The following is a 72089-nucleotide window of genomic DNA, read 5'->3' as shown; positions in this document are numbered from 1 at the left end:
AGTTGGTGTCTGAATTTGAAGGCGTGGTCAGGATACTAGAGAGTCTACCGGCGAACTCAACACTGATCATCAAAGTCTACCTAGGGGAACCATCGGGGAATGATGTCGAGATCGTGAAGGGGATCAAACTTGGGTGGGTGAAACGACACCAGTATCACGTTTGCACAGTTTACGTGCGGGTGGGTGTCGGCTCCAACACCAGTCTGCAGGGTGTCACCGTGATCGTGGAAAACACTATATCACTAACCAAGATCTTCCTACCCGACAACATACACTTCATGGGGGTGAAGTTAACCCCTGAACTATTATCAGAAAACCAGTTGGAAATTATATCGTAATAGTATTATAGCAATGACCAGTCATCGGCCCAACACTACGCTTAATGACCTAGGGGACACGGAGGGATTCGATCAGCCTGGTGAGGAAGGTGGCTCATACATCCTACACTTGAAAGACAACGTGTATAGGCGGGCAGCAATGGCCGATCATCTACCCAAGCCCACACTCGAGGGCCTAGGGGACACGGAGGGATTCGATCAGCCTGGTGAGGAAGATGGCTCATACATCCTACACTTGAAAGACAACGTGTATAGGCGGGTGCCGTTATTTTATTTTAAAGAGCCTGAATGGTTACTCAACTTAACCCTCGCCTCACCTTATATCTCATTAGACAAAGATGGTTATGTCTCTGAAATTAAGAACAACGGTACCTTGATCACGTCTTTCATTCCAACTGGAAAAGTGATACTTTCTGACTCCGACTATTTACCTAAGGACATCCTGTTAATTTCACCCAGGCAATCCCAGTTAATAGCCACCCACCATCATAACATAGTAGGGGTTAGGGCTATGGAACCAGGCTCCACACTCATCGTAAAAGTCGCTCACAAGGGTAAGTTTAATTCGAATGAACGTGTCCCATCCCCAAACTTGCAGATTTTACCCGGTGTAACAATACGTTGGAGTGACTTACTTGCAGAAAGTGGTTTTACACGTTGCAGATTCATTATACAATTTGGAAGCTCCCAACAGGGATTACTACCCCCAATAATATACGGCTTTGGTGTTGAGATATACCAAAAGTTACCTATTGACCCTTCCCTTATCTACACATACGAGAATCTCAGTTTTATAAACCTCAGGTACATTGACAAACGACTAACTGAAACTCAATTAAATTATCTTTTGTAATATATATTATAGGATGGGGCTATACCCAGTCGTAGAGGAAGTAGCGAAGACCCTGGAAACCGTAGACGGGTTCCGCTTGAGGCAGTTATGTGATGTAAAACGTCAACTAGAGCAAGACCGCGACACACGTAAAGCACTATGTAAAAAGTACCATAGAGCTTTCAATATCGTGGACGGGGCTGACGCTGCCCTTATGGCAACCAGCATGGGGCTGGGAGCGGCAGGTGTTGGGTTGTTAGCTACCATCGTGGCTGCACCTATAGTACTAGGTATTGAAATAACAGCTGGGGTGGCAGGGGTGTTAGGGTTGGTGCTTAAGTTGGCATCACGTAGACTGCATCGTAAGGCATTGAAACACGACGAGATCAGGGTTCTGGCTGAAGCAAAGCTGAACACAGTAAGTGAGCGTATTTCCACTGCACTCACTGACAGTAAGATCTCAGAGGAGGAGTTTAGTTCAATCCTCTCTGAACTCACAAAATATAACAAAATGAAACAATATATTCGATCCAAGTCTCGTAAGTCTACTATCAGCGAGGACGAGAAAAAAAAGTACATAGAACAAGGGGTGAAAAAAGCCCGGCAAGCCTTTATTACAAACACCAAAGAGATCATAGGCGATTCACATTAAACTGTTTCATCGAGGTAAACATGGTATAGCGGCACAATAGTGCCATAGCGGCACAATAGTGCCATAGCGGCACAATAGTGCCATAGCGGCACAATAGTGCCATAGCGGCACGTTAGACGCAGCCCAGTATTGGATGGTGCAACCTCAGGATACCAACACACTCCAGCCATGCCCCCGGTAGCGCGGCTAGGAGGTGCGTTCGCATCCCCCAACTTTTGTAGTAGGGGTAATGGTAGCAAGAGCTAAGGGTCCGACCAAAGCCTTACTTGTGAAATAAGGCTTTGCAGAGGCTTTGGTTGAAAGTGATCCAGAACCCCCATTGTATATACTACTGGTGGTCAGGTTCGCTGACTTGGTTGACACATGTCATCGTATCCCAAAAATGCGTAGATCGATGCTCATGCTGTTGATCACTGGATTGTCTCGACCAGACTCGATTATTTACAGACCGCCGCCATATAGCTGCAATATTGCGGAGTGCGGCCTAAAACTGAACTCGTTCACTTGTAGGACGATTGGGTCGAAACGGGATTCGAACCCACGGTCATAGGTTTATGAAGTGACCAAGAGCTCTGCACAAACATGACCACTCGATCCAATTACTTGCCTCTTACGACAAGCATTGGCTGCTGACAGTTCCAGTCGGGTCTGGTGTATTAATGATGCATTCAGATTATCACACTTTCTCAGGAAAGTACCAATTCTAGTACTTTTATTAGGTTGAGTTCCTTCCAGAACTCTCAGAGTGGGGCGCCTTACTGAAAACACACAAAGTCAGCGATCTAACCCACTCAGCCATCGCGGGTTCCACAAAACTGGGATCTGTGCCAATTTACACTTGTCAAAGGTGTACATAAAGCACGTGATATCGACAGTCACTTGTCTCTCTTCTTGAGAAAAAGTAGAATAGAACTGGACACACACGACACGCACGCACGCACGCACGCACACACACACACACACACATATATATATATATGTATACTACTGAAATAAAGTAACTGTGCATAATATGATGCAAAACTGTAAGAACATTAATTTTTTATGTTGACAGGATAATATCGGAATCTCTTTGATTTGATACAAGGCATCGTGACACGCCCATTAAGGGTGGTTGTGTCAAAAGTCAGTTCACAAATACAGTATCGTGCGTGTCCACCATTGGCGTTGATGCAGGCTTGACAACGGTGAAGCATTGAAGCGATTGAAGAAAGTTTGGGGAACGATATTTCATGTCTGAACCCACGCTTGTCCCAATTCAAGTAACGTCAATGGCTAATTCTGAGCTTGATGTAAACGTTGCTCTATTTCGCGTGGTCGTTTCCGGACAGGTCCGGACAAACAGCTGGCCAGGGGAGTAACGGAATGTTCCGCTGTCTCAGGAGATCTGTCACAATATTTAGACATGTGGACGGGCATTATCTTGCTGAAAAGTGAAGTTACGTCTCTGTCCTTGAATGAACGATTGCACAAGAGGCCCAATGATCTCATCCCTGTATCGCAGATATGTCAGAGTGCCAAGTTGTGTTCGACCATGAGATGTCCCCCAAATCCCCACTATCATAAGGCTCCGCCACCAAACCGTCGACGTTGAGCAACGCACGCGTCAGCGTACCGTTCACCTCTCTCCTTAAGTACACGTTTGCCCGTTTGCCCGGACCTCGACTCATCAGTGAACACAACACCATCCCTATCTTGTCTCATGTACCGTAGATGCTGTCTGCACCAGGCAAAACGTGCCTATCGGTCACGATGGAGCAGAATTGGACGTATTGCATTCCGTTGGGGCAGGATGTTGTGCTCCCTCGGTTCCGTACAGTCCTGGAACTGATTGGACGTAAGCCAGGAATGGTCCGAGCAGCCAAACTGGCAGTCTGGAATCGATTCTTTAGATGGGTCAGCTGAATGTGGTTGTCTTACTGACACGACGTGACGCGTGGACGACTGGGCCATGGCAAATATCTCGTACCCCCATAATGTTGAAAACGTCTCCACAGAGATGAGATCGTGTTTCGATGGGCACCAGGATATCTGGTCACTTCATTTTTGGCCATTCCTGTGTCCATACCCAGGGCGCAGAGACACTGAATTCCTGTATGCCGTGGCATGACGTACGCGCAGTTTGGTTGAAATTAACGTATTTTCCACCACATTCAGAGGCTACAGAATAATCAGCTTTTCTTAAATTTTCAAGATCAATTGTGTGAACTTCAGGTGTCAAAAAGCATGCAAAAAGTGAGTAAGTTCATTGTGCACAAAGAGCACGTGCCAAACGCGATACATGACATCAAACGCCATACAAAGTGCTTTTCTACATGTTTGTTTAGGGTTATTTTTATAACTTTTCAAATAACAATTATTTTATGCAATTTTATGTTATGCACAGTTACATTTTTCCGTTAGTATATATTCTGTAATTCAAGGGGGTTAATCAAACTGATATTTATAGCAGATACATCATCCCAGATGAGGAACGTTTGATATACGTGTAAACATTGGTTTTCAAGCCCATCTCTTATAAAACATAAAAAGTGCACACAAGGCCATCCTCAGTTTCCGTATGTTTTTGATCTCCATCCCCTACAACTAAAGAGCGGACGAGCGAAAATATCTATAAAACTAAAACAAAAAGAGAAATAAAATGTTTTTCACTAATCATGCAACTTCACTTATGAACATTTTATATTTAGATCAGTAAGAGAGTGAGTACGGTTCTTCGCCTATCTCAACAGTCCAGCAATATCACAGCAGGGGACACCAGAAATGGGCTTCACACATTGTACCCATGTGGGGAATCACGTTATCTTTAGATTGATTTATGTTGTAGATCCAGGTGCTTTGCTTCGATGTTTTTACAATAACTATAGATGAAGAAACAGATCAAGCTGCCCAGTTCTTTTATGAATGTGCTGGGGTGAGTGTATTTTGTATTGCAACATTAGGGAATAACTCTCCACTGATCCCGTTTAGAATTGGTCTCTAGTACCCACTATGGTAAGCGGATCGCGTGGTCATACTCACTAAATGGTTGAGGGATCTTAATTTGGGGTGTGGGAATGGGGGAATTAAGTCAAATTAAATGGATATGATGCTCGAAATTATGTATATATCCAAACGGCTTAGATAGACGTTGACGATACCAATCGTCAGATTGTCTGGTCCAGAGTTATACACAGATCAAGTGTCATACAGACTGTAATCAAAATCCCATAATCACTGGAAAAAACATTTTCTGACTCCGATATATTGCACTGGTTTTAAAACAATTATAATTTCAACATTATAATCATTGACAAAAACAACAACTCACCTGTTTTCTGACTCAAATATACTGGACTAGTTTTACAACAATTATAATTTCAATTTTTTTTCTTTGACAAAATCTCACCTGTTTGGCGGACTCAGTCTCCAAGAACAGAAAGTCGAAGTAAGAACGTATCTTCTCGCTCTCGTTTGACATAATAGTTCATCTCCAGTATTGATTGAAGAACGTGAAACCTGTTACAATGAGGTAGGCTCATTACATCGTCGATGAATCTTTCATCAGGAACAGCTCTTGACTCTGGAATATAATAAACTCACGTTTTTACTGATGTCGGATATGAGTTACAAGTTGAAACAGTCATTTAAAAAATAGCTTATTAAATAATGTAGATAAACTACGTAATAAGAACACGAATAATGGGACTAACTTATCCGAAAGAAGACTTTCACATGCACAAACTCAGATTATTAAGACGCAAAGTGTAATTTGAAATGAATAAAACTCTCCATGCTGAATTGGAGTGGCAAAATATAATGTACGAATAAATATGGAATATTTAACAGAATATGTTATTCTAAGCTCAACAAGGTTCCGGACTAACTTCATGTAACCAAATATTTTATACCAACATGGGCCTCCTTTCACAAATCACTAAGGTGATCGTAAGTCACTAAGGTAACCATAGTGCAATGTTAAAGAATGGGAGTTAAGGTTAAGCTTAGTAAAGGTTGCTTCGTGAAAGGAGCCCGTGGACTACTAAACACAATGTGGATTTTGAAAATTTGGAATGGGCAAGTGTGTTGTACTAATATGGAACATTAAACACAATGGGTGTAGTGGGGGTAGTGGGTAAGGCGTTCGCTGGTCATGCCGATCATCCTGGTTCGATTCCCCACATGGGTACAATGTCTGAAGCCAATTTCTGGTGTGCCCTGATCTTCAGCAACCCCTGCGTGTCGTAAGAGGCGACTAACGGGATCAGGTGGTCTTGCTGGAATATTGTATACCTAACTCACTCACTCACTCACTCACTCACTCACAATGTGCAGTTTGAAAATGTATAATGCGGTCCATAGCAGCTTGAAAATGAACAAGTGTTTTGTACTAAACTGGAATATTAAACACAATGTGCAATTTGACAATGCTTTAAGCCCTTTGTACCAATTTGGAATGACAAAACTTCTTTTACTTTCGTATAATATTAAACACAATGTGTAATTTGAAGTTCAACAAAACTCATTACCAACTTGGAATGACCAAATATCTTGTGATACTTAACATGGGATATTCAACACACGATGTGTAATTTGAAAGGAATAAACCGCGCCGTACCAACTTATTATGAGCAAGTGTCATTTACTGATGTCGAATATTAAATAGGATGTGTAATTGGTGATGAGTACTGCTCCCAGCCGACTTGGGATAACCAAATGGGTGCACTAACATGGAATATTAAACGCAGTGTGTGATTTGAAGTTTAACAACGCTCTCTGACAATGATAAAGAGAGACGTAACGTAATTGGTAGACTAAAAGCTGGTGAATTATTAGAGTGATGCCATGCCAAGGCTGCCACAACAGAATGTCCCCACTTCAGAACAACGTAAATATTTCTTCCTCACAATGTACTCCACAAAATAACTATCATACAATCCTTTCGTAGTTCCATACCTGGGCAGGGACGCTTTCACCGCTCTCCACGTACTCTCAATTTTATTAGTGCACGCACCATTCTCTGCATTCACAAATTCCTTACTATGATTCACTGTCACATGCTCGTATCCCATCTCATTCAGCCTAGCATACGCCTTCCAACAATCAGAATGAATTATCGTTCCCGGTCGCACCCACTTTCTCAGCACACTCAAAAGGGTATCTGCATCACGCTTCTCCACAACTTCCCAAAAACATCCGGTTACTTTCTTTCTCGATACCCCCAAACACCCACACACCATCCACTCGCCTTCCTCGGTGAAACTTACGCTTCCCAAACTTACTCTCATCAATCTCAACTTCAATCCCTGGCCCACCTATCATCTCATTCTCCTCTTCCATCACAAACAAACACACATCTCTACAATAAGGACCGGTTTTACAACAATTATAATTTCAATATCTTCTCTTTGACAAAAACGCACCTGTTTGGCAGACTCAGATATGTGTGCTGGACTAACTTTACAGCATTAAATGGCCATGCAACGCAAAATTATAACAGACCAGGGCCTCCTTTCAGTTAACCTTAGTGCAATGTTAAAGAATGGGAGTTAAGGTTAACCTTAGTAAAGGTTGCTTCGTGAAAGGAGCCCAGGATCGCCACATCCGGGTCACAACACAAGTGTCCTGGTCTAGATTTTCGAAAACCATTTTAGCTAAGATTATTCTTAACAAATTACGTTCAAAGATAAGATTGCTGAATTTGAAGTTGAGATACATTTTCGAAAAAGCTATCTTGGACCTGTCACAGATCGTACAAAGCTACGACACCCACTGAAACTCGGACAGAGTACTCATTAATGTTGAAGAGTGAATATTACTACACAATAAAATTACGACAGGTGTAGAGCTATCTTTGATTTACGACATGTTTACGGTATCTTATGGATCTTGTCGCTGGGTCCGTTTCACAAAGCGATCGTAAATTGTCATAAGCCTGTGATGTAACATATAACTTACATTTCTGGCTTTACGATGATACCGAGCCTGGTTAACTTCCTGTAGGTGCACAGAAACGAGCTTACACTGGATGTTACACAGGAAGTCGTCATATCTTTGGAAGGAAGTGAAGGAAATATTAAAGTATTGCAGTTTCAATCACCACCATCTTAGCGCAAACACATTCGTAAGTCAACGTTATTGCATGAGAGTTAAAAATACCATCGTCTTAATTGCGCTAACACGTTCGTATGTCAATGTTATTGTATGGGAGTTAAAAATACCATCGTCTTAGCGCTAACACGTTCGTAAGTCAATGTTATTGTATGGGAGTTAAAAATACCATCATCTTAGCGCTAACACATTCGTATGTCAATGTTATTGTATGGGAGTTAAAAATGCCATCGTCTTAGCGCTAACACATTCGTAAGTCAATGTTATTGTATGGGAGCTCGTCTTAGCGCTAACACATTCGTAAGTTATCTTAGCGCTAACACGTTCGTATGTCAATGTTATTGTATGGGAGTTAAAAATGCCATCATCTTAGCGCTATGACATTCGTAAGTCAATGTTATTGTATGGGAGATTTGATCATCATATGAGTACTATGACATCCATACGCCTGTATTTAACTATGAGATTTGACAACACTACCATCTCAATGTTAACGTATGTGAGTTACAATCACCATCAGTTTTGCGCTGAAACAGTTGTAAGTCAATGTTAATGGTATGGAAGGTACGGTCACATCAGCACTATGACAGTCAAAAGCCAATATTCAAACCCTGAGATCGCATCGTGGAAAGTGGGCATCCCTCCAGAACTCTGTTTTCAACTTAAACCATACTGAGCTCCCTTACTGAACAATAAAAATACACAGTATTGTAAAAATGAGCATACTGTCTAATGGATTGTGACTGACACCAGATAAAGGTACTGGACATAGGTACGCGATGAACGACAAAATCTTACAGTATATTATATTTTCCACCAATCGGACGGCCCGACTCAGTTTGTGCTGATCTGGCCCATTCTACCACCCGTCTAGCTGAGGTCAGGGTCGAATTCAACATGTTCAAATTACAGAACGTTTGAGCGTGAGTCTGAACTTTGCAAACGAAGATAATAGCTGATGGTAATGTGCGGGCTGTCGGGACCATGTTCGTGTTCGTGGATTCGTGTGGGACCTGCACCCACGGATCTCGTCCCGCTAAACACGCACTACTCTCTGCATGATATACACTTTAGTTATATACGAAAGTGACATTTGAACCGCAGAATGGTTTATATACATAATTCCGGTCAAAATGTAAAATAATCTATTTTTACGAGATCAGCCTGTTGATGAACACTTCAGCAAGAAGGAAGAAGCCAACATACCTTTCCCATGACGCAGCATTGATCTGGAAGAAAACTGGTACTGGTTACTGTGTTGTGTTCAGCCAGTGTTCCCTCCAGACATCCCCAGATACTTATATACAGTTCAGATCGACGTTTGATAGTTCTGATGTTCGTCGTCCAACCAATGGGCAAATGAGTACATCCTATTTATAATGTAATGCTTTTCTCTCTCAAATTAGGGCATGCACTTTACCAATATTTGATCCATTTGAATACACCCTCTGACCACATAAGGATGTTGAATGTGTTTTAGATCGCATATGGTAGGTACCGTGCTTTTGCTACAGCCGGCTTTGCATTTTTCTTATCCAGTCGAACTAAATGATCAATAGAACTTTTTCCGGAAACCACATGGAATGTTTGTAATAAATTAATCTATTATTTACCGTTTGCTGCATGGTTTTAGAGAGCAAGGTGAAAATATTGGTCTGTAATTGATGGGTCTTTATATGATCCTGGTCAGGCTATTTAAAAAGTCTACAATAGTGTTCTGGCACGTAGGTGGAAAATTCCTTGAAGCCTATATTCTAAAATGATGCTCGATATTATGGTCTGTACGAGGTCTCTAGAGGAGACATTGACGTGAATGTTGCCCTTACTGTAACAAGAAAGGGTCAAAGGTAACCAAAGTGCGACTCGGCGACATTTTTGCAATTTGTCGCGTTTACTCACGAACATATACGTGGGTATCACGAACTAAAGGAGACGACAGTCCAATGTACATTTTCAGGATATTTTGACCGATGCATGGATCTGTAACGGTCTACTCCCATTTGTGAGAACTCCCAGTTGTGAGACTCCCAGTTGTGAGACAGTGGAGTAGGTAATTAGCAAAGAAAACACACCTTACTCCCCTATCTGATAGAATGGATTAACCCCAGCTAATTAAGGATTGGTTATTTAACTGAATCTTGTGGAGGTAACTTAATGAAACTCTAAAAGATAAAGTAATTAACCTACTCAGATAAATGGCTTTAAAAAATAAACACTTTGTGTAGGTAACTTCGTGATCATATGAAAGAGAAATTAATTTACCTACTCAGATTTACGTGTTTGAAAAATCTAGCAATAACTGTTGTCACTATTATTAATCCAAATGTATTTATTAACCTTTGACTGCTCTTTCCGACCACCATTATAGCAGGCCTTCAACAAGTAGAATATATCACCAGTTCACGATTATCTTTTTCAGTATTTCAGTATCTATTGAAACAATAAATGCTCTTCAACGAACAATGTCTTCTGTGTTAATTAACTCATTAATGAACTATGCCTCCTGCGGGTACTCTTCAGCAACAGGGCTGTTCCAACTTTCATCGTAGGGATGGGGAAGCACCACCTGTGTGCACTGAACCATTAATTAATGTGTCTCACAACTGGGAGTTCTCACAAATGGGAGGACACCATCTGTAACTGTACATCTGTAAAGTACGGGGCAAGATAGACCCTGCACCACATGTAAGCAGAGCTGTTACCTACTATGCATACAGCAGGCAGGGTAGACCCTGTACCATATGTAAGCAGAGATGTCACCAACTATGCATACAGCAGGCAGGGTAGACCCTGCACCATATGTAAGCAGAGACACCACCTACTATGCAGACAGCGGGCAGGGTAGACCCTGCACCATATGTAAGCAGAGATGTCACCAACTATGCAGACAGCGGGCAGGGTAGACCCTGCACCATATGTAAGCAGAGATGTCACCAACTATGCAGACAGCGGGCAGGGTAGACCCTGCACCATATGTAAGCAGAGATGTTACCTACTATGCAGACAGCGGGCAGGGTAGACCCTGCACCATATGTAAGCAGAGATGTCACCTACTATGCAGACAGCGGGCGAGGTAGACCCTGCACCATATCGGGCAGGGTAGACCCTGCACCATATGTAAGCAGAGACATCACCTACTATGCAGACAGCGGGCGAGGTAGACCCTGCACCATATGTAAGCAGAGACACCACCTACTATGCAGACAGCGGGCAAGGTAACTAGGCCAAACAGGGGTCAGCAAGTCGGCTAAGGAAAGTCCCATGACTAAATATTTTCGTGTATAGTCTGTTTGCAGAGAAAACGTTCGGATGAATTTCACTTTAAACAAAAAAGTAAAACAAATAAAGTGAAATTAAGATTGCGAATCCTCATAATTTTACCTTGCCAATTGAACATTTAAATCTCAGAATTTTATTCAACTTAGGATAAAAGTTGTTTAACAAACGATCATAGATTCAAATCGATATTACTAGTTTGTATTACAATTGGGTATGCGCAGTAGTTGGAACAGTGAAACAAATGCACGTGCGGTACGTGAAGAGCGTTTACTTAGAACAACCCTTGTCGTTCTTTGCGTTTCATTTGATTTGCATACCCCCTTGAAATACAAACCGATATTAGCGATGTGAAATTTCACTTTATTTGTTTTACTTTTTGGTTTAAAATGAAATTCGGTACGTTTCACTGCAAACAGACTATATTCAGGTGAGGCCCGACCACGAGGATTGATCAGTCAATTGGAAATGCTGTCGATCTTAACTTATGTACCGTTATTACTGTCGACTTTAATGAAGATATTTTAAATGAAAGCAATCGTAAAATTCAATTATTGGAATCCTTACACGGACTAACCCAAAGTATTGACAAACCAACTCGAATCACCCCGCAATCCAGTACTTTAATTGATCTCATATTTATATCCTCTATGCAAAATGTGCAGGATCGCGGGATGTTACACCCTATTTGCAGTGACCATTGTACGATATATGGTGATATCAAATCTGTTAGACCCAGGTGTTATACATTTAAAAGTAAAATATATGATTATCAACATATGGACGTTAATGGTATGATTTCTGACATCAATAATCTTGACACTAATGACTTATTCTTAAACAACCACGTGGATGACATAGCAAATAAATTAACAACTATAATAAGGAATACTTGTGTCAAGAATATCCCAAATAAAATTGTTACTATTCGACCATCAAGTCCACTTTGGATGAATAACGAAATTAGATCGCTAATACGTAAGCGCAATAGACATCATCAGCTCCCTAAGAGGAAAAATTCTTTTACCCGTTGGGCTCTGTCCAGACAAAGTAGAAATAGAGTAATCTCGGCTATCCGAAAAGCGAAAGGTGCGTATGCAAATAAACTAGATGAAACGTTAAATCGATCCACTACGGACAAATGTTGGTGGAAATTAATCAATAATTACGTGAAGAGAAATAAAAACAACTTTAATTTTCCCCCGTTGATTTTGAATGATGTCGTAAGCGATGACTTACAAGATATAACTGATTCTCTAAATGATTATTTCACTCTGCAATCGCGAGTACAAAATCCGGATTCAAAACCCCCAAATATCAATATATAGACAATCAATAGTCTATCAGAAATTAATCTTATTAACAGTGAAATATATGATATCTTAATGAGTGTTAATACTGCGAAAGCAACCGGCCCGATGGCATTCGAAATAGAATTCTTAAATTAATCGCTGTCAGTATTTTACCCCTTTTAACGGGACTTTTAATCTATCACTTCAACAACGCGTTTTGCCGGCAGTTTGGAAAGAAGCAAGCGTTATACATATTCACAAAAAGGGAAGTGTAAATGATTGTACAAATTACCGACCAGTAATCTTAACTAGTTGTGTATCTAAAATATTTGAGCGATGTATATTCCAACATGTTTTCAACTGTCTCAGAGGCAATAACATCTTATCCAATTTACAGTCAGGTTTCATCCCGAGGGACTCTTGCGTGAATCAGTTGACATATTTGTATAATTTCATAGCCAAGGCAATGGACGAAGGTAAGGAAATAAGTGCAGTATTTTGCGATATCAGCAAAGCTTTTGATCGAGTATGGCACAAAGGTCTCGTGCATAAGTTAAAATCTTGAGGAATCGATGGTTCATTATTACAGTGGTTTACAAGTTATTTAGAATATCGATCCCAGCGTGTAGTCATAAATGATTATAGTTCAAATATTAAACCGGTAAAAGCTGGCGTCCGGCAGGGTTCTGTTCTAGGACCACTTCTGTTTATGGTCTACATAAATGATATTATTGAAGGCATTGACAGTAATATACGATTATTTGCCGATGATACTTCTATCTATGTAATAATAGTCGACCCTTACGTAGCGGCGTTTAGTCTGAATAATGATCTACTAAAAATAGCAAACTGGGCAAGCCATCTAAAACTTATTCAGTAGGAAATCAAATTTAAATCCTCATCCAGGATTGTTTTTCAACGACGTTTGAATTGAAGAAACTTCGAACCATAAACATTTAGGTATAACTCTTCAAAACGATTGTACATGGAATATACATATAAACGATATCGTTAAGCTAGTCAGCCCCATGATAAATTGCTTAAGAAGCCTTAAATATCGACTAACGAGAAACACCCTGAATCGTATGTATACGTCGTTTATACTTCCTATCTTTGACTACTGTAGCCATATTTATGACAATTGTACCAACATTCAAGCAACAATCTTGGAAAACGTGCACGTAGACGCGTTACGTACGATATGTGGAGCTGTTCGCGGCACCAGTCACGATAAAATCTACGCTGAAACATCCTCTGTTTCTCTTCGCGAAAGAAGAGGAATAGCTAAACTAATCACTAATCACAATGCCATAAATGTATACAACCATCATAATTTTAATGTTCCGACTACATGTCATACCATGTACTTTCATTTTAGATATCATCTTTTCTTGTCATGATACTGTTTCATATATCTATGTATATTGGAGCGGTCTTCATATAAGTTCTTTTGAGCTTGTTAACCAATCCAGTTCATGAAAATTCTGTCGTTGCTTTTTCATGAAATAAATATGTTTAAACCATGTTGTTCTTCACGATGTTTTCGTCCATCGATTGACTTGTTTCAACGCCACAATCACTTCTCATCAACAGAAGAGTTGATATATTTAAATTACAGAACATTTTGAATTAGAGGCTGTACTTTCCACACGAGGATCCAAGATAAGTGCTGATTATGATGGGTACCCGGTGGGATAAGTCATGTGACTATAACCTTCTAGCGCCTAAGAAACAGCTTGGGTCATCTGGGGTAATAATGTTTAGCGCTTTGAGCATGCGCAAGTGAGTGGTACAGGCGCTTTATAAGTGGCCATTATTGTTATTATCTTATTAATAAAGTATGTAAACAATATCATTTAGTAGGGGCATTGTGCATTTACGATATATGATCAGAAGTAGCAAACCAGTTCCAAAATGACCGTGAAACAATGCCATTGATCGCTGTACGGCAGATATGAGAAACAGTCTTACACTGCTTCCACGCTGACTACTGTCGAGCCTCGTAAGAGAATGCGTACCGCTAAAATTGATGATGTTGAGAAAGCACTTTTGAAATGCTTCAGAATGGTTAGGGAAAGCAGTGTCATTGTTAATGACACAAGTAGAAAAAAAGTTAGCCAAACAATAAGGCAGACATGATTTTTCCTGCTCAAATGGTTGGCTGGATATATTTACTGAAAGACATGAAATTGTCATTAAGAAAATTTGTGGAGAGGAAAAGTCAGTAGACACGGATGGAGAATGTTGGTTTGGTCATTTCTATGCTGACATATCCGTCAGATATGTCGAACACTCGGATAAGTCTAATTTTCCCTTGGTCCAGACGAGTTCGACACAACGGGGTTTGATAGAATTTATATAATGAGTATAACGAACTAAACCATTTCTGGTTTCCCTGGACATAATATTGACGGAATATTGTTCAAGGCGGCGTAAGTGAGTGAGTGAGTGAGTTTAAATGTGTAGTCACATCGGCAATATTTCAATCATATCGTCACGAGAACAATTAATGATTATATCTTATATCGATAAAATTAGAAATTAAAACCTGTTGACGAAGAACAGTAAAACTACTAGTATATATCACAGAAATCCAGTTAAAACTAGTGATGAAATATAAAACATGTTAGCTAGAAATAACAAGACAATTATAAAACAGGCTATAGATTGCAAACAACTGAAGGTAGATGACCATACTAGGAACCATGGGGACTTACAGTAGATTTGCTTCCTGCATGGACCCTAGCTGGATTTACACCATCCCTTCAGCCGTTAGCAGTTTAGACACATTTAGCCATACATTAAAAAACACATATTCTACGATTAAAAAGGTTGGATAGATTTAAATTGACTTTGAATGTTTTGGAACTTACGTACCAAGGCGGCGTAGAACCATACTCACTCTGTTATAAGCGCGAAGCAAAATATGCGGTCCCTTTGAGTCCCTCATAACAGTAGTTCACCGTTGTTCGTTTCAAGAAATCAGTTACATCACAGAAAGATGTACATAGCAACCTCTGTTTACCGTTATCATATAGTATAGCGTATTAGTCATTATGTGGCGTTATATACTGGTATGTATAATATTTGTAATGGGAAGTATTGAACTGATTGGAGGTGAACTGGGGCCCATATTCTCTTGTTGGCCTGTTAATGCTTGTTCAATCAATCAATCAAGTTTATTAAAAAACACACTCTTCGTGGTACATGGATATACATGTTTTTACAAATATGATGTGGCTGTACACATTTACAATGTCTTTTGAGAACGATGGTAATAATACTAGGCAAAGGTAGATAGTATGCATTTGATAATTTTAGATAATTTACGGATATGTGACATGCGGCGGTGAGACAGTTGCCCAAGTAGCAGTCCAAGCTTATAAAAGTTGGGATTTACATAATAGAAGCGTGGTATGTACAACTCTCTTTCTTTCTTAACATATTGACATTCAAAGAGGTAATGAAATTCATCACCAACATGTGGTGTATCACACAATTCACATAATCTGTTTTCAAAGGGGATATTTGACCATCGACCTATTTCCACAGGCAAATGATGACTACCGGTAATATAAGCTGTATAATGTTTATCTACAGTTTTCTTATAAATACGATTCTGTGCTCTCATGTTCCGTCTGTCGTCTTCATGTCTGGCACGTCGATATTTACGTTTAGCTTTTCTAAATTAGTTTTGTTTAACTGTGTTGGATTTAACACCAAACGTATCCTTAGCGGCACAATGAAACACGTCACCAATAGCAGTCACTGCTCTGTCAATAGTCTGAGGTCTGTCACCACGTCCTGCACGTGCTGCACGGATGCAATCTACAACGTCTGTCAATGTGTTTTTGTTAACATGTGACACAAATAGGTCAAGTTTGGCTGGTACGAATCGACAAAGGTCCCAACACTGTATATCTAAATGTGAAGAACCTGTTGAAAAATTGAGTTTTCCCTGTGTTCGTAATTGTAGAAATAAAGGCGAGTGAACGTCACTATATAAACAATGAAATTCGAGTACATGAAAGTCAGATATAAGAAATGCAGCGTCGACACTGGCAACTGCATAATCAACCACACTTGCATCACGGCAGGTTAATGATCCAGTACCTTTATCACTACCTGCTCTACCATTAAGTATAAATAATGATGTACCTTTACAAATGTCTAAGAGAAAACTACCATATTTTGTAGGACGTGCTAGGTCCATAGAGGATCTATGTCGAGACATGTCATTTTGAATTAAATTATTAGAAAGTGAATCAACATCTAGGTCAGATTCGTGTAGTCCAATGTGCCGACCAATAACAGTGTCGATTTCGCATAGGTCATCGACCGTTCCAACACGGGCATTAAAGTCCCCCATTAGAATAACAGTATTATTATCAGAATAATGTTGCAAAATTTCGTTATATGATAGAAAGAAATGTTCGTCGCTGGCATAGTTTGTGTTTTTCGGTGGAATGTACACAAATCCAATAAAGAAAGTTCCTTATCTGCATGAAATAGAGTCTTTTGAGCCTTGGCCCACATCACAATATCACAGTCAGTAGGTATAAATTGATAAATATTCATTAATTGTTTCTTTAATTATTATACCAAGTCCACCAGAGTTTTTTCCAGTATTCTTTCTGTTTTTCAGATGCACGTTATAGTTTTCAATTTGCTGTACACCTATAATATCACCAGTATTGATGAGTTCTGTAAATTCTTGGTATTTTAGTTTATTCCTCAGTCGACACACATTTATGGATATAATATTCAGCTGCTTACTGCACGGATATTCAGTATCCAAATCACTGTCATTGTTATTCTCACATGTAACTGTGTTATTGTCCTCATGTCCACGGCGAGTGTCCTATGGGCGGCTGCCTTGTTGATTAACATTCATGGGCATATCCCTCGTTGTAGTTGCCCCTGTAGAATGAGACACCTGGGTGGGTACCCGGTAGGGTGGAGGCGGATCTACTTTCACCAACTTTCCGTTAACATACAGCCTGTCCTTCACCATATGACTACGTTGTCCTTCATCGTTAGCCTCCTTCATAAGAGGGTACAGTGTATTCTGTCTGTAGGTTCGAACCTCTTCCGGCAACTGTTCGACCACTCTGTACTAGGATCCCTTGGGTTTCCTGTAGGATGCATGTGTATCATCGTCTGCTAGCTGGGCATTTTTAACCGGGCTATAATTGGCCGAGGTTTAGTTGAGGTGCCTCTTGAAAGTCCTAGTCTGTGGGAGTTTTCAATATTCATGTCAGACATTTCTTCGACAAGATATCTGCCACTTTATCACCGGTGTTTTCTGGACCGGTGTCAGTACTAAGTTGCCCCGGAACACCCATAATAAGCAAATTTCTTGCCATAGACGTCATCTGCAGATCTACCATATTCTCTCTCAGTCTCAGCTGTTCAAGCCTACATCGTGCTAACTCTGCTTGTTTTATGTCACTCTGACACTCTCTAAGTTTGTGTTCCATTTCAGCTCTCTCGATTCTCCATTCTTCAAATTTATTGTTCGTGAATGTCATACTTTTATCTAGATCAGACACTGTTAGTGTCACTTTTTCCATTTCTTCCATTTTGTTGTCCAACCTTACCAAATGTAATTTAATGTTAGATAAGTCACTAGTCACAGTGTCAAGCTTAGATGTCTGTGTTTTAGGACTGCAAGTTCTTGAAAAGGTTCGCTTGCCCACAGAGGTGGTTTGTTTACCTCCCGTTGAGGTGGGGAGGGTAAGTTCGGTACAGGTGAGTAAAGGTTGGTAATGAAGATAAGGCTGGTGGTGGTGGTGGAATTGGGTTTAACGTCATGCTTGAGAATATTTCGCTCATATGACGACGTGCATGCGTGTGTATGTGTATGTGCGGCTGCTTGTACTAGCCCAGACTTAAGCTGGTTTTATAGTGCTAGCCCACTGAGATACCATGCCGCAGTGAAACATGAATACCCCACTCAGACACATTACCGACTCCGAGCCGACCAGTCCTTGTTGTACCCATTACTGCCTAGCGCCAGGCAGGGACCAACAAGTACCATATTTTAACGTCTTTTGGTATGACGCGGTCGGGGATCGAACCCGCGACCTTCCGCACTCCTAGCCGACGCTCTAACCACTACACCACGGAGGCGGTCTAGATAAGGCTGGTACATACATCGCTCTGTATCGTCAGTCCAGATTTGAGGAGCCCATTATGCTGCGATGTCGGATTGGTCATGAAAGAATTAGGAGATAAACGTACTGTGTTGGAAATTAGATGAATGTTAGACCGAATTGATAGTCTCTAAATTTCATTTGAAGCCGAACGCGTAGCGTAAACACACTATGTTTATTACCATTCCCACATGGGTACAATGTGTGAAGCCCATTTCTGGTGTCCCCCGCCGTGATGTTGCTGGAATATTGCTAAAAGCGGCGTAAAACCAAACTCAGTCAGTCAGTCCATTCTACCATAACCGATTTAAAATTGAACTTCCTTGTTCCGTGGAAGACACTGCATGATCCGGCATGGGACGAGAGGCGAATTGAACTCGTCTGTGAAGTGAGTGGTAGGTGCCGTTCGTATTGTTTTAAACATTTAAACATAAAAAATATTCTGTCCTAAGAAAACAATCTCCTGTTTATCCAATGCAATAATGTAATACCAAAGAGCTTGGTTTGTTATAAGCCCACCTTCACACGATCGAAACCAGCCTATTGGTTTGTGTGTCATGTCAAGTCGATGATAACACAGCAATCTCGTTTCCTGCTAACTGGGTTCCGTCCTATTGCGCAACTTAGTACAATAACTAGTCCAGAATTTTGAGACCAATTCATTCAAGTGGATACATAAATATTAATCAGTATTATTTGATACATCTAAGCACTTGTATATTGCAACACTACTCTCCTTCTACTCCTTGCAAACACCTCGTGCAGCATGATCTGTGCTCTGACAAACGGACATCTGGAAATCGTGGAAATCTCAAAACGAGGCTCTGCCGCTAGAAAAGTTTGGCGGTCTGATACGGACTTGATATTATATCAATCACATTGTGCGTTACAAAACTACACATATCAGGTGTAACCAGTGAGCCAGATGACTTGTAAATCATTTTTTTACCCACGTGGTCAACGTATGGGTAGTTGCATATTAATCTCGTACGTCACACGAGTGTCGTATCGCGTTGACCTGTGTCGTAACGACTTGACCTGAAATTCTAACGATTTGATTGGATAACCGATGACCTCTCAATTAGGTCACATTCTGACGTAACTATTTTTTCATTCATAACAAACACGTGAATTCATTCATTCTACAACTTAAATGCATTGTGGGAATGTAAACATTGCGAACGTTGCCGTGTCGCTGTTTAATTGTGAGTCGAACTGAGACATTATATCTGTCGAAAAATATAAACGCAATGTTTCCACCAGTGATGTTAGCCGAATGAAGCAACTGGAAACCAAGAAACGAGGTGCAACGGAGTAGTTTACTGTAGGAGGCTGTACGAGGCGATGACAACTGACATGCATCGTGACGTCGGTTACCATGGCAGTGACGTCATTAGTGTGACGTCATGCAATTATTGTACTACAGTACAAAACTCTTCCGCAACCTCTTTATGAAACCGGTTTCGGTTTGAAACCAAAAACATAACAAAAATACGCTATTTTGTCAATTTAAATACATGTAAGACGTGGGTAATAAATAAAATCCACACTCGGTCTCATTACATACGAATTATACGAAACTAGTGACCTTCCTATGTTATCTGACCTCGCTTTCGCTCGGTCAGATACCATAGGAAGGACACTCATTTCGTATAATTCGTATGTAATGAGACCTCGTGTAGTATTCTCTATTTACGACCTCATCAAACAGGGGCAGTCTGTGACGTCTTAGTTAAGGTCATGCCGCCTACACCTCGCCATAAAATAAAAAAATACGATGTTTTTTAAGTTTAAAATTAAAATTAACTTATAAATATCATTTTCTTATGAAACAAGGAATTGAAATTCAGTGTAACCATAGTTAGTTTGTACAGTCTCTTTTCACTTTCACACGAGAAAAGACCCGGGGTTGATTCCCCACATGGGTACAATGTGTGAAGCCCTTTTATGGTGTCCCCGCCGTGATATTGCTGGAATATAGCTAAAAGCGGTGTAAAACTAAACTCACTCACTGTGTAGGAAGGGATTCTGGTGGTTGATGGCAAAGGAGCCATGAACCGTATTCTTTTTGCCCAACACACTATTTCAACTCTAACTTCAACTGGACGCGTAGTCGAATCGGTCCGGTTCTATGAAACAGCTAGTCAGGCCAAGCCCTGTGCAGGGTGGGTATATTTAAGAAATACACTTCGCTCTACCACCATGTATAGTGTAATAAAACACACTTTTGCCCTGAACTATTATAGTTAAAGCACGAGGACGCTTGCGTCCGAGTGCTTTAACGTTATAATGGTTCAGGGCGAAAGTGTGTTTTATTACACTTTAAACCTAAATTGGAGTTGGTTAGTTCCATGGGCACAAGCCATTAGTTCCTAGTGGGAAGCCAATAGTGCGAAGTAGGGCGCCAATAGTGCTAAGTAGGGCGCCAATAGTATTAAGTAGGGCACCAATAGTGCTAAGTAGGACGCCAATAGTACTAGGACTATTTTTCGGTCTACTGAATTGGTGAAACCTATTCCACTACTCACTGAAGCCTTTTCAAAATATACAAACAAAAAACACAAACCATTCGGGAATTTATTTTTCTCTACATTTTGAACGAAATCTTGGTTCCCTTTCTCTCAACTGTAAATGATATTGGCGTGGTTTGAGACTTGTCCGGAGCTGGCGAGGAAGTGCATGAGGATTCCTGGCGGGAAGAGCATGGTAATGTCGCAGCAGAAGTTGCAGGCTTTGCTCGACGTTTGTTTTGTACGACGTCGTCGACAACCTTCAGCAACTGGTCGCTTGTCCGTTTGTACCTGTAGGAAGGAACACAGTATTAATCTGTCCTATCAGTATGCACAATGCATGATAACATTCTTCTGAATTTATACATTAGGTTTTAATAATTAAACCTAAATTGGAGTTGGTTAGTTCCATGGGCACAAGCCATTAGTTCCTAGTGGGAAGCCAATAGTGCGAAGTAGGGCGCCAATAGTGCTAAGTAGGGCGCCAATAGTATTAAGTAGGGCACCAATAGTGCTAAGTAGGACGCCAATAGTACTAGGACTATTTTTCGGTCTACTGAATTGGTGAAACCTATTCCACTACTCACTGAAGCCTTTTCAAAATATACAAACAAAAAACACAAACCATTCGGGAATTTATTTTTCTCTACATTTTGAACGAAATCTTGGTTCCCTTTCTCTCAACTGTAAATGATATTGGCGTGGTTTGAGACTTGTCCGGAGCTGGCGAGGAAGTGCATGAGGATTCCTGGCGGGAAGAGCATGGTAATGTCGCAGCAGAAGTTGCAGGCTTTGCTCGACGTTTGTTTTGTACGACGTCGTCGACAACCTTCAGCAACTGGTCGCTTGTCCGTTTGTACCTGTAGGAAGGAACACAGTATTAATCTGTCCTATCAGTATGCACAATGCATGATAACATTCTTCTGAATTTATACATTAGGTTTTAATAATGAAACCCAATACATCTTATCATAACTTTCAAGTTTGGATATTAAATTTTAAAATATTGGTGTGTTTTTTCAGTACGTATGAATGAACGCGTGTATATATTAGATAAAATACAAATGAGAGTTACTTACTCTCTGATTGCCGAGGATCTATGTCCGGTTCTTTCGGCGATCAGCTGCTCGTCTATGCCGGACTCGTATAGGCGTGTGGCTGTCGTAGCTCGGAGAGAATGGTTTGTGAAGAATCCCTTAAAGCCAGCCATTTCGCACAGCCTCTTCACAACGCCAGACAAGGTGTGCCTCCCCACTGCTACGGAGCAGTACCAAGTGTCAGGCTTGGGGTATTTCAAAAGCACGGACGTAAAATGCGTCGCACTCACTTGGTCTGTTCAAGAAAGCAGTAAAACGTTTTGTTATAAAGACAGACTCTGTGTTTCGAAATTGTCATAAAATAGAAAGTGGGCTTGCAGCGCAAATTCAAAGTATGTTCTAATTCTAAAACGAAAAGTAAACGTTTATTAGATTTATTAAACGAATCAAACCCCACTGTCAACTGGCAACGAATAGACTTTTAGGGTTTGTTATGCGATTTATGTGATTAGAAGACCATATCATGATGAGAAGACCATATCATGATCAGTCAGGTAGAAATAATACGTACAACCTTTCTTTGAATGAAAACTTCATACATTACATACAGTACTACGTGAACAGTAAGCATGGATCAACGCCGCTTTGAGCACTATTCCAGCTATATTACGGCGTATCAGCTAAAAGTGGAAGGAAAGCTCCAAATGTCGAGATGTGTCGCACGTGTAGAACTTCCTGGCATGCACAAGGGACGCAACTCTGCATAGCGAACAGTGGCATCTGAGACTACCCTTTCTGTCGTAATCATGCAAGGATTAGAACTTTGTGGGTGCCTTTTCAGCAATAATAGTTGAGAGTTATGCCAACAAACTGATTGGTGAGGGTATTAAAATACATTGTGCGGTTTATATCACTGCAGTATAACAATAACTATTGTGAACGCCATTTTCATGGGGGTGTGGAGGTGTGGGGTGCGGAATTGTGAGATGTTGGGGCATGAGGTGTGGTGAGTTAATATTTAACGTCACAGCGGCAATATCTCAGGCAAATGGTGACGAGAACAATCTGTACAAATAAATTAATGATAAATTGTAAAACCCTGTCAACAAAGGACAGTAAAATTACAAGAATATCACAGTTATGAACGTGAAACTAGCATGAAGAAATAAAACATTTCAATTTAGGAACACGTTACAATATAAAACATGGGCTATAGAAGGTTGACCACCATAATTAGGGTCCATGGGGACTTATGTAGGTGTGAAGATGTTGGGTTGTGGAGGTGCGGGATGTTGAGGTGTGGGGTGTGGGGATATTACAGTTACACTATATCAGCACAAACCTTAATGACATGTACTTCTCATAAATCCTGACAGGACATCGTTGGGGATTTTCCTTATTTTCTGCAACTACCACACACTTAGGACTTACATTTTTGTGTTTCAGACCTCCGTTGTTTGTTTTTGTCACACCCTCAGAATATCGTAAATGCTTTTGACCATTCTTCATCACAATGCTGAAATTGCCTCTTTCCCCAGTTTTCAACGAATGATGTTCATCCCCACCCCGAAGACAAAAGCATATACCATTTATGTAAAACATTGTGTCCAGAAGTTTTTGTGGTGTTTCATCGCCCAGTATCCCCTTCTGCCATAGTAAATCCTCCTGTTCGCGAGTTATCACGTCAGCTTTTCGCTTATGAATACCGATTCCACTCTGGGCCAATGATCTCATTTTTGCGTCTAACATTTGTAGAGGGGCAAATTCAAAATCAGCATTGAAGTTTACATCCCTACCGTTTTCCCGGAGGAAATACTGAATTGACATGAGGATTTCATGAATGGTATTTCCATGGTATTCGCCTCCTTTCTGGTTTTTCACTTCTGTCACAAACAATACCAATTGTTTACATAAATCCTCATCACTTAACTTCAAAGAGTCTGCCCAAAACGTAAATCTGTGCCCTTTCTTTCCTTGTACCATGAGTCAAATATACGAACGGCCCACTGACATTTTTTGTCAGTATTTTTATTTTTAGACATATTTTGTAAATCCATACATTCCTCGTTGGTCAGGGGCTTTCCAAAACGAGAAGAACTAGTGCAGCTGGAAAATTCTTTTTCAATTTGTTGTGAAGCGCAAAAGCTCTTCATCAGAGGAATCATTGCCTACTTTTATTTCAGATTTGTCAGAGTCATATTCAATATCAAAATCGGGCTTTGCATAGTCTGAATCTATCAGTTCTTGAAACTCAGAGTATATGTCTGTTTCATCAAATGAAATCTCAGCATCTTGTGAGAATTTGGTCTGGGTAAGGAATATTTCTCCATCGGTGTCGCTCGACATACTCACTGAACGTGTAAATCTCAATGTGGTTGTTGCAACTATCATGCGATGTATCGCCGCGCTTATAAAGGTCTCCAATAGTCGCGATATCGCGAAAAATGCGTGCTTCTCGCTTTTTTCACACCAGCTGTAGCTGCTCTATTTTTTAAGACGCCAATATCCAACAACTTGGATAGCGGAGTCTTGAATTTAGGTTTAAGTAGAATAGACTCCTCAAACACGACAATAGTTGTGCACGAAGTCTAGTCCTCATGCTACAGCGCCTCGGACTAAACATCGTGCACAACTATTAATCGTGTTTTTCGAGTCTATTCTATCTGAAACAATACATCTTATCATAACTTTCAAGTTTGGATATTAAATTTTAAAATATTGGTGTGTTTTTTTTCAGTACGTATGAATGAACGCGTGTATATATTAGATAAAATACAAATGAGAGTTACTTACTCTCTGATTGCCGAGGATCTATGTCCGGTTCTTTCGGCGATCAGCTGCTCGCCTATGCGGGACTCGTATAGGCGTGTGGCTGTCGTAGCTTTCGGAGAGAATGGTTTGTGAAGAATCCCTTAAAGCCAGCCATTTCGCACAGCCTCTTCACAACGCCAGACAGAGTGTGCCTCCCCACTGCTACGGAGCAGTACCAAGTGTCAGGCTTGGGGTATTTCAAAGCACGGACGTAAAATGCGTCGCACTCACTTGGTCTGTTCAAGAAAGCAGTAAAACGTTTTGTTATAAAGACAGACTCTGTGTTTCGAAATTGTCATAAAATAGAAAGTGGGCTTGCAGCGCAAATTCAAAGTATGTTCTAATTCTAAAGCGAAAAGTAAACGTTTATTAGATTTATTAAGCGAATCAAACCCCACTGTCAACTGGCAACGAATAGACTTTTAGGGTTTGTTATGCGATTTGTGTGATTAGAAGACCATATCATGATGAGAAGACCATATCATGATCAGTCAGGTAGAAATAATACGTACAACCTTTCTTTGAATGAAAACTTCATACATTACATACAGTACTACGTGAACAGTAAGCATGGATCAACGCCGCTTTGAGCACTATTCCAGCTATATTACGGCGTATCAGCTAAAAGTGGAAGAAAAGCTCCAAATGTCGAATGTGTCGCACGTGTAGAACTTCCTGGCATGCACAAGGGACGCAACTCTGCATAGCGAACAGTGGCATCTGAGACTACCCTTTCTGTCGTAATCATGCAAGGATTAGAACTTTGTGGGTGCCTTTTCAGCAATAATAGTTGAGAGTTATGCCAACAAACTGATTGGTGAGGGTATTAAAATACATTGTGCGGTTTATATCACTGCAGTATAACAATAACTATTGTGAACGCCATTTTCATGGGGGTGTGGAGGTGTGGGGTGCGGAATTGTGAGATGTTGGGGCATGAGGTGTGAGTGAGTTAATATTTAACGTCACAGCGGCAATATCTCAGGCAAATGGTGACGAGAACAATCTGTACAAATAAATTAATGATAAATTGTAAAACCCTGTCAACAAAGGACAGTAAAATTACAAGAATATCACAGTTATGAACGTGAAACTAGCATGAAGAAATAAAACATTTCAATTTAGGAACACGTTACAATATAAAACATGGGCTATAGAAGGTTGACCACCATAATTAGGGTCCATGGGGACTTATGTAAGGTGTGAAGATGTTGGGTTGTGGAGGTGCGGGATGTTGAGGTGTGGGGTGTGGGGGATATTACAGTTACACTATATCAGCACAAACCTTAATGACATGTACTTCTCATAAATCCTGACAGGACATCGTTGGGGATTTTCCTTATTTTCTGCAACTTCCACACACTTAGGACTTACATTTTGTGTTTCAGACCTCCGTTGTTTGTTTTGTCACACCCTCAGAATATCGTAAATGCTTTTGACCATTCTTCATCACAATGCTGAAATTGCCTCTTTCCCCAGTTTTCAACGAATGATGTTCATCCCACCCGAAGACAAAAGCATATACCATTTATGTAAAACATTGTGTCCAGAAGTTTTTGTGGTGTTTCATCAGCCCAGTATATCCTTCTGCCATAGTAAATCCTCCTGTTCGCGAGTTATCCGTCGTCAGCTTTTAAGCTTATGAATACCGATTCCACTCTGGGCCAATGATCTCATTTTGCGTCTAACATTTTTCCGTGAGGGGCAAATTCAAAATCAGCATTGAAGTTTACATCCCTACCGTTTTCCCGGAGGAAATACTGAATTGACATGAGGATTTCATGAATGGTATTTCCATGGTATTACGCCTCCTTTCTGGTTTTCACTTCTGTCACAAACAATACCAATTGTTTACATAAATCCTCATCACTTAACTTCAAAGAGTCTGCCCAAAACGTAAATCTGTGCCCTTTCTTTCCTTGTACCATGAGTCAAATATACGAGACGGCCCACTGACATTTTTTGTCAGTATTTTTATTTTAGACATATTTTGTAAATCCATACATTCCTCGTTGGTCAGGGGCTTTCCAAAACGAGAAGAACTAGTGCAGCTGGAAAATTCTTTTCAATTTGTTGTGAAGCGCGCAAAGCTCTTCATCAGAGGAATCATTGCCTACTTTTATTTCAGATTTGTCAGAGTCATATTCAATATCAAAATCGGGCTTTGCATAGTCTGAATCTATCAGTTCTTGAAACTCAGAGTATATGTCTGTTTCATCAAATGAAATCTCAGCATCTTGTGAGAATTTGGTCTGGGTAAGGAATATTTCTCCATCGGTGTCGCTTTCGACATACTCACTGAACGTGTAAATCTCAATGTGGTTGTTGCAACTATCATGCACGTGTATACGCCGCCTTATAAAGGTCTCCAATAGTCGCGATATGCGAAATGCACGTGCTTCTCGCTTTTCACACGCTGTAGCTGCTCTATTTTTAAGGCGCCAATATCCAACAACTTGGATAGCGGAGTCTTGAATTTAGGATTTAAGTAGAATAGACTCCTCAAACGACAATAGTTGTGCACGAAGTCCTAGTCCTCGGCTACCGGCCTCGGACTAAACATCGTGCACAACTATTTCGAGTCTATTCTATACTGAAAACAATACATCTTATCATAACTTTCAAGTTTGGATATTAAATTTTAAAATATTGGTGTGTTTTTTTCGAGTACGTATGAATGAGCACGCGTGTATATATTAGATAAAATACAAATGAGAGTTACTTACTCTCTGATTGCCGAGGATCTATGTCGGTTCTTTTTCGGCGATCAGCTGCTTCGTCTATGCGGACTCCGTATAGGCGTGTGGCTGTCGTAGCTTCGGAGAGAATGGTTTGTGAAGAATCCCTTAAAGCCAGCCATTTCGCACAGCCTCTTCACAACGCCAGACAAGGTGTGCCTCCCCACTGCTACGGAGCAGTACCAAGTGTCAGGCTTGGGGTATTTCAAAGCACGGACGTAAAATGCGTCGCACTCACTTGGTCTGTTCAAAGAAAGCAGTAAAACGTTTTGTTATAAAGACAGACTCTGTGTTTCGAAATTGTCATAAAATAGAGAAGTGGGCTTGCAGCGCAAATTCAAAGTATGTTCTAATTCTAAAACGAAAAGTAAACGTTTATTAGATTTATTAAACGAATCAAACCCCACTGTCAACTGGCAACGAATAGACTTTTTAGGGTTTGTTATGCGATTTGTGTGATTAGAAGACCATATCATGATGAGAGACCATATCATGATCAGTCAGGTAGAAATAATACGTACAACCTTTCTTTGAATGAAAACTTCATACATTACATACAGTACTACGTGAACAGTAAGCATGGATCAGCGCCGCTTTGAGCACTATTCCAGCTATATTACGGCGTATCAGCTAAAAGTGGAAGGAAAGCTCCAAATGTCGAATGTGTCGCACGTGTAGAACTTCCTGGCATGCACAAGGGACGCAACTCTGCATAGCGAACAGTGGCATCTGAGACTACCCTTTCTGTCGTAATCATGCAAGGTTTAGAACTTTGTGGGTGCCTTTTCAGCAATAATAGTTGAGAGTTATGCCAACAAACTGATTGGTGAGGGTATTAAAATACATTGTGCGGTTTATATCACTGCAGTATAACAATAACTATTGTGAACGCCATTTTCATGGGGGTGTGGAGGTGTGGGGTGCGGAATTGTGAGATGTTGGGGCATGAGGTGTGAGTGAGTTAATATTTAACGTCACAGCGGCAATATCTCAGGCAAATGGTGACGAGAACAATCTGTACAAAATAAATTAATGATAAATTGTAAAACCCTGTCAACAAAGGACAGTAAAATTACAAGAATATCACAGTTATGAACGTGAAACTAGCATGAAGAAATAAAACATTTCAATTTAGGAACACGTTACAATATAAAACATGGGCTATAGAAGGTTGACCACCATAATTAGGGTCCATGGGGACTTATGTAAGGTGTGAAGATGTTGGGTTGTGGAGGTGCGGGATGTTGAGGTGTGGGGTGTGGGGGATATTACAGTTACACTATATCAGCACAAACCTTAATGACATGTACTTCTCATAAATCCTGACAGGACATCGTTGGGGATTTTCCTTATTTTCTGCAACTACCACACACTTAGGACTTACATTTTGTGTTTCAGACCTCCGTTGTTTGTTTTTGTCACACCCTCAGAATATCGTAAATGCTTTTGACCATTCTTCATCACAATGCTGAAATTGCCTCTTTCCCCAGTTTTCAACGAATGATGTTCATCCCCACCCCGAAGACAAAAGCATATACCATTTATGTAAAACATTGTGTCAGAAGTTTTGTGGTGTTTCATCGCCCAGTATCCCTTCTGCCATAGTAAATCCTCCTGTTCGCGAGTTATCACGTCAGCTTTTCGCTTATGAATACCGATTCCACTCTGGGCCAATGATCTCATTTTGCGTCTAACATTTTCCGTAGAGGGCAAATTCAAAATCAGCATTGAAGTTTACATCCCTACCGTTTTCCCGGAGGAAATACTGAATTGACATGAGGATTTCATGAATGAGTATTTCCATGGTATTCGCCTCTCCTTTCTGGTTTTCACTTCTGTCACAAACAATACCAATTGTTTACATAAATCCTCATCACTTAACTTCAAAAGAGTCTGCCCAAAAACGTAAATCTGTGCCCTTTCTTTCCTTGTACCATGAGTCAAATATACGAACGGCCCACTGACATTTTTGTCAGTATTTTTATTTTAGACATATTTTGTAAATCCATACATTCCTCGTTGGTCAGGGGCTTTCCAAAACGAAGAACTAGTGCAGCTGGAAAATTCTTTTTCAATTTGTTGTGAAGCGGCAAAAAGCTCTTCATCAGAGGAATCATTGCCTACTTTTATTTCAGATTTGTCAGAGTCATATTCAATATCAAAATCGGGCTTTGCATAGTCTGAATCTATCAGTTCTTGAAACTCAGAGTATATGTCTGTTTCATCAAATGAAATCTCAGCATCTTGTGAGAATTTGGTCTGGGTAAGGAATATTTCTCCATCGGTATTGTATTCGACATACTCACTGAGCGTGTAAATCTCAATGTGGTTGTTGCAACTATCATGCACGCGTGTATCGCCCGCCTTATAAAGGTCTCCAATGAGTCGCGATATCGCGAAATGCACGTGCTTCTCGGCTTTTCACACCGCTGTAGCTGCTCTATTTTAAGACGCCAATATCCAACAACTTGGATAACGGAGTCTTGAATTTAGGTTTAAAGTAGAATAGACTCCTCAAAACTTACGACAATAGTTTAGTGCCGCGAGAAGTCTAGTCCTCATTACCAGCGCCTCGGACTAAACATCGTGCACAACTATTGTCGTGTTTCCGGAGTCTATTCTATACTGAAACCCAATACATCTTATCATAACTTTCAAGTTTGGATATTAAATTTTAAAATATTGGTGTGTTTTTTTTTTCAGTACGTATGAATGAACGCGTGTATATATTAGATAAAATACAAATGAGAGTTACTTACTCTCTGATTGCCGAGGATCTATGTCCGGTTCTTTCGGCGATCAGCTGCTCGTCTATGCCGGACTCGTATAGGCGTGTGGCTGTCGTAGCTCGGAGAGAATGGTTTGTGAAGAATCCCTTAAAGCCAGCCATTTCGCACAGCCTCTTCACAACGCCAGACAAGGTGTGCCTCCCCACTGCTACGGAGCAGTACCAAGTGTCAGGCTTGGGTATTTCAAAGCACGGACGTAAAATGCGTCGCACTCACTTGGTCTGTTCAAGAAAGCAGTAAAACGTTTTGTTATAAAGACAGACTCTGTGTTTCGAAATTGTCATAAAATAGAGAAAGTGGGCTTGCAGCGCAAATTCAAAGTATGTTCTAATTCTAAAACGAAAAGTAAACGTTTATTAGATTTATTAAACGAATCAAACCCCACTGTCAACTGGCAACGAATAGACTTTTAGGGTTTGTTATGCGATTTGTGTGATTAGAAGACCATATCATGATGAGAAGACCATATCATGATCAGTCAGGTAGAAATAATACGTACAACCTTTCTTTGAATGAAAACTTCATACATTACATACAGTACTACGTGAACAGTAAGCATGGATCAACGCCGCTTTGAGCACTATTCCAGCTATATTACGGCGTATCAGCTAAAAGTGGAAGGAAAGCTCCAAATGTCGAATGTGTCGCACGTGTAGAACTTCCTGGCATGCACAAGGGACGCAACTCTGCATAGCGAACAGTGGCATCTGAGACTACCCTTTCTGTCGTAATCATGCAAGGATTAGAACTTTGTGGGTGCCTTTTCAGCAATAATAGTTGAGAGTTATGCCAACAAACTGATTGGTGAGGGTATTAAAATACATTGTGCGGTTTATATCACTGCAGTATAACAATAACTATTGTGAACGCCATTTTCATGGGGGTGTGGAGGTGTGGGGTGCGGAATTGTGAGATGTTGGGGCATGAGGTGTGAGTGAGTTAATATTTAACGTCACAGCGGCAATATCTCAGGCAAATGGTGACGAGAACAATCTGTACAAATAAATTAATGATAAATTGTAAAACCCTGTCAACAAAGGACAGTAAAATTACAAGAATATCACAGTTATGAACGTGAAACTAGCATGAAGAAATAAAACATTTCAATTTAGGAACACGTTACAATATAAAACATGGGCTATAGAAGGTTGACCACCATAATTAGGGTCCATGGGGACTTATGTAAGGTGTGAAGATGTTGGGTTGTGGAGGTGCGGGATGTTGAGGTGTGGGGGATATTACAGTTACACTATATCAGCACAAACCTTAATGACATGTACTTCTCATAAATCCTGACAGGACATCGTTGGGGATTTTCCTTATTTTCTGCAACTACCACACACTTAGGACTTACATTTTTGTGTTTCAGACCTCCGTTGTTTGTTTTTGTCACACCCTCAGAATATCGTAAATGCTTTTGACCATTCTTCATCACAATGCTGAAATTGCCTCTTTCCCCAGTTTTCAACGAATGATGTTCATCCCCACCCCGAAGACAAAAGCATATACCATTTATGTAAAACATTGTGTCCAGAAGTTTTTGTGGTGTTTCATCGCCCAGTATCCCCTTCTGCCATAGTAAATCCTCCTGTTCGCGAGTTATCACGTCAGCTTTTCGCTTATGAATACCGATTCCACTCTGGGCCAATGATCTCATTTTTGCGTCTAACATTTTCCGTAGAGGGGCAAATTCAAAATCAGCATTGAAGTTTACATCCCTACCGTTTTCCCGGAGGAAATACTGAATTGACATGAGGATTTCATGAATGGTATTTCCATGGTATTCGCCTCCTTTCTGGTTTTTCACTTCTGTCACAAACAATACCAATTGTTTACATAAATCCTCATCACTTAACTTCAAAAGAGTCTGCCCAAAACGTAAATCTGTGCCCTTTCTTTCCTTGTACCATGAGTCAAATATACGAACGGCCCACTGACATTTTTTTGTCAGTATTTTTATTTTTAGACATATTTTGTAAATCCATACATTCCTCGTTGGTCAGGGGCTTTCCAAAACGAGAAGAACTAGTGCAGCTGGAAAATTCTTTTTCAATTTGTTGTGAAGCGCGCAAAAGCTCTTCATCAGAGGAATCATTGCCTACTTTTATTTCAGATTTGTCAGAGTCATATTCAATATCAAAATCGGGCTTTGCATAGTCTGAATCTATCAGTTCTTGAAACTCAGAGTATATGTCTGTTTCATCAAATGAAATCTCAGCATCTTGTGAGAATTTGGTCTGGGTAAGGAATATTTCTCCATCGGTGTCGCTCGACATACTCACTGAACGTGTAAATCTCAATGTGGTTGTTGCAACTATCATGCACGTGTATACGCCGCCTTATAAAGGTCTCCAATAGTCGCGATATGCGAAATGCACGTGCTTCTCGCGCTTTTTCACACCGCTGTAGCTGCTCTATTTTTTAAGACGCCAATATCCAACAACTTGGATAACGGAGTCTTGAATTTAGGTTTAAGTAGAATAGACTCCTCAAACACGACAATAGTTGTGCACGAAGTCTAGTCCTCGGCGCTACCGCGCCTCGGACTAAACATCGTGCACAACTATTGTCGTGTTTTCGGAGTCTATTCTATACATACATGGTGGTAGGGCGAAGTGTATTTCTTTTCTAAGATGCCAAATTTAATACTTTCTAAAGATAATTGCGATTAATTTAAGGCAGAAAACAAACGACGGTGTCGGTGACCTAAATTAAGAATCCTCGCACAGGGCTAACTGGCGCGCTGTTCTATTGATGTGTCTGCCCCCTACGTTAAGACGAACGTTACCAGAAAAAAACAAATGATAACAGTTTGATGACGGTTTACGTTCGGATTAAATATCTTCTCTGAATTATTTTGATTACATCTGTCATTAACGTAAACCATATGGGGCAATATGAACGTTGCATTTCTACTACCAGCGTAAGTTTAGATCAGTACATCCAGAGGAAGTTGGGTAGTCAAGCGACATTCCACAGTTGCATTGTGGGAATGTAAACATTACGAACGTTACCGTGTCGCTGAAAACTTGTGAGTTGAAATGACACATTTTAACCGTCGTAAAACATAAACGTAATGTTTCCACCAGTGATGTTAGCTGCGTGAAGCAACAACAAACCAAGAAACTGGATGCAACGGTGTAGTTTACTGTAGGAGGCCGTACGAGGCGATGACAACTGACATGCATCGTGACGTCGCTTACATTGTGACGTAATGTAAAATGGTTCGATTACGAGGGGGGCACACTAGAATGGCGCAGAGACGGGATAACGTCATTCAATTGTTACGTCATCAAAAAACTATACCTTTATTGTCTGATAATGTATTTTTTTTTTCGATTGTTCTAACCGCTAGGCATCTTAGAATTGCACATATTTGATTGTATTTTTGGTCTTGGCTGTTTCCTATTCCTATTATTAGTACCGATCTATGAAACTGCTTTGAGGCTTATGTCCGACATGGCAGAGGGAGACATTGCTGCAGAGCTTCATGATCAGGGTATAACATCAGTAGAACGTTTCACCGTCCAGAAAGAGTGAGTGAGTGGATTTAGTTTTACGCCGCACTCAGCAATATTCCAGCTATATGGCGGCAGTCTGCAAATACTCGAGTCGGGACCAGACAATCTAGTGATCAACAGCATGAACATCGATCTGCGCAATTGGGAACCGACGTCAAGAAAGAGGGTATCGTAGTAAAAATCTCTTGACGTTTGCTCGTGTTTCCCTGCGGCAGTCAATTAAAGATGGATATTTTAACATAGGAATGAACGTATATGTTCCCGGTCTGCTCCGGTGTTATAAATGCTTGAAGTTCGGTCATGGGTTAAACTCTTGTCGTGGTTGTGTGATATGCCATCGACGTGGTGAGAGCCACGACAACAAATACTGTGACAAGACTGACTGACTGACTGACTGAGTTTGGTTTTACGCCGCTTTTAGCAATATTCCAGCAACATCACGGCGGGGTACACCAGAATTGGCCTCACACATTGTACCCATGTGGGGATTCGAACCCGGGTCTTCGGCGTGACAGGCCAACGCTTTAACCACTAGGCTACCCCACCGCCCTACTGCGACAAGAATTGTAAGTGCGCTAACGGCGATGGTGCCTCATCTTAATCCCGCCCTGTGTGGAAAAAAGGGTAAACAATGTTATCAACATGTGTGTAGGCTGCCTTATCTGTGCAGTCCTGCCAAGACTCTTAGTTGCGTATTATGACTAAATTGACACTTCCCAGCAAAATGTCAAATTTAACCACAAACTCACTCTCATAGCTTCACAGTACTAGGGGCCTGGTAGTCTCGGTATTATTTTCCTTTACAACTGTAGTGGATCAATGTGGAAACAGAAAAGGAAAATTCTGTAGAAAGATTTCATTCATATTTAAGTGTTAAAACATCAACCAAATCTTGTGTCTCAGTGATTATATCTCCAAGAACAAATTACCCGTGAAGATTCGGGCTAGAATTGATCTTCAGTAACCTATGCTTGTTGTAAGAGACGACTAACGGGATCAGGAGGTCAGACTCGCCAACTTGGTTTACACATGTCTTCGTATCCCAATTGTGTAGATCGATGTTCATGTTGTTGATCACTGGATTGTCTGGTCCAGACTTGATGATTTACAGACCGCCGCCATATAGCTGGCATATTGCCCAGTGCGGTGTAAAACTAAACTCACTCAAAACAATCAACCCAGGTGATGATCCACCTTTATCAAGAAGGAACTTCGCCTGGGCTCATTGGTCATTATATGAGACTGTGTGTTGAACGCTAAAACATTACCTTTTAAGTGAAACAGTATTGTTGTGTAAACTAAACAAGAAACTAACAAACTGAAGAAATACCTTTTCGTTAATACCTTGAAGACTTTTTAGATATTTGGTGGAACAATAAGTGAATGAAGTATGTGAATTTCCCAGCCATATCGTGGCTGAACTAAGTTCTGACTGAGTGAGTTTGGTTTTACGCCGCTATTAGCAATATTTCAGCAACATCACAGCGGGGAACACCAGAAATGGGCTTCACACATTGTAACCATGTAGGGATTCGAACCCGGGTCTTCGGCGGAAACAAGTTCTGAATTCATGACAAATACCTATAAAATATAATACCATGTCAACGAAGAACAGTAAAACAACTAGCATATATCATACCAGAACAGGCGCACTGACTTGGTTGACACATCGTAACTCATTTGTGTAGCTCAAGTCTTATTCGCTAATTCACAGGGTTAGCTTTGGGCAATCGTCGTTTTCAATCCGGAGTTGACAGGGTTATAAAGCAGGAAAGTATAACTCAACCGATCCTAGTTTTCGTTCGAAGTGTGGATCTGAGAATGGTGGTAGAAAGCCAAGTTCGACTCCAGGGAGTTTACACTGGAGTTTCGTCAGAGCTTACTTGTGGATCAGCCGGGCCATATCGTTTCTTCTCAAAGCTTTTGTCAATGTCAAGTTCCACAGAATGATGGTCTTCCAGAGAGGTAAAGTCGGATGAGAAGCAATGTATATTTGAGGATTCTGGAATAAGCCCTTTCAAGATCAGTCTGTCTATATCTGATATCATGCGTGAGTGAGTGAGTGAGTGAGTGAGTAAGTTTAGCTTTGCGCCGCACTCAGCAATATTCCAGCTATATGGCGGCGGTCTGTAAATAAGTGAGTCTGGACCAGACAATCCAGTGATCAACAGCATGAGCATCTATCTGTGTAACTTGGATGCAATGACCTGTCAACCAAGCCAGCGAGCATGACCACCTAATCCCGTTAGTCGCCTCTTACGACAAGCAAGGATTGCTGAAGATCAATTCTAACCCTGGTCTTCACGGGTACAAATGCTTTAGACCCGGTTGTCAGGCCTGTCAACAAGGACTCAGAACAAGCAGAAACAAACCAATCTTTATTGACTTTCATAAAAACTTTACAGCACTCTTCAAAATAGCAAATAACAGTTCAGTCTAAGTACCATGCATGCATACATGATCATGTCAGAGAATCTACACAAATGGCTTTTAGGCCAATCAAAACACAGACATGAGTTCTACATCCAGTAGATAATAGACAACAGGGTACCATTGTACAAAGTGATCTTAGCGCTAAGATGATTGTTACTCACATAGCTTACCAGAGACTGAGCACTTCAGTTAGGTTGAACAAGGGCACCCTTGAGTGTTTTGCTGCAGTAATGTTTGTACTGGAAACAAACTGTCATCAAAATGAAATTGATGAATATTGATTTGAAACCTGTAAGCTTATTTGAAACCTCATGCATAGTGTGTATAAGTTCATAGAGGTTTGAAACTTCTGATTGATCATACAATGTGGTTAGTTTCATTGTACCAAATTTAAACGTTTTGGTAGTGGTGTAAAAGAGGTTCAACAGTCTGTCATGGGGTTAATGACTTTATGTTTTGAAACATTCAATTTTTTACACTTGAACTCAGTTTTGCAAAATGATGTCCATTATGTCCTGCAATCAAAATTTGCGTTGAAACTAGAAATGAATCCTGGTGGAAACCAGTCATGTTATGATTCACTCACTCATGTTATGATTTACTCATGTTATGATTCACTCATGTATTTGGTGAATCGAACCATATCCCTTCATGAATTCAATTTATTATTTGTGGTCACTATTTTTTTTATTTAAATTATTTTGTTGTTTAAATAAGTGAGATATGCAAAATGGAATATATCCAGGTCATGCAGTAGCGTAACTTGTGATACTATGCCAAGGCCCCATTATAGCACTGTTGTTAGGCTTTAAGCGGCATTGTTCGCAATAATTACGTTTTGCTTTATAGAACATATCATTTAAATGTTTCAACTTAATTAATTACATCATACGTTTGTTATTTTCATTTCTTGATATCAAACATAAATTATTCATGAATACATATTTGTAGTCGTTAACATATATATGCAAAACATAACACAGCTGCCTCAAAGCATGTTTGTTGTAGCTCTAGCAGAAACATCAGAGAAATATTTCTTTCATACTCGGTTTTGTTTGAAAGCAAACTGGAGAGGTTGGAAGAATTCACACAATTGGTTCCTGATAATTCTTGGATAGTTATATGAATATTATGCAAGTACTATGCTACACATACATGACAGGAAAGAGCTCAATACATACCACTCCCAAATCTACAGTCTACACATTTTCCCTCGGTTATATTAATATTGTAGCAGATATAAATATTTGTGAAACATGAAAAACAAAGTGATTAACACATTTTATTTAAAGTGAAGTGTTACAAGGTGCACGTGGAGTCACTACATGAAAGAAAACCTGCTGTGTGTTTATCAGCGCTCCTGGTCACCTGCATATTGGCTTAAAACATGCAAAATAAATATGCATATCCCAATTAATTCAAAGCTATTTGCCTACAACTATGCATGAACAAATGTAACACCAAATAGTTAAACAACTTTCTTACAACTGCCTATTTATGTATCCTTACAAACTTGCGTACCGGTTTACAGATGTATACTTACGTCATCATACGTACTGGAACGCCATTGCAGCGGGTAATGCATTAATAAGGTGTTTTTGTTCATTGGATATGCATGTGACGTACATGGGACAGACATACACATGTGGCGTACATGGGACAGACATACACATGTGGCGTACATGGGACAGACATACACATGTGGTGTACATGGGACAGACATACACATGTGGCGTACATGGGACAGACATACATATGACATCCATGTGACAGACGTACATGTGATATCCATGTCACATCCATGTGACACACGTGACATGTGATACACATGTGATGTACATGTGACATTCTTGTGACACATGATACACACGTGACATCCATGTGACACACACACGACATCCATGTGACACATGCGACATCCATGTGACACACATATGACATCCATGTGATACACATGTGACAGACATACATGTGACACATATGTGACAGGCATACATGTGACACACATGTGACAGACAGACATGTGACACACTTGTGACAGACAGATATGATGCACATGAGGAGATACATATTGGAAATCACCGGCTACAGCATTATCAGCAGAAATATTAGAGAAATGTTCACTAACTGGTATAAAAAATATTTTACAAATGAGAGTACAAATATTGTGAGTTCCAAAGAAAACTATCAATTACCTAATGAGAATGATCTTAAAACTTCAAACTGAACTTAAACTTTAAATCCTTGATACAAGATAATAGTTAATCAATGAAACACATCAGGTACAGATTTTGTCAACTCAATAGTCCATGATGATTTGATTTTATTCATAACAAAATCACATTACTCATATGGCTTTAGCTAAACCCTAAATGGGCCCCAGCCTTACATGAGCCTCAAAGCCAGGTAGGGGAGATAACTCTTACTAGAAGACTGCAAGGGTAGCAAAAGATACACACTTGCGTAGCTACAGTAAGTGAGTGAGTGAGTTTACTTTTACACTGCACTCAGCAATATCACAGCTATATGGCGGCGGTCTGTAAATAATCAAGTCTGGAGCAGACAATCCAGTGATCAACAGCATAAGCATTTGCTTGGGAACCGATGACATGTGTCAACCAAGTCAGCGAGCCTGACCACCCGATCCCGTTATGATCAAAAATTGGATGAAGGCCTCATCACCACTCATCTTGAAAGATGAAGTTAGTGAGGAAACAGTGTTAGTCTATAGGCTGTACAGTAAGGAGGTAAGGTCAACACCAGTAAGAATGAGTGTTTCAATGCCATCATAGGCAGTATACTGCCCAAAAAACCCGTTAAAACTTCACAATCCTTGTAACATGTCAGTATAGAGAAACACATCCCTGGCTTCCTGTGAAACAAGTTTTGATTATAGTGTTGTAAACACAAACATACCCTAGCAAAAATCAGAATACAGAAATGTACCCTAGGATGATTCCATTTCGCATGGTGCCGTTTTCTTGATCAAAACCGGCATGGCCAGATGTGTGCTGCCGCTGAGAGTAATACTTTTGCATTCTTTGCGTCTTTAAAAAAAACATACACAGTAACGAATAATTTGCGATGTACAGTACTGCTCGCAATCAGTTGAACAACAACTACCGTATATATATATATACGTTTTCTGCATTGGGTTGCGGAATATTGACTCGTTCGTCGTTTAGGGTACTGGGTATGTTTCTGTATTTTGATTTTGTTTGGGGTACATTTCTGCATACAGAAACATATCTGGGGTACATATCTGTAGTACCTGAGCTGATAATGACCCCTTCATAAACTGATAGATTATAGTCTTGATAGACGGTTAGGGTCTCCCAGTTGTGAAATGTAAGAGTGCTATCTTATCAATCTGGGCCCTGGACAACGTACAGGGATGATCTTATTGGGGAGGAAGTCATACATTAAAAGGGTGAGTACAGTTCAACGCTGCTTTAAACAATATTCCAGCAGTGTCACAGAGGGGAGACACACCAGAAATGAGCTTCACTCATTGTACCCATGTGGGGAATCGAACCCAGGTCTTTAACCACTAGGCTACCCCACCGCCCCCTGATTGGTTGGATGAAACGTGATGGTAGTTAGCATGTAGATATGATTTTAATGAGAATAACAATTATTGCCAATTTTTCCACAGCATCAACATAATTACTCCTAGTTCAGATCAATGTCACCCATATCCCACACCTAATACACATTGGCTATCAGGACTTGGTGCCGACTTTGAGTTGTGCGTCTTCAGCTCGGAGAGCATCCAGAAGCCCTTGCTGATCATGGAAGAACTCCTTGGCGAGACCACAGGTGGCGTTGGTGCACATGGGACAGCGCAGTAGTAGCTGTGGGGAGGACACCTTCTGGGATGACAGGTGCTTCTTCACGATGTCAGCTATTGCCTGGAACAAGATTGGTGAGTGAGTGAGTGAGTGAGTGAGTTTGTGAGTGGGTGGGTGAGTGAGTGAGTGAGTGAGTGAGTGAGTGAGTGAAGCAGTGAGAGAGTGAGTTGGGTTTTACGGGCTTTAGCAATATTCCAGCAATATCACGCCGCTTTTGGGGAGACACCAGCAATATCAAATGGGCTTCACACATTGTACCCATGTGGGGAAATGAACCCTGTCCTTTGGGATGACGAGCGTACCAACTATCAGGCTACCCCACCGCCCTAATTTAATAGTTATCTGTTGCGTTGTTTAACACTGCACACAGCACTATTCCGTCTACAACTGTGGCCTGCAAATATTCATGTCTCGACCACTGGTTGGCATGGTGAGCAACTGCCACACCATCTGGGTAATACTGTAAATCATGAAATTAATGCAAGCATTTTATTATTAAAAATGCGTCTGTACTCTTCCGGCATTATTATAATGACGCATTTCAGTCCGACATGTCTACTAAATAAAAGACAGAAAACATAAATCTGTTGACACTACACATTACACCAATACAGATCACTTCCTCATTACAGGTATCTCAAACCACATATAATTATCACTGGTTACAATAACTGGTCATTGTTTAAAGTCACTCAAGCACATCAGCCAGGCCGGACATTCTCCAGGCACTTGTTTGTTGTACCTTCATAGATGTTGTCATAAGACAAGTAGTAGCAAGCAATCACATGATCAAACATGTCAGCGTAATCAAAACATCGTGAGCTCATTTCCATTCATTGCTTAACAAGCTCAATTCATTTTACTATCAACACAGATTCCTGAGCTTGGATTAATTTTGTGACGCATTTTAGACTGGACCCTCGCACTCGCATTAAATTCGTGACGCATAAATTTCATGATTTACAGAATAACATGCATTGAGTCTGCATATGGCAACTAGTCAAATTGTTTGCTGGGGACCTTTGTTTGTCTTGTTGTTTAATGCCACACTCAGCTGTACGATCCAGTGATTGATATTGTGAGCAAACCATGAAATCAGGGTATGATTACACACAATCAGTAAAGTTAAAGCCATTGGTCAAATTAAAACTAGAGACATTGCTGGAGACATTGTTTACCCTGTAATGCCCACAAGGCACAGAGGGCCATAGCATTGAAAAAGGGCCATAATCAAAGCCTGGGCCTGTGTGGCCCCATTTCTGGCATCCGTGATATTGCTGGAGAGTGAGTGAGTGAGTGACTTTAGATTCATACCACACTCCAGCTATATGGCAACGGTCTGTAAATAATCGAGCCTGGACCAGACAATCCAGTGATCAACAGCATGAGCATCAATCTATGCATTTGGGATACGATGACGTGTCAACCAAGTCAGTGAGCCTGACCACCTAATCCTGTTAGACGCCTCTTACGACAAGAATGGGGTGGTGAAGACCAATTCCAACCTGGATCTTCACAGATTATTGCAGGAGAAGTGACATACAACCAAATTGTTTACGTATGACCAGTTGGTAAAGATCTACATACCTCGATGAAGATGGGGTTGTCATTCAGGGATGCTGCCCGTCGAATATTCTTCACTCCCACCTGGCAACATATGGAGGTCCATCACCATGACAACAATAACTTAAGTAAGGGTAGAAATGTCTCCCTCTCAAAATACCGATAAACAACACAGCATTATTCCAGAAATACTATCTTGTTTGTTGGGTCCTTAATGCTGCCCTCAGCAATATTTCAGTTATATAGCAGAGGTCTGTACTGACTGAGTGAGTTTAGTTTTACGCTGTAATCAGCAATATTCTAGCTATATGGTGGCGGTCTGTAAGTAATTGAGTGTGGACCAGACAATCCAGTGATCAACAGCATGAGCATTTATCTACATAATTGGGAAAGCACTAAACACCAGCAAGAATGTTTCCAATTTCAATCAAGATTTGTCCACATTTCTAACAAATAAAATAAATAAGTCTGTAATGAAGTATTGTACATTCATTTAAAAGAATATATAATTTTGAACAAATTCGAAGATTTTCAAGCTATTTTAGTGAATTTCAAATCTCTTCAAGGTTTACACTCAAATCAAGGCTTTTCTGTTAATTATTTACATTAAATTGGATCGTTGGAAAATTTCATTACTTCTACCTCTCCCCCAATCAGTACAACATGCATGTACACTAGCATGTGTCATTTGATTCTGTACCTCCTCTACAAGTGAGTGAGTTTAGTTTTACGCCGCACTCAGCAATATTCCAGCTATATGGCGGCAGTCTGTAAATAATCGAGTCTGGACCAGACAATCCAGTGATCAACAGCATGAGCATCGATCTACGCAATTGGGAACCGATGACATGAGTCAACCAAGTCAGTGAGCCTGACCACCTGATCCCGTTAGTCGCCTCTTATGACAAGCATTGGTTACTGAAGACCTTCACGGGTCTCATCTATGAGCCTACCTCCCGTCATTACAATGTGTTTAAACTCAACTCTATTCTGTAATCTCTTTGAGCCTATCTCCAGAGTCAGAAACTTTTCAAAATTTCCCACCAGACCACAGGACCCGTGAGTGGACAATAATTAGTGGTTCTGTCTGTACTTCACTGGTCCACTGGAGTGATTGTGAATGTATAACTGGTTCCTGTTTTCCCATGCACTTTGACTTGCGAGGATTACATTATTTGAATCCTCGCTAAAATATATGATCTCACTTCTTAATTTAAAGACAATTTTAATTATATAGATGGGAAAAAATTCACTAGCCACCAGGACCACTGGAAACTTATCATTTAGTGGTCCTGATGAATTCTTACTAGTCAGGGACTACAGGACCAGCGTAAATTTCACACACTGTACCTCCAGTCAGTTCAGTACAATGTGTTTGAACTGTGGATTCTGTACTTCCTCTACTCCCTTACCTCTCCTCCCAGTTCCTACTTCCTCTACTCCCTTACCTCTCCTCCCAGCTCGTACTTCCTCTACTCCCTTACCTCTCCTCCCAGCTCGTACTTCCACTACTCCCTTACCTCTCCTCCCAGCTCCTGAGCGTATTCCAGGTCCAGCTCGTACAGGGTCTCGATGTGGTCGCTGGTGAAGGCGATGGGCACCAGCAGTAGGTTCTTCCTGCCTCTCGTCACCAGCCCCTTGATGGCCTCGTCTGTCTGAGGGCTCAGCCACGGCAATGGCCCCACCTGCAAATTAGGATTTTATATCTACCATTTCAGCTTCTTAGAGTGGCTACCATGGTTTATCAAATTTACCTTCAGGAATAATTCAGCTATATGGATGGTCTGAAATACCTGATTGTGGACCAGGCAATGCAGTGATTGACGCTGTGAGTATGATTCAACACATTTATCAAGTCCCCAGGTCTGACTGTCAGATCCTGTTGGTTATCGCCTACCATGATCATGTGTTGCTGAACACCTATTCTAAGCAATATCTTCATGCTATTCAACTAAAGAAAACAATATTCAAAGAAAATGTCTGTATGCGCTCTTGATCTACATCAGTCTGTTGGCATTACTGTGACATGCCTACTGCCTATCATGGACTGCCATATAAGTGTAGGCCTGACTGTGACATGCCTACTGCCTACCTTGGACTGCCACACCAGTCTGTACATGTGACATGCCTACTGCCTACCTTGGACTGCCCCACTTGTCTGTATGGGTGACTGTGACATGCCTACTGCCTACTTTGGACTGCCACACCAGTCGGTACATGTTACATGCCTACTGGTTACCTTGGACTGCCACACTAGTCTGTACATGTGACTGTGACATGCCTACTGCCTACTTTGGACTGCCACACTAGTCTGTACATGTGACTGTGACATGCCTACTGCTTACCTTGGACTGCCACACTAGTCTGTACATGTGACTGTAACATACCTACTGCTTACCTTGGACTGCTACACTAGTCTGTACATGTGACTGGAACATGCCTACTGCCTACCTTGGACTGCTACACTAGTCTGTACATGTGACTGTAACATGCCTACTGCTTACCTTGGACTGCCACACTAGTCTGTACATGTGACTGTAACATGCCTACTGCTTACCTTGGACTGCCACACTAGTCTGTACATGTGACTGTAACATACCTACTGCCTATCATGGACTGCCACACTAGTCTGTACATGTGACTGTAACATGCCTACTGCTTACCTTGGACTGCCACACTAGTCTGTACATGTGACTGTAACATGCCTACTGCCTATCATGGACTGCCACACTAGTCTGTACAGGTGACTGTAACATGCCTACTGCTTACCTTGGACTGCCACACTAGTCTGTACATGTGACTGTAACATGCCTACTGCTTACCTTGGACTGCTACACTAGTCTGCACTCGTGACTGTGACATGCCTACTGCCTACCTTGGACTGCTACACTAGTCTGTACTCGTGACTGTGACATGCCTACTGCCTATCATGGACTGCCACATAAGTGCGGTCCTGACTGTAACATGCATACTGCCTACTTTGGACTGCCACACCAGTCTGTATGCATGACTGTGACATGCCTACAACCTACCATGGACTGCCACTTAAGTGCAGGCTTGACTGTGACATGCCTACTGCCTACCATGGACTGCCACACACTAGTCTGTATGCGTGACATGCCTACTGCCTATCTTGGACTGCCACACTAGTTTGTACGCCTGACTGTGACATGCCTACTGTCTATCATAGACTGTCACATAAGTGTAGGCCTCACTGTGACATGCCTACTGCCTACATTGGATGCCACACTAGTCTGTACACATGACTGTGACATGCCTACTGCCTACCTTGGATTGCCACACCAGTCTGTAGGCATGACTGTGACCCAGGTCCTCCATGACGCTCTGTACCGTGGCTGCTACTTCAGTGCTGTATGGATCTCCACGATTCACAACCTGAATAACACCAAAATTGGTTGCACTGACATGTCGCTGCAAAAAAACCCAATAAATTCTGAAAACTACCAAATGCATGACAGGTGTACTCAGAAAATTGATTAAGATGACAACTCTAGTACACACAGGAAAGAATTTTTCTTGTGAATGATGAAAGGCTATGTAAGAAAACTATTTTAAACACAACTACTTGTATTTAGTACATACAGTGAAGAAGTTTTCCCACCTTGTGAATGAGGAAAGGCACTGTAGGAAAACTATATTCCACACAACTACTTATATTTAGTACATACAGTGAAGAAGTTTTCCCACCTTGTGAACGAGGAAAGGCACTGTAGGAAAACTATTTTCCACACAACTACTTATATTTAGTACATACAGGAAAGAAGTTTTCCCACCTTGTGAACAAGAAAAGGCACTGTTGGAAAACTATTTGCCACACAACTACTTATATTTAGTACATACAGGAAAGAAGTTTTCCCACCTTGTGAACGAGGAAAGGCACTGTTGGAAAACTATTTGCCACACAACTACTTATATTTGGTACATACAGGAAAGAAGTTTTCCCACCTTGTGAACGAGGAAAGGCACTGTAGGAAAACTATTTGCCACACAACTACTTATATTTGGTACATACAGGAAAGAAGTTTTCCCACCTGGTGGATGACAAAAGGATATAAAAATTAGGGGTCAATGTAAAGCCACAAGACAAATTGTTTATTCAATTTCAGGTGAACATGTTGTAAGCTGATGATTTTGGAGAGATTGTGACGACTAATGAGTGACTTAAAGCCTGTTGCACACTGGGTGTCTTAGATTCAGAGAGTGAGATTGTCGGAAATGGGTCCAAATAGCACTGTTTTAACGCAATCCAATCATTTTAAAGAACCTGTCAGATTAACTAGCATCAACATTTGATTGAACTGTCGAAGGACAATGATGAAGATTTGAAACACTTGAAATCTAAGACAACAAAATACATGACAGGAGACAGAAAGGAGAACAATGTCGCGACTATCTCTACACAATCCTTACCTTTAAGGGCAGTGAATGGGCGGAGAAGAGAATAACAATGTCGCGACTATCTCTACACAATCCTCACCTTTAAGGGCAGTGAATGGGTGGAGAAGAGAATAACAATGTCGCGACTATCTCTACACAATCCTCACCTTTAAGGGCAGTGAATGGGCGGAGAAGAGAATAACAATGTCGCGACTATCTCTACACAATCCTCACCTTTAAGGGCAGTGAATGGGCGGAGAAGAGAATAACAATGTCACGCCTATCTCTACACAATCCTTACCTTTAAGGGCAGTGAATGGGTGGAGAAGAGAATAACAATGTCATGACTATCTCTACACAATCCTCACCTTTAAGGGCAGTGAATGGGCGGAGAAGAGAATAACAATGTCGCGACTATCTCTACACAATCCTCACCTTTAAGGGCAGTGAATGGGCGGAGAAGAGAATAACAATGTCGTGCCTATCTCTACACAATCCTCACCTTTAAGGGCAGTGAATGGGCGGAGAAGAGAATAACAATGTCGCGACTATCTCTACACAATCCTCACCTTTAAGGGCAGTGAATGGGCGGAGAGAAGAATAACAATGTCAGCTATCTCTACACAATCCTCACCTTTAAGGGCAGTGAATGGGCGGAGAAGAGAATAACAATGTCGCTGACTATCTCTACACAATCCTCACCTTTAAGGGCAGTGAATGGGCGGAGAAGAGAATAACAATGTCCGCGACTATTTCTACACAATCCTCACCTTTAAGGGCAGTGAATGGGTGGAGAAGAGAATAACAATGTCGCGACTATCTCTACACAATCCTCACCTTTAAGGGCAGTGAATGGGTGGAGAAGAATAACAATGTCAGCGACTATCTCTACACAATCCTCACCTTTAAGGGCAGTGACTGGGCGGAGAAGAGAATAACAATGTCGCGACTATCTCTACACAATCCTCACCTTTAAGGGCAGTGAATGGGCGAGGAGAAGAGAATAACAATGTCAGTGACTATCTCTACACAATCCTCACCTTTAAGGGCAGTGAATGGGCGGAGAAGAGAATAACAATGTCACGATTATCTCTACACAATCCTCACCTTTAAGGGCAGTGAATGGGCGGAGAAGAGAATAACAATGTCGCGACTATCTCTACACAATCCTCACCTTTAAGGGCAGTGAATGGGCGGAGAAGAGAATAACAATGTCACGACTATCTCTACACAATCCTCACCTTTAAGGGCAGTGAATGGGCGGAGAAGAGAATAACAATGTCGCGACTATCTCTACACAATCCTTACCTTTAAGGGCAGTGAATGGGTGGAGAAGAGAATAACAATGTCGCGACTATCTCTACACAATCCTTACCTTTAAGGGCAGTGAATGGGCGGAGAAGAGAATAACAATGTCGCGACTATCTCTACACAATCCTTACCTTTAAGGGCAGTGAGTGGGCGGAGAAGAGAATAACAATGTCATCTCTATCCTCCTCTGGGAATCTGGCAATCTCGTCTCTAATGTTTTGAGCAAAAGCCTGGAAAAAGAATAAAAAAGATTTACAAAAAATATTATAAACACAAGCCTTACCTTAGTTTACGTAAGTGAGTGATAGGATTTTACGCCACTTTTAGAAGTCTTTGTGCTGACCGGCAGTATTCCAGCAATATCACGGCGGGAGACATCAGAAATGGGCTTCACACATTGTACCCATATGGGGAATCGAACCCGGGTCTTCGGCGTGACGAGCCAATGCTTTAACCACTAGGCTACCCCACTGCTCCTACTTTACTTGAAAGAAGATATGTTATTCCAACTCATTTCCTCCAGCTAGAATATTGCTAAAAGTGGCGTAAAACTATACTCATTCACTCATTTCTCTCTGCAGGAATATCTAAAAATTGCAAATGCAAACTCTCCTCTCAGGCGGTCAGCACAAAGACTTCCAAAGTCTCAGAAAACCTGATGAAAACATTCAGAACATCACGTTTGATTTCTGTATCTTAAAAATGAGTGTAAATGGGCAGTTCCAGATGCACATTGCCAGAGCCATTCTTCACAACACCATAAAATATGTCCAGTTTATTTTTGACGCTTTGTACTTTGGTATTTCGTGTGAGACAAACTTTCAGACTCCAGGAGTGAGGTGAGGGAGCGAGTATGTTTTTTACGCCGCTTTTAGCAATATTCCAGGAATATCACGGCATGGAACACCAGAAATGGGCTTCACACAATTTACCCACGTGGGAATCGAACCCGGGTCTTCAGCATGACAACCAATGCATTGACCACTGAACCCTAGGACTGAGGTTGTGAAGAACTATGGCCATTTTGGTCTGAGAGTGAGACTGGTTTTCGCTGCTTTTAGCAGTATTTCAGTATTATCACATCAGAAGTTTTACTCGTTTTTTCACTAGCGACAAATTCAACATTGGGTTTCAGTGTAATAAGATAATGAATAAATCATCAGCCTACCCAACTGCCCTTTCAGCTGACACCTGACCGGTTCAGATACAATACACCCTTCGCATTGATTGAGGAGTCAAGAGATACAGCAGGATTTTATGTGACGCACAAAATTAGTGAATGGACAGAAAATCCCAGACACCACGTCTGGAGAGACACACAAAAATACCTACAGCACATCAAGAGAAGTTATCTGTGTCTGGTAGTGGTGGTCCGATTAATTGAAATAATCAAAGATTGGTCGCAGTGACTAAACGACCAAGCAATCGATCATGTTTTCTCATAATCGAACACAAACAATTCTGGAACACTTTTTGCATTAACAATATTTTTCACAAGGTTGGTTTTATCAGTTACATTTCATGAGCACTACAAGCTCGTTCCAAGTCATGATTGAATTTATCTTAAAGGCCCAAAGAAAGTTATGTTCCTAACATATTAGTCATCCTTTCAAAATGTGAAATTTGCCCCCAAAAACCCTAAGAACTACATGTTTTTTCTTTATGTTTATGTGCATTAACAAAAATAACCAGGAAAAATCATAAATGACGCTAACCAATTATTTTCGATGATTGATCGGTTGTAATGAAGCAATCATCAATTATAAGATTTTAACTAATTCCCAACACTAGTGTCAAGTATTCCACCCATCAGTCCACATGACCACTGTCCATATGACCACTGTCTATATGATCATTGATACATTCCAGGCTCTAAGTAAATATCTGAATGTACAGTACACTACAACATTTCTATACTTTACATGAACCTCACATTACCAACAAGGACCTGGAAAATGTATTGATGGGGTCCCCTGGACCTGTGCTTTAGTGAGTTCAAGGTAAAACCCTGGTTAGAGTGAGCTCTTATAAAGGACTTGTCAGATCTTGATGCAGGGGGATACTCATCAAAGAGTAAGATACAGTTGTAATGCAGTTGAACACACACATGGGCAAATATTTACCAAAGGGAGATAATCCATAAGTTTTTATCAAATTACCTCCCTTTGATGGTCGCCTGAAGGTTTGACTACATTAAGTTCAGAATCAGTTGTTTGGTCATCAGTTTTTGTGGAGATGATTGAATATAGATTTAGAAATCAGGCAGCTGTGAGTGAGTGAGTGAGTGAGTGAGTGAGTATGGTTTTACGCCGCTTTTAGCAATATTCCAGCAATATCACGACGGGGTACACCAGAAATGGTCCGGCAGCTGTGACTGGATCATATTGTGTAAGTATATCCAGTATTTATTGCTTACCATCATTTTCAAAAAAGGGGCATGCAGTGACAGATTTCCAAGTATTATGCTAAGTTATCCATGTATAGCGATTCCTAAAGCCTTAAAGTGCACTGTAATTTCACTTAACTTCAACATGAAATAGAAACTAAAAAACACCAAGTGTTAATATCAAGTATTGTATTAAAAAGGTCAGATCCTTAAAGTCTCAAAGAGCAGAGTTTTTTCACTTAACTTCAACATGAAATAGAAACGAAGATCCACAAGTTTTAACATCAATTATTGCAATCAAGTGAAGGGCAGGGCACTAACTAATACGGGCAGGGTGTTGCTGAAGGGAAACAATGACATGACATTTTTGGTGGAAGTGTGGACGGTGTGTAGCTTGAGAAAGGAAATGACTACACCAACTAACATGTTGTATTTTTACACCTTCAAGCCCTGACTGAGTACACATGTAATAGCTATTGAAATGGCAAGGCATTAAAAAACAACATAACAGTTTTTTAACTACTGAAATTGAAGAGAAAAGATTGATATGTATCTATACTGAAACGTCGCTATTGTACAATAAAGAAGTTGATCATCCACAAAGACTTGTCATTCCTATTACTTACAACTGCTATAATGCCTCTCAAACAGTTCAGAAAACATTTCAGTGTTGTTTAATGTTTAGGGTTCAGATTAAGTCCAGGACTTTCCTTCACTTGCACAAAAACAATCGCATCTACAATCAATTGTAGGCATTTGCAATTGAAATTACAATCGCGATCGTAACTCTTACAACTCTTGCACAAAAGCGATTGTAGCACAGTTGTAACTCATCTCATTTTACAATTGCGATCGTAAGTTACAATCGTAATCTTCTGTGCTGAAATGGGGGTAAACATGTGGTTAAAGTCATCAACATACTTATGAGTGTTTAGCTTTACGCAGCTTTTAGCAATATTCCAGCAATATCACGGCAAGGGACACCAGAAATAGGCTTCGTACATTGTTCGCATGTGGGGAATCGAACCCAGGCCTTCACCGTGACGAGCGATCGCTTTAACCACTATGCTACCCCACCACCCAACATACTTTTGAATCCACGTGTGAGGTGAGGTGAAATTGGGTTTAACGTCGTGCTTGAGAATATTTCGCTCATATGACGACGTGCATGCGTCTGTATGTGTATGTGTATGTGCGGCTGCTTGTACTAGCCTAGACTGAAGCTGGTATTTTTACTGCTAGCCCACTGAGATACCACTCCGCAGTGAAGCATGAATACCCCACTCTGACACATTACACTGACTCTGAGCTGACCAGTCCTTGTACCCATTAATGCCGAGTGCCAGGCAGGATCCAACAAGTACCATATTTTAACGTCTTTTGGTATGACGCGGTTGGGGATCGAACCCGCGACCTTCCGCTCTCCGGGCAGACTCTCTAACCACTACACCACGGAAGCGGTCACTAAGTTGGGAAACAACAAACATAACCTTATAACACAGTGGGGTAGCCTAGTGGTTAAAGCATACAAATGTCAAGTTGTTTAATTTCCCACACTATAGTTCAATGAGCAGCTTTTCACATCTTCCCATGGACCCGTGGAGATCCGAGTTAGAACTGATCTTCAGCAACCCATGCTTGTAGTAAGAGGTGACTAACAGGATTGGGTGGTCAGGTTCGCCGACTTGGTTGACACATGTCATCGTATCCCAATTGTGTAGATCGATCCTCATGCTATTGATCACTTGACTGTCTGGTCTAGACTCGATTATTTACAGACCGTCGCCGTATAGCTGGAATATTGCTGAGTGTGGCGTAAAACTAAACTCACTCATTCTTCTCGTATGACGAGGATGGGGATTGAGCCATTAACCTGTCACCTGAAATATACCACTTACATTGCTCATAGTTTGTGCTAGAAACATCAATAAGCATACCTTAACAAGCCCTTTGTGTGTTGGCCAGCGGTCGATGACGCTCCACACCAGATTGCTGGGGCTTCGTCGTGTCATGTAGTGGCGGTAAATGGCATTCAGACTACTTCCTGTCGTAGAACAGCTGTATTGTGGGTACTGGGTGAAGGCAACAGCTCGTTCTATACCATCCCTGATGGAAACATAACATGATGTCTAACATTTAATAAGGTGAATACAGAAACAAATTTAGTCTTAAACCAATAAATAATTTCCAACAATACACTCTCTATGCATTCACTGAATTGGTGAATGTTCACCAAACTGCTGTGATGAATATCTTCCTGATAATGGAAGAGATTTCAAACTACTAACCGCTAACTGGACTGACTGACTGACTGACTGAGTTTGGTTTTACGCCGCTTTTATCAATATTCCTGCAACATCATGGCGGGGGACACATTGTGCCCATGTGGGGATTCGAACCCGGGTCTTCGGCATGACGAGTCAACGCTTTAACCATTAGGCTACCCCACCGCCCACCGCTAAGTGGAGAACTATGAATGTCTTTGTGCCTCAGCGATCATATTTAAAGTGACGATGTTAAGCTGTCAAACATTGTCGTCATGAGGTACAAAACATGAAAAGCACAAGAATCATAAAGCCACGCGCGACACTGAATAGCGACGCGTGTATTTGGGCGGATGACCCCTTAAAAAACCAAGAACAGTTGTTTCCTTTGGTTCATTCAGTTAACATCACACTTGATCCAGAACCCAGCACATAAGTCGGAACCGGACGAACCAGTGACTGAGTATGAGTGAGTGAGTATGGTTTTACGCCGCTTTTAGCAATATTCCAGCAATATCACGACGGGGGACACCAGAAATGGGCTTCACACATTGTACCCATGTGGGGAATTGAACCCGGGCCTTCGGCGTGACGAGCCAACGCTTTAACCACTAGGCTACCCCACCGCCCCGACTGAGTATGTGAATTTTCACCCTTCAGAAATGGAACTGGAGTATGAAAAAAATCAAATTTGAAATTTCATACAAGTAAAATAGGACTTTTCTTGGATTCCAGGCAGTGCAGTAACCTGGTGGTTGAAGCGTTCTAAGCTGTCTAATATAGATGGAATACTGCAGAGTGCAACTTTAAACAACAAGACACAAACAAGATAAAAATTGCTCCACTCTTGAAAATATTCTAAAAGCACTTATCCCAGTGACTGAGATGCAAATATGGTATTAGCACAATATTTTATTATTATTATTATGCTAACATTTGTATAGTGCCAACATCCAGCTCAGCTGCTCAAAGGCACTTTGTTTTTTCCCTCGATCAGAGGCGCAGATAAGCTGCATATCCGGGTAAAATACGCATATAAAATTTCCAATTACGCATTGAAAAATAATTGTTGCGTACCAATTACGCATTTGAAATGTTAGATACGCAAAAAGTTTAAAACAAATGCGTACGGAAGATATTTATAAAAATCGCTTGCGTAATGAAAAAGACATCGATTGCTATCAAGTTGTACTGTTAGTATAGGACAAGTGTTGTACTGTCAGTATAGGATGAGTGATTTTTTATGAAATCATTTCCATTATATTTAAGTTGGTTTTGATTAGGTATGACATACCTGCTTAGTAAACTTACTCAATGACATAATACTTAGGTGAGTAAAATGACTGAAATATGCACATTTTTGAAAGCAGTGGGTACATTCATAATACCCACTCCAAAAAAATACAGTGGGTACAGTACCCACATGAGCTAAATCTTATCTGGAGCTCTGCTCGATCACTTGACGTCGATCTCTACGGCACTTCGCATTATCAATCTCAACTCCCTGGGGACCATACAACTCTTGCAGCCACTAGGCACACCGAGTTAGTGTGGCTTTCCCATCCTTACGAGGTACCCATTCACAGCTGGATGGACTGAGACACATAGTCACAGTACTTTGTCCAGGTTTACTGCACATTGCTGTGCCCGCAACTAGGTGTTTGCACACATTCATGTGGCCAACATCTGGTCATTTACCAATAGATTTGTGGGTTCTTTTAAGTGCACAGGTTTGTGTACTGTACACTAGGGGTTGTGACAACACTGAAAGAGTGCACACAAAGTTGACTCCAAGGTTTTTACACTCAGTCACAGGTGGGCTTGTTCCCGTCACCTCAAGGTTGCTGGATCACTAACCTGGCACCTTACCCAGCTCGCCCATCACGCCCCCGATATTTTGACGTGTTTGTTATATTATTTCTGAGCAATAAGAACTTACTCCTCCATCTGCTCAATGGCATCTTCCGTCAGAGGGTTGGCGTATCGAAAACCCACATAGAACTTGTGAGGAGCTGAAAAAGACATGACAAATTCCAGTTCACCAGTGTGAGAAATAGCCACCTGCCCTCTAGCCCGTGGCTAGTAAAAATCCAGTTGGGCCAATAAATCTCCACAGTCACTAGCCCGGCTAGCAAACTTTGGAAACTATTTCACACAATGCAGTATACAGACAGTTTGAAATACCACACAGAAACATAAAAAGTTTCTAAACACTTCTACATATATTCTGTATTTTTTTTCTTCTGTAATTCTCTATACTTCCATTATATTCAATTTGCAAAATCTACTTATTTTAAGGAGGGAGTTTGTCATCAATTTTGTACACATGCACTAGGGGGGTGTCATTGATTTTGCGCATATCGATGCTCATGCTGTTGATCACTGGATTGTCTGGTCCAGACTCGATTATTTACAGACCGCCGCCATATAGCTGGAATATTGCTGAGTGCGGTGTAAAACTAACCTCATTCACTTCTCTATAAAAATCATCATCACCTCCCAAAGCCATAAATTATGTACAGTCCCTTATCAAAAGACAGCCTCCGTGGTGTAGTGGTTAGAGCGTCCGCCCGGAGAGCGGAAGGTCGCGGGTTTGATCCCTGACCGCGTCATACCAAAAGACATTAAAATATGGTACTTGTTGGTCCCTGCCTGGCTCTCGGCATTAATGGGTATAACAAGGACTGGTCAGCTCGGAGTCAGTATAAAGTGTCTGAGTGGGGTATTTATGCTTCACTGCGGCATGGTATCTCAGTGGGCTAGCACTATAAAACCACCTTAAGTCTAGGCTAGTACAAGCAGCCGCACATACACATACACACGCATGCACGTCGTCATATGAGCGAAATATTCTCAAGCACGACGTAAAACCCAATTTCACCTCACCTCACCCTTACCAAAATATCAATTCATCAAAAGGGTAAAAGTACGAGCCAAGGTTCAGTTCCCTCATGCTGTAAATTTTGTGGAACAATCCAGTTATCTACAACATGGGCATGGTTGCACACAATTCATGACATGTGATCCCGAGCTACCTCTTACGACAAGCACTCTAACCCATATCTTCAATAATGGCTGCTGAAGTAGATCAAATTCAAAACAGTTGACAAACTGGTGAGACCAAGCATCGAAAACATTTTTGGTTTGTCAGTTTCCAAGGACTGACTGACTGACTGAGTTTGGTTTTATGCCGCTTTTAGCAATATTCCAGCAATATCATGGCAGGGGACACCAGAAATGGGCTTCACACAATGTACCCATGTGGGGATTCGAACCCGGGTCTTCGGCGTGACGAGCCAACGCTTTAACCACTAGGCTACCCCACCACCCCCAGTTTTCAAGGAGATGATGCTTATGCTACAAGGGTATTAAGGAATGTGTGAGAACCAACTTCAGATTTAGATGGTAAATATTGTGAAAAGCAGACCAAATGAGTCGTTTACTTTAATAATTTGTCAGGTTTTAGAACAAAATACAGCTGAGTGCTACAACACTGGCAGGGACGATATGTACATCAATAGTAGTATTTGCGTTACAAGCTCCTGTGATTCAGAAAACGACACAAACTCACCTGTTTCTGGGCTGATTTTATCAAGTATGTCTACCATGCCTTGTCCCTGTGTCTCAGTCCATCGCTTGATGGGTGAGCCGCCTCCAATCTTACGGTACTGAGTCTGAATGCTGGGTGTTCTCCGCTTGGCGATGTAGGGGGCCAGTTTACTGTAAAACACAACCAATATTTACTGACACCTTACGATGTAGGGGGCCAGTTTACTGTAAAACACAACCAATATTTACTGACACTTTGCGATGTAGGGGGCCAGTTTACTGTAAAACACAACCAATATTTACTGACACCTTGTGATGTAGGGGGCCAGCTTACTGTAAAACACAACCAATATTTACTGACACCTTGTGATGTAGGGGGCCAGCTTACTGTAAAACACAACCAATATTTACTGACACCTTCAGAACTCATTCGGGGTTTAGCTATTTTTTCCCCAATATCCTGGGTAAAACTGTCTCAGGTGTCTTCATCAGTGGATGAGTGTGCCGGTGTGCATGTGTTTGGGTGTGCATGTGTTTGGGTGTGCATGTGTTTGGGTGTGCATGTGTTTGGGTGTGCAGGTGCTTGGGTGTGCAGGTGTTTGTGTCTGCAGGTGTTTGGGTGTGCAGATGTTTGGGTGTGCAGGTGTTGGTGTTGGTTGGTGTCTATGTGTGCGAATGTGTTTGTCTGCATGTTTCTGTGCATGAGTGTGTGTTAGTGTGTGTACAAGTGTTAGTGTGTGTGTGTGTGGTTGTGTGTGAGTAAATGTGTGTGAGTGAGTGAGTGTGTGAAATAGTGTGTGTTGGTGTGTGCGAGTGTGTTAGAGAGAGAGAGAGAAAGAGAGAGAGAGAGGGAGCGAGAGAGCAAGTTTTAGCGTTGGTGGTTGGGTGTTTGTGTGTGTTAGTATGTGAGTGGGGGATTCTGCATTAGGGAGGGAGGGGTGTGAGAGAGGGGGGGGGAAACGCTACTGAGATCACTAGTTACCTCTGTGCAGGCAGGGGAATCAGGGAGGGGTGTGGGAGAGGAGGAGGGGAACGTAACTGAGATCACTAGTTACCTCTGTGCAGGCAGGGGAATCAGGGAGGGGTGTGGGAGAGGAGGAGGGGAACGTAACTGAGATCACTAGTTACCTCTGTGCAGGCAGGGGAATCAGGGAGGGGTGTGGGAGAGGAGGAGGGAAGCGTTACTGAGATCACTAGTTACCTCTGTGCAGGCAGGGGAATCAGGGAGGGTGTGTGGAGAGAGGAGGGGAACGCGTTACTGAGATCACTAGTTACCTCTGTGCAGGCAGGGGAATCAGGGAGGGGTGTGGGAGAGGAGGAGGGAGGCGCTACTGAGATCACTAGTTACCTCTGTGCAGGCAGGGGAATCAGGAGGGGTGTGGGAGAGGAGGAGGGGAACGTTACTGAGATCACTAGTTACGTCTGTGCAGGCAGGGGAATCAGGGAGGGGTGTGGGAGAGGAGGAGGGGAGGAGCGCTACTGAGATCACTAGTTACCTCTGTGCAGGCAGGGGAATAAGGGAGGGGTGTGGAGAGAGGAGGAGGGAGGGCGCTACTGAGATCACTAGTTACCTCTGTGCAGGCAGGGGAATCAGGGAGGGGTGTGGGAGAGGAGGAGGGGAACGCTACTGAGATCACTAGTTACCTCTGTGCAGGCAGGGGAATCAGGGAGGGGTGTGGGAGAGGAGGAGGGGAACGCTACTGAGATCACTAGTTACCTCTGTGCAGGCAGGGGAATCAGGGAGGGGTGTGGGGGAGGGAGGAGGGGAGGCGCTACTGAAATAACTAGTTACCTCTGTGCAGGCAGGGGAATCAGGGAGGGGTGTGGGAGAGGAGGAGGGGGGAGCGTTACTGAGATCACTAGTTACCTCTGTGCAGGCAGGGGAATCAGGGAGGGGTGTGGGAGGAGGGAGCTACTGAGATAACTAGTTACCTCTGTGCAGGCAGGGGGAATCAGGGAGGGGTGTGGGAGAGGAGGGGAACGTTACTGAGATCACTAGTTACCTCTGTGCAGGCAGGGGAATCAGGCAGGGGTGTGGGAGAGGAGGAGGGGAACGTTACTGAGGTCACTAGTTACCTCTGTGCAGGCAGGGGAATCAGGGAGGGGTGTGGGAGAGGAGGAGGGGAACGTTACTGAGATCACTAGTTACCTCTGTGCAGGCAGGGGAATCAGGCAGGGGTGTGGGAAAGGAGGAGGGGAGCGCTACTGAGGTCACTAGTTACCTCTGTGCAGGCAGGGAATCAGGGAGGGGTGTGGGAGAGGAGGAGGGGAACGCATTGAGAGGATCACTAGTTACCTCTGTGCAGGCAGGGGAATAAGGGAGGGGTGTGGGAGAGAGGAGGAGGAGCGCTACTGAGATCACTAGTTACCTCTGTGCAGGCAGGGGAATCAGGGAGGGGTGTGGGAGAGGAGGAGGGGAGCGTTACTGAGATCACTAGTTACCTCTGTGCAGGCAGGGGAATCAGGAGGGGTGTGGGAGAGGAGGGAACGCGTTACTGAGATCACTAGTTACCTCTGTGCAGGCAGGGGAATCAGGGAGGGGTGTGGGGAGGAGGAGGGAGCGCTACTGAAATAACTAGTTACCTCTGTGCAGGCAGGGGAATCAGGGAGGGGTGTGGGGAGGAGGAGGGGAACGTTACTGAGATCACTAGTTACCTCTGTGCAGGCAGGGGAATCAGGGAGGGGTGTGGGGAGGAGGAGGGAGCTACTGGAGATAACTAGTTACCTCTGTGCAGGCAGGGGAATCAGGGAGGGTGTGGGAGAGGAGGGAGGCGTTGCACTGAGATCACTAGTTACCTCTGTGCAGGCAGGGGAATCAGGCAGGGGTGTGGGAGAGAGGAGGAGGGGAACGCTACTGAGGTCACTAGTTACCTCTGTGCAGGCAGGGGAATCAGGGAGGGGTGTGGGAGAGGAGGAGGGGAACGTTACTGAGATCACTAGTTACCTCTGTGCAGGCAGGGGAATCAGGCAGGGTGTGGGAAAGGAGGAGGAGGGGAGCGTTACTGAGGTCACTAGTTACCTCTGTGCAGGCAGGGGAATCAGGGAGGGGTGTGGGAGAGGAGGAGGGGAACGTTACTGAGATCACTAGTTACCTCTGTGCAGGCAGGGGAATCAGGGAGGGGTGTGGGAGAGGAGGAGGGGAACGCTACTGAGATCACTAGTTACCTCTGTGCAGGCAGGGGAATCAGGGAGGGGTGTGGGGGAGGAGTCAGTGTTGTAGCACTCAGCTGTATTTTGTTCTAAAACCTGACAAATTATTAAAGTAAACGACTCATTTGGTCTGCTTTTCACAATATTTACCATCTAAATCTGAAGTTGGTTCTAACACATTCCTTAATACCCTTGTAGCATAAGCATCATCTCCTTGAAAACTGGGGGCGGTGGGGTAGCCTAGTGGTTAAAGCGTTGGCTCGTCACGCCGAAGACCCGGGTTCGAATCCCCACATGGGTACATTGTGTGAAGCCCATTTCTGGTGTCCCCTGCCATGGGAATCAGGGAGGGGTGTGGGAGAGGAGGAGGGGAAGGTTACTGAGATCACTAGTTACCTCTGTGCAGGCAGGGGAATCAGGTCCTTGTCCAGGAACAGACGCAGGAGAAAGTCGTGAACATCTTCTGTCTTCTCCGGACCGCCCAGATTCAGCATGAGTATACCAGTCTTGGGCTTGCCACTGAAAGTGAGGAAACTAAAACTAAACTAAATGTGTATTAAAGCACAACAGATAATACACACAAGATACGCTCCATCACTAAAGACAGGAATCAAGGTATATATTTTTTTATCTCCCCCTCTGAACCTTTAACATGAGTTAGATAGTCTTCATCACAATACTGATACTTGTTTCACAATATATTGTAACACAGTCAGGGCTCCAGATAAATTTTCAACATCAGGAGTACGTACTCCTTATTTGTTCAATATTGAGTTCTGGAAAACCTTAAGTCCACATTTAGAGTACTGAATGGAAGCTAATGGACTATCAGTAATCTTGTGTTTAGTTTCATATATGCACCACAACATTGCTGTTCTTGTGTAAACAGGTCAATAAACAATAAAACAATACTTTTTTTCAGATAAATACACCTGTAAATGATTCTAAGACCGGACACCATTGCTGTGGTGCGTATCTGCTACGTTTTCTAAATTATTTCCTACCGTATCGTGCAGATTGTTTATCCGTACATACGCCGATACGGCCTGGAGCCCTGAGTTTTTCACAAATCAAACAGGACTAATGCATTGGTATTTTGTTGATGTTGATAATGTATTGATACAAATTTATGGATACAGTTATTACATTCAGTGCTTCCATTATCCGGTATATACCAGGCTTTGACCGGTTTGAATGTCCAGTAATTTCAAAGGCTGACGGTCATGTCAGGCGAATTTGAAATCAATTTTCTAATTACCTCTTTCAATTTTATTTCTATTAGCTATACCACAGCCCCCCACTAATTAACTAGATTTGGCTAATACCCTGGAATATTTTCTTTATTCGTATACTACAGAAAAACTATTGAATCTTTTTCAGTTATTTGTGATCTGAGGAATATAAATATCTAAAAGCATTATTTTACCAACAGAAATAAATTCTAACAGTGTGCCATTTTAAAATTACAGGTTCTCTTGCATAATTGTAAAATATTATAATAATAACTAAGGTTATGCGGCAGCAGTTTGGTGTTATGTCGGATAGTTTTAACGCATGGAACATGTCCTGAATTAAAACATTCGTATATTTTTACTGTTATCGTAGTCGCGTACTTAGTGTTGTTTTTTCCAATCGCATCTCTGCGATACATAAGTTTCATGATTCGATACGTATCACGATACCCATATCACAATTCGATGCGTATCACGATACCCATATCACAATTCGATACGTATCATGATACCTATTTTTGCTGCATTATTGTGTAAATTTAGTTACATTTTGAACATTGATATGTCATATTTTATAATTGGCCATGAAAAGATCAACATTTTTGATTCTCAAAGACTAAAAAGTTCTAATTTCCAACTTTGTGCATGAACAATAATCATTTATAACTCTCATAACATCAAAAAACATGACACAAATGCAAAATGTAAATGATGTATAAACATATTTAAACCGATACTTTCGAAATTAAATATCGATAGTTTTGAATGTATCGATAATTGTATCGTCATAGAAAAAGTATCAGTACATCGATGTATCGATGTTACGTTGCCTCCCTATGTTTTACCTGCGTGAACTGGAGTGCCTCCTGGTGTCGCTGCCTTGGAGGGCAGGGACAGACACAGCTGGGGACACGCCCACAATCCTGCCACCCCCACACTTCTGAAGCCATCCTGCAACAAAGGTGAACTGACTTATCCCAGCATTTAAAACAGATTTCAGGATATGCTAGTTGATGCTGCCATGTTTGCTGGCTTCCTCAGAGTGGTAAAAGTCCGAGACCTGCATAACTTCAATCTTTCCTCCCGTATCAAGCTGACATGTTAAAAGCAGCACTGAAACCCACTCACTCACTCACAAACAGACCCACCCACTCACTCACCAACCAACCAACCAACCCACCCACCCATACTCACTCACTCACAATGTCGCTCTATGCAATAAGTTGTTATACATAAAGTTGTAACTTTAGTTCAATGTTGAACAAACTTTATAGATAACAACTATTTCGCAATACATAGAGAACCTCACCCGAGTGTCTTTTGATATGAGTGAGTGAGTGAGTGAGTTCAGTTTTACGCCGCTTTTAGCAATGTTCCAGCAATATCACAGCGGGGGCACCAGAAATGAGCTTCACACCCTTTTGATATGAAATATATCCCCATGAGTTGATAAAGTTACAAATATCTGAGGCTTGAGTGTAACTTGTGTCCCTAATGTCATGAAGTTGGGGCATGGTGAGCGAGCTGCCTAAGACGCCGCGCTAGTAAGTGAAAGGTGCCTGGATCGATCCCCACTTGTGACTGGGTGTAAAAACCTTGGAGCAAACATTACTTGCAGGCTCTTTCAGTGTTGTCACAACCCCGTGCACTTAAAAGAACCCACTCATCTAATGACAAGATGGTGGACACACGATCACGTGCAGACACCTAGTTGCTTGTATGGTAAGGTGCAGTAACATTGGACAAAATACTGTGACTGTCCCAGTTCACCCAGCTGCAAATGGGTACCTTGTGGGGATGAAGCTGTGTGATAACTCACTGCGCCCTAACAGGCTGCATGAGTTGAATACTCCCCAGGGAGTTGAGTAGGTTAAAAGAGGTGAGGTGAGGTGAAATTGGGTTTAACATCGTGCTTGAGAATATTTCGCTAATATGACGACGTGCATACGTGTGTATGTGTATGTGCGGCTGCTTGTACTAGCCCAGACTTAAGCTGGTTTTATAGTGCTAGCCCACTGAGATACCATGCCGCAGTGAAGCATGAATACCCCACTCAGACACATTATACTGACTCCGAGCCGACCAATCCTTGTTGTACCCATTAATGCCGAACGCCAGGCAGGGACCAACAAGTACCATATTTTAACGTCTTTTGGTATGACGCGGCCGGGGATCGAACCCGCGACCTTCCGCTCTCCGGGCAGACGCTCTAACCACTACACCACGGAGGCGGTCTTGGTTAAAAGAATGCCAGAAAAAGACATCTGTTGATCAAGGGAACACTCCAGTGCCTTGAGCATGTACTAGTTGGGTGGCTACGTGCGCGTAATATCCTGTAATAATAGTATAGTTGCTTACATAACAGAGCAGCCCAGACACACACCAGCCTGTCACTATGTCAGATAAACACCCTACTCAGGCCTTCTTCATAAACACACACATCCACAGTCTAAAACCACTGACTGACATCCAGTTGCCTGTCAACCACAGCACTACTTCCTGAAAATAGGCGGTGGGTTGGCTGGTGGAGAGCATTCACTCGTCATGCCGAAGACCCGGGTTCGATTCCCCACATGTGTACAATGGGCATCCAACTGAAATTTGTGAAGCCCATTTCTGGTGTTCCCCGCCATGAATATTGCTGGAATATTGCTAAAAGTGGCATAATACCATACGCACTCACTCCTTCTGAAAAGCAGCATGTACCAAATTCGCTTCTATTAGTCTGTCAATTGGGTGACACAAAAATTTCTAGACATAGGTAAAGCTACTGTTGGCCAATTGCAATCATTTTTCTGCGCAGTACTTTGCAATTCACAGAAAGCAAAATACAAAACGTACCAAAAATTTCATTGGTCAAACTGATTCCAGGGATTCATCAAGGATTCCACACAAATTGCCTCAGCAAACAAATTTGAAAAAATAACCAGGATACATTGTTTGGCTTAACCACAGACCTAAATAGACATAGTATGGTTTAATAATATTCAAGACTGTAATTAACATAAATTAACTTGATTATATCATAATGTCCTAACTTCTGAGAAATAGGGAAATTGTATAATTCAAACAGGGACTGTTTCTGTTATTCGCTGTAGACTTTGGCCCAAATAATTGGCCCAGGGCAGGTAACTTCTGAGAATTTAATAAATTTCATAATTCAAATAGGGAATTTTACTGTTATTTGCTGCAAACATAAGGCTAAATATTTTACCTACACCAGGTCTAGATGACCTGGGAGGCTACAATCTGTGCCAAGGACAGCAGTGATCAGACTGAGAGATGACCTGGAGGGGTGTGGGGTGTGTGGGGGGGGTGTGTGTGTCATGAACCAGGCCTACTACCGCAGTGAGACAGAACGTCTGCTGTAAATCAGTCTCAAGTATATATATGTAACAGTTCCAGTTTTCAGTTTAAGACGCTGGCCCCAAGCCCGAGTCTAGAAAAACTCTGTTCTGTCATGTAAGATCAGCTAATATAATACACCCGTGACCAACCATAATTTACATGTCCTAAAAATCACGCTCTTAGAGTCAGCTTTCCACATGTAGGACCTAAAGACCTTAATAAATGACACTTGTTACCTTGTCCAGTACTCTGCATTGAAATTAAAAAACCCCAACCCTACATGACAGGTTATTTTTGTAATTAAATATGGGATCTGTAGTCACATTTACTGCAACTGCTACTACTACTACTACTACTACTACTACTACTACTACTACTACTACTACTACATGAATGAACAAATAAATTAATGAATGAACGAATAAATGATTAAATGAATAAATGAATAAATGAATGAATGAATGAATAAACTGCATTACACTGTTGATACCTGTAATTTCATGCAGGAGAATAGGTTCAAAGTATAAAGCTATGGTTCAAAATCATGATTGGAAAAATCTTTTTTTCTAAAGTTAAATATTTACTGTTCTGCAATATTGTTAACTCAGGGCTCCAGATAAGGGCCGTATTGGCATATGTACGGATAGAAAATATGCATGATACGGTAGGAAATAATTTAGAAAGCATAGCAGATACGCACCACAGCAATGGTGTATGGTCTTAGAATCATTTACAGACATATTTATCTGAAAAAGTATTGTTTTATTGTTTATTGACCTGTTTACACAAGACTGACTGACTGACTGTGTTTGGTTTTACGCCGCTTTTAGCAATATTCCAGCAACATCACGGCAGGGGACATCAGAAATGGGCTTCACACATTGTACCCATGTGGGGAATCGAACCCGGGTCTTCAGCATGAGGAACCAACGCTTTAACCATTAGGCTACCCCACCGCCCCGTTTACACAAGAGTAGTAATGTTGTTGTGCATATATAAAACAAAACACAAGATTACTGATATGCCATTATTTTCCATTCAGTACTCTAAATGTACTTCAGTACTCCTATATTGAAAAAAAAGGAGTACGTACTCCTGATGTTGAAAAATTATTTTGGAGCCCCGGTTAACTTATTAAAGTCAGGGCTCGATTTAAGAGATGTTAACCCACTTGAGCCAGGTGCAACTTAGATAAAAACCTAGTTGCACCAGCCAAATTCCAGTTGCACTGTTTTTATTGCAATATGTCATGAAAGAAATATGCTATTGAATTATTCAGATATTTTATTCAGAAGTTTATCCACTCAAAAATTGACTTGCACCTGGTGCAAGTTAGACTAATAACTAGGTTGCACTTTGTAATATTGGGTTGCACAGTGCAAGTAACCAAGCACTAAATCGAGCCCTGTAAGTTATATAAGTGCTACTTGTAATCTAACATGGTTTCCCACACTCTAAATATCATGCACCTCTTTATTTTCATAGCACTGAAGTATTCCATGCATTGATTCATGACAATGTACGTCATAGATGTGAAAAGTTGGAATCGGAAGCAAAAACGAAATTTGACTAAAAAAGGCACATATAACAGAGCCAAAAAATTACAGAAACATTCAAAGCGGGACAGGTTGATAGGCATGTAGGTCCTTAAATCAGGAAACTAATTTCAACATGTGTGATATATTTCACTAACATATGTCACTCAAAGTGACAACACATGAACAACAATGGCGGACAGCTGCTCGGGTTGTGATATTATTAACAATACACCTCCATTGTAGCTCCACAAACATCCAATGTGCAGAATGTAAAGATAAACTGCTTGATTAAATCTTTATTGCTGCTAATAGTAATACCAAATCTTATTTGCCTGATTGAAAAATAGATAGCATTGATAGAACTAATATTAGATCCTGAATGTTACTGAAACACCAAGTAATTGTGATGTGCCGTGGATATAAATATTATGGATTTTAAAAATCAATACCCAACATGAAACACGTGTTCAATTGTGATCCCTTCATTAAGTCTGGTACAGTGTTTAGTCAACAATACCCTAGTTGAACACTATTGATCTGAAATTCAAGCAACATGCTCTTGTCATTTGAAACCTCTGTTCAGATACTCAGGTAGTCTGTCTCACAGTCCCTGAACCACATTAATTTCCCTACTGCCATGCCCTCTCTGCAGTGCTAAAGCCCTAAATAAAGCAAGTCTAGATTTCCTCAGGTTCAGGTTCTGAATCTCTGGTCTCCCTAGGGCTCCTTTTCAATATAAAAGGGCTTGTTTGTTACTCTCAAAATTATATATATTCAGAATAAGCCTTAGTCTAATACTCAGGTTGTGGTTTGAATTAAAGCCTGAAAGGCATTGGTAGTCATACAAAAGACCTTAAGTTAAAAAATGACACTTGTTGTTGCCCTGCCTGGTGCTCAGCATTACAGGCAAAAAACCCAAACAGGATTGATCATTTTTGTGTCTCTAATTTCTAAATAGGGTATTTGTAGTCCCATTTACTAAATGATAAATAACTGGGTGAGCGGATGTAAAAAACCTTGGAGCAAACATTACTTGCAGGCTCTTTCAGTGTTGTCACAACCACTAGTATACAGTACACAACCCTGTGCACTTAAAAGAACCCACGAATCTGTTGGTATATGACCAGATGGTGTCTACACGAATACGTGCAAACACCTAGTTGCGGGTACAGCAACGTGCAGTGAACTTGGACAAAGTACTGTGACTATGTGTCCCAGTCCACCCAGCTGTGAAAGGGTGCCTCATAAGGATGAGAAAGCCACATTAAATTGATGCACCTGAGTTGTATGCTACCCAAGGAGATTGAAAATACAATGTGCCGTTGAAATTGACATACAATGATCGAGGAAAAAAACCCAAAGCGCTTTGAGCATGCCTGTAGGTGGGATGGACTATGGCCCTATATTATATATAGTCTGTTTGCAGTGAAAACGTACCGATGAATTTCACTTTAAACAAAAAAGTAGGGTGACGAGCAAATGCTTTAACCACTAGGTTACCCACTGTCTCTGCTTGGTTGTAATATTGGCAGTAGAAACAGTAAAATTACTGACTGAGTTTGGTTTTATGCCACTTTTAGCAATATTCCAGCAATATCACGGCGGGGGACACCAGAAATGGGCTTCACTCATTGTACCTATGTGGGGATTCGAACCCGGTCTTTACGCGAACGAGCTAACGCTTTAACCACTAGACTACCCCAATCGCCCCAGTAAAATGACATGGGGATGTTTTTTCAGGTCACACAGGAAAGGTGCCAAATTATCTATTTATATATCATCATTGAATGTCACTTTAAACCAAAAAGTAAAACAAATAAAGTGAAATTAAGACTGCGAATCCTCATGATTTTACCTTGCCAACTGAACATTTAAATCTCAAAATTTTATTCGACTTAGGATAAAAGTCGTTTAACAAACGATACTAGATTCAAATCGCTATTACTAGTTTGTATTACAAGGGGGTAAGCGCAGTAGTTGGAACATTGAAACAAATGCATGTGCGGTATGTGAAGAGCGTTAAATTATAACCCTTGTCGTCTTCAGTGTTTCATTTGATGCATACCCCCTTGATACCATGTTTGCAACTGAGTACACTCGTTTCCATCATAACGCAATTGAATGCATCTCATGGAATAGTAGAATAGTTTAGCCAAGAGCACAGTCCAGAATGGGGTTATCCATGTGTCTGTAATATTATTTTGGGATACATATATATGTAGTATCTTTGTCGACAATGACTCCATCAGCCATATTTCCCACTTGACTACACAGAAATCATGAACAGATGTTTACAAAAATAATTCCTAAAGTCTTGGATGAAACTTTAATTATCATTAATATATTATATAACTGTTTGGAATCTGTTTATTCATTCAAGTCAAAGGCCACAGGCCCATAGGACGTACATCAACCGCATATATACACATTTTGTTATACATAACTGTTATATAACTGTGGCTGTAGCTAAATTTCAACGTTTATAACGGATAGGTGATTCATGACCTTGTAAATTGTCAGGTTAAAAGAAGGACAGATTGCTTGGGTCATAATAAGGAACTCTTCAATATAACGCTGTCTGACTTGAACACATCACCACATTTTCTACTGTAGGTCATATTGTGGAACGTGTGAGCTCAACCATGACAGGTGCATGTGACGTTGTTCCCTGGGAATATGTCGACAGGATTAAATAGCAAGGCATTTACTGACCTATCTTCGGTTTGCGGTCAAAACCATGACAAGTGCCTCCTGTTCCTAAAATCAGGCAAACATAAAATTTTGCAAAATCATGTTTCACACACTCACCTGTCAACCCCCGTCTCACGTACTTCGCCATGCTCAACCGGTGTTTATGTCAACACTGCGCCCTCTGGTGAGTGTGCAAGGAACGATAATCTCGACTCACAGAGTTAGTTCCCCTACACCAAAACGAGACGAATAATTTTATTGTCTGTAAGGATTTTACTGGGGATGCAACGAATACACACGTGGGTGGGTACGATAGGTGTCATCCCAGTTGTGAGAACTCCCAGTTGTGAGACACATTAATTAATGGTTCAGTGCACATAGGTGGTGTTTCCACAATGTCATCCCTACAATGAAAGTGGGATCAGCCCAGCCTAGTACCCACAGGAGGCATAGTTCATTGATAAGTTGATTAATGAAATAGATTATCAAAGATTATAGTTACACAGAAGAAATAGTTCATTGAATATTTTATTTATGCAGAAGAATATGTAATTATGATAACACATTTTTATTGACTATTATGAAGTTTGGAAGTCATTTTTGTTTAAACATATTTAAATATTATTTATAAAAATGAATTGGGATTGGTGAAGTATTACTGCTTATGTTAACACCGCTCCCATGCAATATAAAATATAAAATGAAATGGAGGATGAGACGTCATCGATATTGACTATTGCATAAATATATCGGCGTTTGGGTAGCTAGATCCGAGCCTGAGGCAGCAATGAACGATTTGACAAAAACAAGAGCCATAATTAAGATCAATATAAATCTTGTTTTCGGTTTTTGTAATTAGGTTTTAAAATTCTTTGAGACTGCATGACTCTTTGGTATTTGGTAGGGCATTCCATAAAGTTATTGTGTCGGGTAGGAAGGGTTTGGCATAAGGGGCATTTCGACTGTAAATTTCAGAGTTATTTCTTAAACTATAGTTTGTAGTTTCGGAGACGGAGTAAATCTGAGTACTAGGTAAATTAATTTCTCTTTGATCACGAAGTTACCTACACAAAGTGTTTAATTATTAAAGACATTTACCTGAGTATGTTAATCAATTTATCTTATAAAGTTGCATTAAGTTACCTCCACAAGATTCAGTTACATAGCAAATCAGTAATTAGCTAGGGTGAATCCATTCTATCAGACAGGGGAGTATGGTGTGTTTTCGTTGTTAATTACCTACTCCACTGTCTCATAACTGGGAATCTCACAACTGGGAGTTCTCACAAATGGGAGTAGACCGTACGATATGTTCGTGCTATTGCTGGAATATTGCTAAAAGCGGCGCAAAACTAAACTAAACTCACTCATTTCGTTGCTTTCAGAAGTTAATTGCCTGCACATATTGATCGAAATTATAAAGTTGATGTTAAGTTAAAAAATTAATACAAAGGCTTACTGAATATCCCCACAGCTCCTCATGAAACAAATACAAATATACATACTAGTACAAATACAAACAACGAAAACAACTGTAAGAAACGAACGACAGCACCACCCGGCTCCGCCCTCAACACACAAATAATAGATACATTAATTAAATGAATAATTTACACACACCCCCCCTCCCAACAACAACAACAAAACACATCTCCCCCTCCCCCACTCTAAAAAAGAAAGAAAAAAACACCTAAAAACAAACCCCAGAGCAACAACTACAAAGGAGAAAAAAAACAAAAACAAAACAACAACCCAGAAACAAAAAAACAAAAACAACCAACATTTAAGCAAAACAAAAAACAAATCGTAGATGAAAAAATTACAAAAACGAAAACAATAGTTGAAAGGAACACGCAAATTCTATCTCAGTCTTATTAGGGATGATATGACATTGTCATAAGAGAGTTGTTTTCTGATCATTTGTGTGCGTTCGTTTGATTTGTTTGATACACCGGGACGTGTACACACGTGTGTTTTTGTCCCTTTACAATTGAAACAGAACTTTCGCAATGAACGGGGGTTGTGCGACTCCATAAGTTGTGTTGAATGTTCACCCCGTATGCGTCACTTCAAAACACAAGTTGGAAGATACCACAAAAAAGCGCCAAGTCCTTGTAAACGTCTGTTCTAAAAAGAATGTCTCGGTATGACGTCATCGAGTCAATGACGTCATGAATTGAACATCTTCAAAGCATACGGAGTTGACTGTGGAGCTCCTACCTCTGAATGTCAAGTAGGTATTTATGCATGTCGAACAAATAAATTTTACTGTTCCGGAATATTAACATTAATTCAGATGAGTGACACTGTCGATATCTAATCGTTTTGACATTTCATCACATTTCATACATTTCAGTTGATGACGTCACATGTCCATGGCTAATTCACTATTCCCGCCAAATGACGATTGTGCCACATGCGGTTACTGTCTCTCGTTTGTTTTGTATCGGGTAAGTATACTGACTGACTGACTGACTGAGTTTAGTTTTACGCCGCTTTTAGCAATATTCCAGCAACATCACGGCGGGGGGACACCAGAAATGGGCTTCACACATTGTGCCCATGTGGGGATTCGAACCCGGATCTTTGGCGTGACGAGCCAACGCTTAAACCATTATTAGGCTACTTCATCATGTATACACATACACGCACGTTATTGCAATATATTGACCATATATTGAGCAAAGCATACCCCTCGGTCGAGATCAAATCAAACATCATTTCTAGAATACCAGAGGGGCGGTGGGGTAGCCTTGTTGTTCAATCGTTCGCTCGTCACGCCGAAGACCCGGGTTCGATTCCCCACATGGGTACAATGTGTGAATCCCATTTCTGGTGTCTCCCGCCGTGATATTGCTGGAATATTGCTAAAAGCGGCGTAAAAGCACACTCACTCACTCACTATAATACTAAAGGTGGATTGTCTCCAAATATACCATATATAACCAAATATACCATATATAACCAAAGCACAACACTGCGATAATGCCAACTTCTCACCACCTCTCTTTCTCCGCTTGAGGTTGGACATGAGAAAAATAAAATAATGACCCAACAAGCAACTAAATGGATCTTTCAGTGTTGTCACAACCCCAAGTATGCAGTACACAACCCTGTGCACTTAAAAGAACCCACGAATCCTTTGGTATATGACCAGATGGTGTCTACATGAATACGTGCAAACACCTAGTTGCGGGTACAACAACGTGCAGTGAACTTGGACAAAGTACTGTGACTATGTGTCCCAGTCCACCCAGCTGTGAATGGGTACCTCGTAAGGATGACAGTGCAATAACTCGGTGCGCCTAGTGGCTGCAAGAGTTGTATACTCCCCAGGGAGTTGAGATTGATAATACGATGTGCCGTTGAGATTGACATCCAATGATCGAGGGGAAAATACCAGCGCCTTGAGCATGCACTAGTTGCCTGGATATGTGCGCTATATAAATATCCTAAAATAATAATAATAATAATCAGGGTGTCAGATAAGTTGACTTGTTTGAGGTTCGAACACTGCGAGGATCGTTGTTCATAATATCAATCACTGGACTAGTTACAGACTATGGTTGTAATATCGTTAGTGCGGCGTTAAACAATTGACAATCAATATCAACAAATGTCATTAGGTTAACTCTTCAACATATATTTCTTTAACAGGCGTCTCTCTCTGCTTCACTGATACTCGAAGACCACTGATGAATTTGTTTGGTAAGTGATTAAATTGGTTTAACATAGCTTTGAATGGATTACTACCAGATTGTCTGGGGGAGGTGGGGCAGCCTAGTGGTTAAAGCGTTCGCTCGTCACGCCGAAGTCCCGGGTTCGATTCCCCACGTGGGTACAATGTGTTAAGCCCATTTCTGGTTTTCCCCGCCTTGATATTGCTGGAATATTGCTAAAAGCGGCGTAAAACTAAACTCACTCACTCGCTCACCTGATTGTCTGATTTTTGAGGAAAGCTCGAAGTGATGACTGCCTTCCACGTTCAACAGCTTTGGTAAACTCCGGCATGGTGCTGAAAACCCTGGAAACACAAGTAAGGCTACCCGGATTCGAACCGTCACCTTACACCACTACCCCACCAATGCCCCATGTGAAGCCGTGCACATGCACGAATATTTTATTCACGCATCTCGCACTGAAACATTTTGGGAAATATTTTTCGGATTATTTTTTCTCGCGTGAGATGTACTCGATTTTGAATAACATTTTGTTTGATCGAAATATTTATTATTTTATTAAAAGATGTAGCTTCGTAAATGGGTCATGGATCCTTATGATGGATCGTGGTATATTTTGTTATAGAATTGAGGTCTTGCATCTTCTGTTTTTAT

At 41.3% G+C, this 72089-nt stretch overlaps 3 protein-coding genes across 3 annotated transcripts in view; 1 reads left to right on the top strand and 2 right to left on the bottom strand.

Annotated features, from left to right (window-relative positions):
- Window positions 1-21734: 21734 nt before the first annotated feature.
- LOC124263442 lies at window positions 21735-22447 on the bottom strand. Its single transcript, XM_046698088.1, has 2 exons — window positions 22225-22447; window positions 21735-22005 (listed from the first exon to the last, which is right to left on the bottom strand). The coding sequence occupies exons 1-2, from the start codon at window positions 22353-22355 to the stop codon at window positions 21792-21794; spliced, it is 345 nt and encodes a 114-aa protein (XP_046554044.1). The 5' UTR covers window positions 22356-22447; the 3' UTR covers window positions 21735-21791.
- Window positions 22448-36406: 13959 nt separating this feature from the next.
- On the bottom strand, window positions 36407-67936 carry LOC124263443 (ferrochelatase, mitochondrial-like). The gene is made up of 11 exons (XM_046698089.1): window positions 67873-67936; window positions 61024-61129; window positions 59343-59465; window positions 55819-55967; window positions 54187-54259; window positions 51921-52089; window positions 47729-47827; window positions 45177-45284; window positions 43409-43573; window positions 41913-41972; window positions 36407-40385 (listed from the first exon to the last, which is right to left on the bottom strand). Exons 1-11 carry the CDS (start codon window positions 67901-67903, stop codon window positions 40197-40199), a joined length of 1272 nt encoding a protein of 423 aa, XP_046554045.1. The 5' UTR covers window positions 67904-67936; the 3' UTR covers window positions 36407-40196.
- A 1970-nt stretch (window positions 67937-69906) lies between these two features.
- The window catches only part of LOC124263446, a 6548-nt gene continuing 4365 nt past the window's right edge, over window positions 69907-72089 (top strand). Inside the window, exons 1-3 of the mRNA XM_046698092.1 lie at window positions 69907-69988; window positions 70112-70205; window positions 71413-71463. Of these exons, the coding sequence (XP_046554048.1) occupies window positions 70172-70205; window positions 71413-71463 (85 nt within the window). The 5' untranslated portion in view covers window positions 69907-69988; window positions 70112-70171. The remainder of the gene's footprint in view (window positions 69989-70111; window positions 70206-71412; window positions 71464-72089) is intronic.

This window comes from Haliotis rubra, unplaced genomic scaffold (genome assembly GCF_003918875.1).
Source record: "Haliotis rubra isolate DU_JTF1 unplaced genomic scaffold, ASM391887v1 Scf882, whole genome shotgun sequence".
Classification (NCBI taxonomy): Eukaryota; Metazoa; Mollusca; class Gastropoda; order Lepetellida; family Haliotidae; genus Haliotis; species Haliotis rubra.
The sequence above is the reverse complement of the archived record's forward strand: the minus strand, read 5'-3'. Positions and strand labels throughout refer to the sequence as shown.

Coding starts and splice junctions, on each gene's coding strand:
- LOC124263442 (XM_046698088.1), bottom strand. CDS start 22,355: ATGGCTGGCTTTAAGGGATTCTTCACAAACCATTCTCTCCGAGCTACG. Junction 22,006..22,224: donor AGATCCTCGGCAATCAGAGA/GTAAGTAACTCT, acceptor TCCTTCCTACAG/GTACAAACGGACAAGCGACC.
- LOC124263443 (XM_046698089.1), bottom strand. CDS start 67,903: ATGGCGAAGTACGTGAGACGGGGGTTGACAG. Junction 61,130..67,872: donor CGTGAGACGGGGGTTGACAG/GTGAGTGTGTGA, acceptor CCTTTGTTGCAG/GATGGCTTCAGAAGTGTGGG. Junction 45,285..47,728: donor CCCACTCACTGCCCTTAAAG/GTAAGGATTGTG, acceptor GGTGTTATTCAG/GTTGTGAATCGTGGAGATCC.